The sequence below is a fragment of the Eucalyptus grandis genome, chromosome 5, assembly GCF_016545825.1.
Source record: "Eucalyptus grandis isolate ANBG69807.140 chromosome 5, ASM1654582v1, whole genome shotgun sequence".
NCBI lineage: Eukaryota > Viridiplantae > Streptophyta > Magnoliopsida > Myrtales > Myrtaceae > Eucalyptus > Eucalyptus grandis.
In genome coordinates this window covers 8,455,257-8,527,345 of record NC_052616.1, presented here as the reverse complement: position 1 = coordinate 8,527,345, position 72,089 = coordinate 8,455,257, and the positions used below count along the sequence as shown (strand labels likewise).

At 38.9% G+C, this 72,089-nt stretch overlaps 3 protein-coding genes and 2 long non-coding RNA genes across 7 annotated transcripts; 4 read left to right on the top strand and 1 right to left on the bottom strand.

Annotated features, from left to right (window-relative positions):
• Positions 1-15,481: 15,481 nt before the first annotated feature.
• On the top strand, positions 15,482-26,655 carry LOC104435059 (disease resistance protein RUN1-like). The gene is made up of 5 exons (XM_039313280.1): positions 15,482-15,625; positions 16,181-16,316; positions 16,510-16,882; positions 17,352-18,450; positions 26,380-26,655. The coding sequence occupies exons 1-5, from the start codon at positions 15,482-15,484 to the stop codon at positions 26,653-26,655; spliced, it is 2,028 nt and encodes a 675-aa protein (XP_039169214.1).
• Positions 26,656-37,927: 11,272 nt separating this feature from the next.
• On the bottom strand, positions 37,928-41,126 carry LOC108959908. 3 transcript variants are annotated; one of them, XR_005550882.1, is made up of 4 exons: positions 40,976-41,126; positions 40,001-40,898; positions 38,733-38,920; positions 37,928-38,648 (listed from the first exon to the last, which is right to left on the bottom strand). It is a non-coding gene; the product is annotated as an uncharacterized LOC108959908 (long non-coding RNA). The 3 variants fall into 3 exon arrangements; XR_005550883.1 differs by having other exon boundaries at positions 40,001-40,892; XR_001987475.2 differs by having other exon boundaries at positions 40,001-40,365.
• A 4,384-nt stretch (positions 41,127-45,510) lies between these two features.
• On the top strand, positions 45,511-48,849 carry LOC120294142. The gene is made up of 3 exons (XR_005551626.1): positions 45,511-45,650; positions 46,019-46,155; positions 48,347-48,849. It is a non-coding gene; the product is annotated as an uncharacterized LOC120294142 (long non-coding RNA).
• A 6,385-nt stretch (positions 48,850-55,234) lies between these two features.
• LOC120293591 (toll/interleukin-1 receptor-like protein) lies at positions 55,235-55,805 on the top strand. Its single transcript, XM_039313279.1, has 2 exons — positions 55,235-55,559; positions 55,660-55,805. The coding sequence occupies exons 1-2, from the start codon at positions 55,235-55,237 to the stop codon at positions 55,803-55,805; spliced, it is 471 nt and encodes a 156-aa protein (XP_039169213.1).
• LOC120293590 (disease resistance protein RUN1-like) lies at positions 55,320-60,584 on the top strand. Its single transcript, XM_039313278.1, has 4 exons — positions 55,320-55,786; positions 56,606-57,704; positions 60,384-60,412; positions 60,521-60,584. Exons 2-4 carry the CDS (start codon positions 56,760-56,762, stop codon positions 60,582-60,584), a joined length of 1,038 nt encoding a protein of 345 aa, XP_039169212.1. The 5' UTR covers positions 55,320-55,786; positions 56,606-56,759.
• The last annotated feature ends 11,505 nt before the right edge of the window (positions 60,585-72,089 follow it).

Sequence of the window (72,089 nt, the reverse complement as noted above, 5' to 3'; positions counted from 1 at the left end):
AATCAAAGTAAGAATGAGAGAAGAGAAAATTGAACACGCGATTTATAGTGGTTCGGCTTATATCAAGCCTACGTCCACTCTTCTACACTGACAGCCTATTGGCTGGATTCCACTATGAACAAAAGAGAAGTTACAGCACAGCTTTGCCTTGATTCCACAGTGTAGATGTTCTACCACACCTCCTCAAGATTTCTCACAAATATAGACTCTCTTTTGTATACAAGTATTCGCTCAAAGTAATTGTCTAAACAAAAAGGAGCTTCAGACTTTGGAATTCTTCTATCGCGCACACCTTGAACAACTAAGACCGTCTTCCTTATATACTCCTTTATGCCATCATACTCGTTGGCACTTACCAAAGGAATTCCTCCAATCTACCCGTTGGACGGAATCAATTAGGAAGATTGTTCGAGCTATTAAAGGAACGTGTCGATAGCCCATCAATCTGTTCGCCCATACAATCAGGATCTCGGTTTCCATAAGTTGAACCTTCCAATAATATTTAGGCAATCACCAGATCTTCAATTTATCGAGTCAATCTTCGATCAATCAAAGGACTCCGTTATGTCTTTTCCAGCCACGAGATCTTCTCCGGTTGATAAGGTTAAATCCTTAACGAAACATCCATTCCGGATAACCTTTCTTCAACGGATTAGAGACTATCAATGAGGATAGACTTTGAGTCTTGAGTCTGGCTGTCCGGAGGTCTTCGACTTTAAATAGCGAGTCCGCAAGCCTTCGAGACTAGACGATGAAAATGTTTTGTCGCTTCAAAACACTTCAAGAAGATTTCTCCAACAATCTCCCCATTTTTTATGGTGACAAAACTTTCCTGCGATTTGGATAACTTTGACCCGCAAAACATTTCTCAAGCACATATGCATATCTTATAGAGATAAATGGCTAAATGAATAACACTAGAATCTGCAACCACAGAAAATAGGTTAGTCTAGTATACGATAAAGCCATCCATAAGATATCAATACTAGTTAATAGAAGCAATCAAGTCCAAGTCTAGTTCGGTTCTCATCCGGACACAAAACAAAGTCAAACGAGTTCAAACAACAAAACAATCCAACAAAAATTTTAACAATTGAAAGTTTGTTCAAATCTTGCATCCTTCCCCCTTTTTGTCATCATAAAAAAGGACTAGATGAAGTCAAGATTGCTTGGGAACACGGACAAGCTGGAAATCTTCTATAGACTCGAACGATGCCTTCCAGGCCTTTTCAAGTCTTCCTTTAGTTGTGCAATCTCCTCACCCTTGGCATTGGCCTGAATCTAAACAGAGGGCTTGGATCTTATCATTCAATGAACATGAAGAAACTTGACCCGCATTCTGCAAGTTTTGAACCTCACAACCCAAGGCATAAATTTGACCTCGCATCTCCAAGAGAATATCCATGATTCTGCGAAAATCTGTTGTATTATCAGTCTGAGTACTTGCTTCGGCCCTATCTGATGGAGTAAATGCAGACGATGGTAGATCAACATAATCTCGCAGGTTTGGCGATGAGACTTCATGACCTTCCTCTGGAAACTGAGCGGCATAAACATCCTCTGGGTCTGCAGGTGAGCGACTGACTCCTTCACTTGCATCATGATATGAAGACTTCACTCCTTTCTCCTGATCTCCCCCTGTTTCCATGCCTACAGGTGGAGAAGAGTGTTCCTCAGGTTCTCCTTCTTCTCTTCTTTCTTCTTCAGATCTTTCCTCCTCTACTTCTTTTTCAGCTTCTCTTTCTTCTTCTTCCTTCTCCTCTGCTTCTTTCGTCATTTGTTCCGATTCTTTCTGTGGAACAGGACGACTTAAATTCTTCAAAGCCATTGTAGAGATGGTGATGTCTTCCTCATCATCTTCATCCTCAATGAGGAGAGCTCTTCTTCTCTTGGATGGAGCAACCATGGGCTCCTTCCCTTTTCTTTTAGCTGCAGAAGAGATTTGATGAGATTTGGCAGGAGTCTTCTCCTTGAATTTCTCCAACTCCTTGCTCAGTTCCTTCAGACGCATTTTGGTCACCATTTTTAGTCCTACCACCATATGATCGCATGGTCGAACACAAAAGATTTGCGGAGGCTGAATATTCGGATGTCCGAATAACTTCGTAACAAGGCTTGGGTAAGGGAGTTGACCTCTATCCTTCATCACCGCTCTATACATGTGAAACATAACAAGTGTGAGGGAGAGAAAACATTTTCCCAGAGAGGATGGCATACATCAACTTTGCCTCTGAACTTGAAACATCAGTCTTGGAAGTTGATTTCGGTCGGAAGCAATTGATCACAATCTTGTGAAGCAAGATGTTGAATGCACTCATCCTTAAGTAGGTGATCTTCTCCTCTGTTTTCCTGTCCTTCACCAGTTCCAGTGTGGTCCGAGCAATGGAAACTTTGATCGGTTGATATCTTCCTCTTTCAACTCTTAACACATCTGCCAGCATATTCATATCCACAACATAGTCTTGGTCTTTAACGCTGAAAGAGAATATATTCGCATCCAAAAAGCTAAGATTTGAATAGAAATATGCAGTTAATTCAAAGATAGGCTTCGTAGTGTCGGAGCGGGAACTTTTCAAGTTGAAGATAACTGAACTTTTCCCTCAAGTTCACATTTACCGCATCCAGAAAATCAAAATCCACACTCCTAGGGTTTATTACCCCACGCTTCAGCAATTTCGAGTACGATTCTTTTGTTCCTTCGATCTGAACAAATCTCCCATTTTTCCTTGATTTTCAACCGCAATACCCATTTTTGGTTGAAATTGACTCACAATTTGTCATCATCATTCCCATCTACGGGATTCGGCCCCGATCACGAGGATCACTTGGGATATTCGCAAGGGTTTCTTCACCACCCCTTTACGAGCAATTCCCAAACTTTCCATTTTTCGCGAAAGATATATTCGTTCCCATATCCTTTGTCTTTAAGAAAATCATCAACATAGTTCAAAGGAGTATGAATTCCTTTTAAGGCACGATATAGCTTGTAAATAAAAGCGGGCTTTTGAACTCTTACGAGTCTGCATCCTCGATGATTTCTTCCCGTTGTTGATGATCAACGCCTTGAGAACTAGATGGAGGAGAATGACGCCGCTGAGAATGTTGTGGGCTCGGTTGCTGTTGCGGAGACACTTCTTCTTCAGTAAGATCGAAGTGCGTAGGCCCCTCACTCATTCGCCGTGGTCCCCCTTTGCGATTCTCGAAGACTTTCTTGAAGATGACATCTTTCTCGGTTTTGGAAGATTCCTTGCTTGACTTTCCCAAGAAAAATGACAACTTTTTGAAGATTAAACAAAGAAGACAAACGGGAATGGAGGATCGATGCTTTCTAGGGTTTTTGAGAGTAAAGTGAAGAGGAATCGACAGTGCACGATCGGTTAAAAAGAGAGATAAACGAACCGTCACAAAGGAAATAAAAGATGCCTTTTCAAAATAACTGTCTTTTTCCGCAAAAATAGCCATTTCAAAAATACTTTCTTTTTGAAAATGAAACGATACAATATTTTCGTCGATTAAATATAGCAACAATTTAAACACAGTCTGACGATCGTACCTCTTCAAGATAAGGTTAGAGAGAGAAAGACTTACAGTCTGATGATCGTACCAAGACTATCTTACAGATAAAGTCTTGTATGTCTGAGTCTGAAAGTCTTTAGACTTTGATTTCCTCATATCTCAAAATGTTGAGTCTGGAACGGATTGATTCAAATTGATTTTTCTCCAAAGGCTTTGTGAATATATCCGCTAGCTGGTTCTTTGAGTCAACAAATTGAATTGAAACATCTCCATTTTGAACATGGTCTCTAATAAAGTGATGTCGAATCTCTATATGCTTTGCTCTTGAGTGGAGAATTGGATTTTGGTGAGATTGATAGCGCTGGTGTTGTCGCAATTAATCTCCGTGCTTGAGTCTTCAATTCCAAAGTCTCTTAGCTGTTGTTTTATCCATAGTATTTGCGAACAGCAACTTCCAAGAGCTACATACTCTGCTTCTGTCGTTGAAAGAGCCACAGTGCTTTGTTTCCTTGAAAACCAAGACACTGTCCTGCTTCCAAGCAACTGGCAAGTTCCCGAAGTGCTCTTTCTATCAACTCTGCAACCGGCCAGATCTGCGTCGAATATCCCGGAAGATTAAAGTCTCCTTCTTAGGATACCAAAGACCGATGCTTGATGATGAAGCAACATATTTAATGATACGTTTCGCAGCACTAAGATGGGATTCTCTAGGATCCGATTGAAACCTAGCACGATGCAAACACTCAACAAAATGTCGGGTCTAGAAGCAGTAAGATAAAGAAGTGAACCAATGATGCTCTGTACAGCTTTTGATCAACTTTCTTCCCTTCTTCATCTTTGTCTATCTTCAAAGAACTTGACATCGGTATGTCGGTCTTTTTGCACTTTTTCAGTCCAAACCTTTTGACAAGATCATTAACATATTTTTCTTGATAAATAAAAGTTCCTTCCTTCAATTGTTTTACTTTAAGACCAAGAAAGAATGTTAACTCTCCCATCATACTCATTTCAAACTCATCCTGCATAGACTTAGAAAATTTCTTGCACAGATTTTCATTAAAGGATCCAAAAATAATATCATCCACATATATTTGAACAAGTAAGAAACTTTTGTTTTCCTTTTTGATAAATAAAGTCGTATCTACTTTACCTTTGACAAAACCATTTTGTATTAAGAACTTACTTAATCTGTCGTACCAAGCTCGAGGTGCTTGCTTTAAACCATACAAAGCCTTTTCGATCAAGACCGAGTCTCGGTTTCTTTGGGTCTTCAAACCCTGGTGGTTGTTCCACATAAACTTCCTCATGGATAAATCCATTTAGGAATGCGCTTTTGACGTCCATTTGGAATAACCTGAAATTCTTATAACAAGCAAACACAAGTAATAAACGAATTGCTTCTAACCTTGCTACCGGTGCATAAGTCTCGTCATAGTCGATCCATTCTTCTTGTGTGTATCCCTTGGCCACGAGTCTTGCTTTGTTCCTTGTGACTTTACCTTTCTCGTCCATCTTGTTTTTGAAGACCCATTTAGCTCCAACAACTATTTTACCTTTCGGTTTTGGAGTTAATTCCCAGACATCATTAATGTTGAATTGTCTGAGCTCTTCTTGCATAGCTTCAATCCAGCTTTCATCGATAAAGCTTCTTCTATGCTTTTTGGTTCAATTTCAGAAACGAGAGCCACAAAGACTAAACTCTTCTCGCCTTTTGGATCTGTGCGAATTCCTTCATTAATTTCACCAATAATAAGATCTTTGGGATGACTGGACTTATGCTTCCGGTTACTTGTTGATTTGTCTGGGTTGATGATCTCTCTCTTTGTTTGGATCTTCACGAACAACCTTATGCTGGTCTTCAGTCCGAGATGCTTCTTGAGTTGTAAGCTTTGGAAGGTGGGAGCAAGTTCGAGACTCTTCTTGATGAGTCGACTTGATTCATCTTGCGTTGAGTCTTGAAATTTGACATTCATTGACTCCTCCACAAACGGCTCTTCTTGTTATAGACTCGTAGGCTTTGCTTGATGTAGAATATCCAAGGAAGATACCTTCATCCGATCTTTCTTCAAACTTACCAACTCGATCTTTTGCATTTTCAATGTAAAACATTTGCAACCGAATACATGAAAGTATGAAACAATAGGCTTCTTATCTTTGAATAACTCATAAGGGTTTTCTCTAGAATAGGTCTTAAGAAGACTCTATTGATGATATAGCATGCTGTTGAAACAGCTTCAGCCCAAAATCGTGAAGAAATCTTACTTTCAATTAAAAGAGTTCTAGCCATTTCTTGAAGAGATCTGTTCTTTCTTTCCACAACTCCATTTTGCTGAGGAGTATATGGAGAGGAGAACACATGCTTAAAGCCAGATTCATCACAAAATTTTGTAAAATCTTGATTTTCAAATTCACCTCAATGATTTGTTCTTATACTTGAGATAACACATCCTTTTTCATTTTGAACCTTTTTAGCAAATTTTTCAAAATACGAGAAGGTTTCGGACTTACTTGCAAGGAAATATACCCAAGTAAAATGGGAGTAATCATCCACAATTACTAGGCAATATTTTTTACCTCCAATACTCTGTGTTCTGGTTGGTCCGAAGAGATCCATATGCAGCAACTGCAGTACATGATTAGTAGAGACGTGATTTATTGGCTTAAAAGAATTTCTTACCTACTTTCCCAGAATACATGGAGTGCATGGATCAGTCTTTTGATAAGGCAATTTGGGTAGACCTCGAACAAGCTGCTTTGATGAGATTTTGGCTAATTGCTTCATGTTGACATGACCAAGCTTTCTGTGCCATAAGCTTGCTTCGTCTTGAATTGAGATAAGACATTGCGATTCATTTGGTTTCACATCCAGAAGATAGATGTTTCCATGTCTTCAACCCATGAAAGATCGAGTAGAGTCTTTTTGATTCCGAACATATTCCTTCTTGAAAGAAGATCTTGAAACCGTATCACACAATTGACTAATACCGAGAAGATTGTAATTGAGTCCTTCCACTAAGGAAACATTACTTATTGTGAGATTTCCAATTTTCACAGTTCCAAATCCCACAATACTTCCTTTGATGTTTCCTCCAAATGAAACTTTTCCACCATTTACTTGAGCAAGCTTTATAAAACAATTTGAGTCTCTGTCATGTGTCTTGAGCATCCGCATTTGTCAAGATATCACTTTACCTTTTTCTTGTGGACCTGCATTTAAAATAAAGTCTCAAGCTTTCTTTGGTACCCAAACTTTCTTGGGTCCTTTGGTGTTAGTAACATAAGCGAGTATTAGCCCATATTTTCTTAACAGGTTTCCAAACCATAGGACACTCTTTTTCAAAGTGATCCGGACTTTGCACTTTGAACATCGAGCATTTCTACCTCACTGATTTTACAAAAACTTTCTTGAAATGATTTTTGTAAGCCTCTCTCGAGAGTCTTTTCTTAATTCTTTCTTTTACTTTAGGAAAATCAATCAAGGGAATTGTTTCTGCTGTCATACCTAGACCGGACTTATTGAAGTAAGGTCTTTGAGCTGAAAGAATTTTTCAAGTTTTTCAGACCCTATTGAAAATTTCTTTGAAATATTTGATAAGTCTGTTTTTAAAAGAGCATTTTCTTTTAAAAGATTATCTTCATTTTCTTTAAGAGTGACAGTCAAGTCTAGACTTTTAACTCTTTCTTCTAAAACGTTTTCCTTTTGTTTTAGAGCTGAGTTTTCTTTTTTTAGTTCGGAAATTCTTTTGAGAGAAGTCTTAAGACTAAAACACAGTTCATTAATGTATTTAGAAACTTTGACAGGAATTTTAAAATTACTTGCCTCAAATTCACTGTCTGAGTCTGATTGTGCCATCAGACATAGATTGGCATATTCATTATCACTTTCTTCACACTCTGTATCACTCCAGGTTTCGGCTTTGAGAGCTTTTCGAAATTTTTCAGCTTTTCCTCTCTTCTTCTTCGAAGAGGACGGTTAGTCGATGTGTCCATTTTCTTACATTCAAAGCGAGACTACATCTTTGTTTGGTTCCTCATCATCAACGTACTTGGTCTGTCTTTGAAAGCTTTGTTTCTTTGAGTTGAACCTTCTTCCTTTTCTATTCAGTTTTCTGAATCTTCTTATCATGAGAGCAAGCTCCTCATCATCCATATCATCTTCAGAATCTGTATCATCATATCATCATTTGATTTTAATGCAATGGATTTCTTACCTTTTGGATCTTCATCTTCATTGATCCGTTCCACTTCATAAGACTAAAGAGTTCCAATCAGCTCGTCGACAGATAGTGGCATAATTCTTTGCGTCTCTCTTATCAAAGTCTTTATGTGATTCCAATCCTTAGAGAGTCACGCAAAGTAGCTTGTTTACCTTCATGGGATCAGAAATTGTTTGTCCTTGATTCTCAAGACCATTGACAATATCTGTAAACGACTAAACATGTCAGTTATAGATTCTCCTGGTTTCATTTTGAAGGCTTCATATTGACCGAGAAGAATGTTAATTCTGGTTTCCTTCACTCGATCTGTTCCTTCATAGGTGATATGCAATCTGTCCCAAACTTCTTTTGCTGTAACACAAGAAGATATTCTATTATATTCGTTGGTGACAAAGCACAATATAAAGAGTAAATTGCTTTTGCATCGAGTGCTTGTCTCTTGATTATCTCTTCCGAGTCATTCCGCTGGTCTCAACAGTTTCTTTCCCTCTTTCATAGGCGATGCGGTGATAGGAGTAATTCCTTTTCTACAACGTCCCATTCCGAGAGGATCCTTTGATCGTAGGAAAGCTTTCATCTTGTTCTTCCGGATGTTGTAATCCTTTCCATCAAAGTAGGGTGGTATGGTATTGCTTTGCCCTTCCATCAGCCCTGGTGCTAGCATACTAGCCATGGATCTTTTACTACGAAGTAAAACACTTCAAATAAAGTAAGTACACAGGCTCTAATACCAATTGATATTGCTAGTATAAGTACCTAGAGGGGGGTGAATAGGTATATAAAAGATTTTTCTTCGATAATTGCACAATACTAGACAGTTGATGGATTTGAGACAAACGATAATCAAAGTAAGACGAGAGAAGAGAAAATTGAACACGCGATTTATAGTGGTTCGGCTTATATCAAGCCTACGTCCACTCTTACGCACGGCCTATTGGCTGGATTCCACTATGAACAAAAGAGAAGTTACAGCACAGCTTTGCCTTGATTCCACAGTGTAGATGTTCTACCACACCTCCTCAAGATTTCTCACAAATATAGACTCTCTTTTGTATACAAGTATTCGCTCAAAGTAATTGTCTAAACAAAAAGGAGCTTCAGACTTTGGAATTCTTCTATCACGCACACCTTGAACAACTAAGACCGTCTTCCTTATATACTCCTTTATGCCATCATACTCGTTGGCACTTACCAAAGGAATTCCTCCAATCTACCCGTTGAACGGAATCAATTAGGAAGATTGTTCGAGCTATTAAAGGAACGTGTCGATAGCCCATCAATCCTGTTCGCCCATACAATCAAGATCTCGGTTTCCATAAGTAGAACCTTCCAATAATATTTAGGCAATCACCGGATCTTCAATTTATCGAGTAAATCTTCGATCAATCAAAGGACTCCGTTATGCCTTTTCCATCCACGAGATCTTCTCCAGTTGATAAGGTTAAAACCTTAACGAAACATCCAGTTCTAGATAACATTTCTTCAACGGATTAGAGACTGTCAATGAGGATAGACTTTGAGTCTTGAGTCTGGCTGTCCGGAGGTCTTCAGACTTTAAATAGCAGAGTCTGCAAGCCTTCAGACTAGACTGATGGAAACGTTTTGTCAGCATCAAAACACTTCAAGAAGATTTCTCCAACACCCATCTCTCATCAGCATGCCGTTTCCTTTAATTCTTTGCCTTGTTTTATGGGATAATGGGCTGAATTAGTAGTGTGATTTGAGCTCATTTTAATCTATTGGGGACGTGGGTGGCTACTATGACGTGGTGTATGTCACCAGCTCATAATTGACTTCCGTAGAAAAGGAAAGCCTCTGCTTTCGACTTTAGATGTGACAAATCCTATGGCCTCTTTGTTTGTCTGTTCATTTGTATCGTAATTTAGTGTCCGCTTCCATAGAAAAGGAAAGCCTCCGCTATCGAAAGCATATTTTTCTCTAAATTTTGGATACAATAATGTAAGGGTTTTCCTAACGTGAGATATATTAATTGATATTATAATTTACCGTTTTACGGGGTTGATTTAAGGTGAGATAAAAAGTTTCTTAATTAGTATAATATGGGGTTAATTAGTCTAAGGCTGAGTTGAGCCTAGCCCGTAATAAGAAGGCCTGATTGAAAACTCTATAAATAGTGCTCAAGTCTCTCCTCTAACCCTAATTCTCACAATTATCTTCACAAATAAGCGTTTACCTAGTGCTAATATACAATGCCTTGAGACCTTTATCAATATATATTCCATATAATAACAATTCATTCAAAGAATATTTTATTGAATGTAAAAGTTGACGTCTATATATTGAAGTGTTACTAAATTGTAACAAATACAGATGTAAACTTTATTAGAAGAAAAATAAAACGCAGCTCCCACTAAATAACAGTATCCTAAGATGCTCCTAGGCCCATGCTAATGACATGTCGCTCAAACACACAAGAGCGTAAGCCTTTAGTTAGTGGATCTGTAACCATATCATGTGTAGAAATATGATCTACTATAACATTACCATTTTGTACTGATTTCTTTATGGTAAAAAACTTGACCTCCATGTGCTTAAACCCCTTGAGACTTATGTTGTTATTAATAAATAATACTGCAGAGTTATTGTTACAATATAACTATATGGGCCTTTCCACAAAATCAAAAACTGTTAACTCCCTAATAAAGTTCCGGAGCCAAATAGTCTGAGTAGCAGCTGAAAAACATATTACAAACTCCGCTTGCATGGTAGAACAAGATATAGATTTCCATTTCCCACTTTTTCATGATACTGCACCTCTTGCCAACATAAATATGTATCTTGTTGTCGACTTCTTATCATCTTAACAGCCAACAAAATCTGCATTTGAATACCCTACTAATTGTAAGTTCGAAACATGTCTATAAATCAGCATATAATCTCTTGTCCTCTTTAAATACCTTAAAACCTTCTTGGCAGTAACCCAGTGATCGCATCCTATATTTGACTAATATATGCCTAAAAGTCCTGTCGCAAAGGCAATATCTGGTCTAGTGCAAACTTGAGCATACGTGATACTTCCAAGCGCACTAGCATAAGGTACATTCTTCATTTGAGCTTTCTCAAAATTTGAATTAGAGCATTGTGAAAGACTCAATTTATCACCTTAGTCCAGCATTTCCTAGTTTGCAATACTGCATATTGAATCTTTCTAAAACATGATCAATATATGCCCTCTGAAACAAACCCAATGAATGGCGAGAACGATCTTTATGAACCTCAATGCCAAAAACAAAAGATGCCTCACCAAGGTCTTTCATGTCAAAAATTTTCGATAATATCCGCTTTGTCTCATGCAGTAATCCAATGTCACTACTTGCAAGTAAGATATCATCCACATAAAATATGAGAAAAATATATTTCCTCCCACTAACCTTGCAGTATATACACTAATTACTTTATTCTTAATAAATCAGAACGAAATGACAACACTATGAAACTTTAAATATCACTATCTAGAAGCTTGCTTAAGGTCATAGATAGACTTTTTCAATCTACATACAAGCTTATATGAGTCATCTGCCACAAAACCTTCAGGCTGCACCATATAAACCTCCTCATTAAAGTCTCTATTTAGAAAAGCAGTCTTAACATTCATCTGATGTAACTCCATATTAAAATGAGTTACTAATGCCAAAATCACTCTAAAAGAATCTTTAAAAGAAATTAAATAAAAAGTTGTTTCATAATATATTCATTCTCTTAGAGTGAAACCCTTAGCTACTAGTCTGCCTTTAAACTTTTCAATATTTCCTTTGGAATCCTTTTTAGTCTTGTATACCTATTTGCAGCCGGTAAGCTTATTGCCTTCAGATAATTCAACAAGCTCATAAACAACATCGTGTTTCATAGAATGCATCTCATTTTTCATTGCATCTAGCCATAAATTTGATTAAGGACATGAAACAACATCCGTATAAGTCATATGATCAACAACACAACCAATTTCATAATCATGCTCTTCTAGGTAGACTACATAGTTTGGTGTTATAACTGAACGTCTTTCCCTAGTCGATCTTCTGAGTGGAGCTACTACAACCTCATTTTGAATCCGAGGGGCTTGAGAAATTTTATCAAGAACTGCCTCAATAATGGGATCTTTAGCCACAACAGGCTTAGTTTGTAGCGTAAGAGGCTCCATAATTGTTTGCACAGGATGAGACAGTGATCCAGTAATCCCCACCAAACTGTCATCTTCAATAGTTTGTGAACAGCTACCCTTTTTGGCTACATCAAATTCCAAAAATTTTGCCGTCTAAGATTCCACAATTCTTGTACCTCTATTAGGTTTATAAAACCAATACCCATTTGAATGATCTGGGTAAGATACGAAATAACACCGAGTAGTTTTATAATCCAACTTATTTTAGAATCCAACTTACTCAATGTTGGATTATAAAACTTCACTTCTACCGAACATCCCCAAACTTTAAGATGATTCAAGCTAGGTTTATATTCAGTCCATAACTCAAAATGAGTCAATGGAATCACTTTAATAGGAACACGATTTAGAATATAAAGAGTTGTTTTCAAAGCTTCACCCTATAGAATATTAGGTAAATTAGTCCTATTAATCATACTTCTCATCTTATCTATAAGAGTGCGATTGTGCCTTTCAGATACACCATTTTGTTCAGAACTTCTAGGCATAGTAAATTGAGCTATTATCCCATAATCCTTTAAGTATTTAGTAAACAGCCCTTTAAGTTGTCCAGCATCATTATGTCTACCAAAATACTCACCACTACGATTAGATCTGACAATCTTTATAACTTTTCCTAACTGTTTCTCTACTTCAGTCCGAAAAATATTGAATTTGTCAAGAGACTTGGACTTTTCTTTAATCAAGTATAAGTATCCATATCGGGAATAGTCGTCAATAAATGTGATGCAATAAAAATTTATACACAAAGTAGCCGTGTATGGTCCATTAATATCAGTGTGAATAACCTCCAACATGTCAGAACTTCATACTGCGGATTTCTTCCTTATTTTAGTTATCTTACATCTACAACAGTATACGAAAGTTTTTATATCACTTTAAGAGTAGACATGATGTCAGCCTTTATAAGCCTTTCTACTCTTTCTCTAGATATATGATCAAGACATTTATGCCACAATGCATAAAACTGTTCCTTAGGAAAAGGCCTTTTGGAAATCACATTTTAAGTTGAATAAGCAACGTACATATCATTAGGAGATAAACATAATCGATACAATCTATTAGATAAATTGCAACACCCAACCTTATTTGAATTATAAAACATAAAAACACTATTACTCTTTATTTCAAAATAGTATCCACACATATCCAAACAAGATACAGAGACTAAATTATGTCTAAAAAAGGTACGTAAAAAGTGTTTCTCAGTATCATCCTAAAACCAGAATCTAAAATTAAAATAACATCTCCCACAAACTCGACGTGAACTTTAATGTTATTTCCCATAGTGAGCTTTAATTCATCTTGATTTGGCGTCCTTCGATTTATGAACCCCTATATAGTAAACGCAACATGATTAGTCGCACCGCTATCTAACCACCAAGAATTGGTCGGGGTTTCAAATAGATTGGATTTGCAAACAAATGCCAAAGAATCATTACCTTTAGGCTCACTCTTGATTCCCTTGGACAACCAAGCTTTATACTTATTGCAGCGTTTCTTTACGTGTCATTTATCCCTACAAAAGTAGTAAATAATAACATCCTTCTTGAAGAATGCTTTATTAGGGCCCAAATTGCTAGAAGGACCAGCAACTTTAGAATTTCCTTTATTATTATAAGGACTAGTAGCTTCATAATTACTTTTATGAGTATAATTTTTCGACTTCTTATCATTGTCACTACCAAAATTAGAAGTGTAAATGGCAAGGTGCCCTTTATCTTTCTTCAATTTTTCTTCCTTTGTCACACTACCTTTGCAATCAAGTCATTAATTGACCAAGTCTCATCTTGAGAATTATAATTGGTCTTGATAATCCCAAAATCAGGGGAGAAAGTATTTAGAGTTTGATGCACAATGCAAGCAGTGGGAATAACAACATTGAGAGCCTGAAACTTTGTCTATTAATCTATCATCCTCATAACATAATCTCTAACTCCACTAAAACCATCATACTTCATATTAGATAGTGTTTGCAGGTGTGTCCCTATCTCAGCATTAGACGAGACACGGTTTCTAGCTACTAAGACTTCCATCATTTGCCTAGCAGTACAGTTCGTAGACAAACTACTTTTCACATGTTCCTGAATGGAACGCTTCATGAACAACAAACAAATTCGATTGCTATTTTCCCAAGCAACAAAATGTGCTTTCTAAGCTTCTATACCCTCGGCAGTAAGATATGCCGACTGATCGGCAATAAGAGCCATATGAACATCAACCATCTCCATAGCAAACAAAAAATCTTCTCTCCATCTCTTAAAGTTTGAACTAGCAAGAACCTCAATTGTGACAGAGTTACCATTTACAAAAAAAAAAAAATGACCAAAAAAATAAGCAATATATATAATTAGCATCATGTGAGCATTGTATAACTTGACGTACAAGTACATGTCCAGAGAGTTACATGTAAAATTATATAATTACTTTTGGGTAGATTACATGATATGTACTTGTATACTTCCCTTACCAATCATTTGTAATATTTCACAAGGAAGCATGATTGTTGCAAAACTTAGTTCTTACATTTGGAAGATTTTGTTTCATAAAAGTTTCTAACAATAATCCATAAACTTTGGGATGTGAGGAAATGAAAAAATTTTGGTGGCGGCAAGATTTATGGATGAAATTGGAAAGTTTTATTAAATAATTGGGTTTGAGCATACTTTCTGGAGAAAATTCCAAATAATGACCCGAAGTGGACTAATTTTCTCAAATAAGCACCCGAAATGAACTGTGTGTCAGATAAAGACCTAAAATGAATCCATTGTCTCAAATAAGGACCCAAAATGAACTGTGTGTCGATAAAAACTTAAAGTGAATCCATTGTCTCTAAATAAAGACCTGAAGCTTCTTGGTCAACCAAAAATTCACCGGCTATCAAGCATGTGACATTTCGACGATTAGAGTTTGGGCAATTTTATCCAAAAAAAATCTAGGGAAAATTAACAAATCTTAAAACCGAAACAAAAAAAATCCTCAATTTTCTACGGTCTCCCCATTCCTTGTACCCATCCTCTGCAAAGTCAAAGATCAAAGTTCTCCCCATTCCTTGTACCCATCCTCCGCAAAGTCAAAGACCCAAATTCTCTGCTGGTCGAGTAAAGCAAGGGGCGACGAGAATTGAGTCGCGACGATGACCGAACAACGATTTGGTTGAGGAGCAGCGGGGGAAGAAGAAAGAAGAAAACACAAACATCTAAATAAATAACCTAAACTTAATTAATTTACAATTTTCTCTTTTTTCCAATCACAAATTTTTGACAAAATTGCCTCTATTTTAATCGCCGGAAAATATTTGCCGGCAAGGTCCTTAATAGAGATTAACTTGATCATTTCGGATCCTTATTTGACATAAAAATTTACTTCAAGTCCTTATTTGAAACAATGGGTCCACTTCGGGTCCTTATTTGACACAAAATTCACTTTTGGTCATTATTTGAGAAAATAGATTCACTCCAGGTCCTTATTTGGAATTTTCCCTGCTTTTGGAAAGTTGGCTGGGTCGGGCCACCCTTCAGCCCCATTTACATCCACCCCCGGGGAAAATACAGTATTGAGAGAGCTAATGAGTGAAGGTCACGGAAATGAAGAGAAGAAGAAAAATAGAGAAAGGTCCATCAGTAATGGGGACCAGGAAAGAGACCCGGATGACGCTTTTATCCAGAATGGTTTCAGGAAGGCTACCATTGCGATGAAGGCAGAAAAGACAGTATGTGCACATGCTTTCTATTGGATGCTTATATCGAACCACTAATTAAAAGCATGGTTGCAATTATAAAAAGAATCCGTATATGATTTATGGGCTGTGCATGTGAGTCCAATATATCCGTATTCATGATATTAATTAGTCTCACGTGAAATCCATGTGATCTAAAGATTGGAATGTATTGGGCTCATGTGCACAGAATATGGACATCACCCATAGATGTCTATATTTTATAACCTACTAATCGAGGACGTTGTTTATGGAAATTTCTTCCAATTTGGAAAGTGCACGGTGTCAAGAAATTTAAATTAGCCATTTTTTTCTTATCCTTGCACGGACAAGAAGAAAATGGAAATAGAAGATAGTCGTGGCACAGCACTAATGCCACCAAGTGAATAACTTAATATTGGAATAATTAATAAACACCCGCCTAGGTAGACTCGTTCGCTAAATATTTAAAATTCGCAATCGTTCAGAAAGCATGTGCTCTCCACCTAGAAAGCTTATGCTTTCCATCCTGCCTTTTCATTTGTTCATCTTCGTCTTCTTGTGCTGCAGGAAGGCATCCTCTCTTCATTTTTGCTCATCAAAGGAGAAAGGGTGAAGTCAGACAAAGGCAAACAGAGGGATGCACCGATTCGTTTCAAGTCGTTCCGTTGCGGTGCTTGTTGCTCCGACTCTTCTCTTCATGCTTGTATTCTATCATCTCAAGAAGAAGAAAAAGAGTGAAGAAAAAGAGAGCACTGAGAGACAATCTGCTCCTTCGCTCATCTCTCCGATACCTACAAGAGGAGGCACCGATCGATATGATGTATTCTTGAGCTTTAGAGGCTCAGATACCCGCAAGAGTTTCACCGATCACCTCTACCATAGTCTGGTCAACGCAGGGACTGTACCGATTTGTGTGTTCAGGGACAATAATAGCATCCCAATTGGCAAGGAATTTGGTTCACAGCTTCTCAATGCCATCACACAATCTAAAATTTCGATCCCCATCATCTCTGAAAATTATGCTTCGAGCAAATGGTGTCTCCGTGAGCTCATTCATATGATGCACTGCAAGAAGAGCATGTCACATATGGTGTTGCCTATTTTTTATAAAGTGGACCCATCGGATGTGCGGAATTTAAAAGGAAATTTTGGAAAGGCCTTCCGTTCGCAGAAGAAGCAGTTTGATGAGAAGGATATTAGGGAAGGGCGACAAGCACTTTCACAAGTGAGTTACTTAAGTGGATGGGAATCTGAGAAAATTGCAAACGGGTACTTCACTTCCCCCTTGAACTTCTTTTCTTTTTTTTTTTACCAAGTGTTGTTATACCCGCAAAACCAATGTAACAGATGAACTGCTTCCACTATGGCACCTATAATTTCATACGGTGTTCCCAAAACGTCGGTAAAATGTCCCGACGAACAACCATAGTGCCCCAAAGACGACAAACACCAGTATTCCCCAAGAAGCATTCTGAAAACTAAACGAACAACAACCAAAATCAAGGTATCCCATAGTGCCCGAGAATTTTACAATAGTCTCCAATCCAAAGCAAAAAACAAAGAAATGACAACCCCTCCAACCAATATTATTGATCATCAAAGAGTATGCCTACGGAGGACTGTGATGCTCAGTTATCCAAAGCCTGATCAGCACTATACAAAATCGACCAAAGGATCAGACATTTCGCATTAACCTTGTCTAGGCTCATAATCTCTTCTTATTTTTGTTGTTTGACAGGCATGAGGGAGAATTGGTAAAACTTGTGGTCCAAACTGTTGTAAGCGAGTTACGGAAAGATTTTCAGCTAGATGTTCCTAAGCAACTAGTTGCACTTGATGGTCAAGTGAAGGAAATTATGTTTTGGATAGACAGTCCTTCCGTTAATGCTCGAATGATTGGAATTTATGGTATGGGTGGAATAGGCAAGACAACTCTTGCCAAGTGCATCTACAATCAACTCTCAAATAAATTTCTACATGCCAGCTTCATTCCAGATATTCGAGAAACTATCCAACGCCACCGTATTGAGGATCTACAAAGTCAACTAATAACTGATATACTACGGATCAAATATCAAGTGTCTAAAGTTGATGATGGAATTAATATAATCAAATCTAGATTCAAAGGAAAAAAGGTTCTCATTCTTCTAGATGATATAGAACGGAAGGATCAATTAAATGCTTTGGCTAGAGAACGTAACTGGTTTACTTCAGGAAGTATTATCATTGTTACAACTAGATATGAAGCTATCCTTGATCAATCTGAATTTGAGGTAGACAAGAAGTATGAATTGAATGAAATAGACGAGAAGCATTCTTTGCTTTTATTTAACAGACATGCATTTCATATGGACCATTCTTTGAGGAACTTTGAGGATATCTCTCATGATATTATATCTACCATGGGTGGGCTTCCCTTGGCTCTTGAGGTCATAGGTTCATACTTGTATGGAAAAACAAATCGAAATGTATGGGATGATCTATTGAAGCAATTAAAAGAACAGCCGCATAGAGATGTGCAAAAGATCTTGAAGATAAGTTATGATGCATTAGATGATGGGCATAAGGAGATTTTTCTTGATATTGCATGTTTCCTTATTGGAAAAGAGAGCAAATTTGCTATTTACATGTGGAATGACTATGGATTGTATGCAAGTCAAGGAATTGAAGAGTTGAAGCTGAGGTGTTTAGTAAAAATTGGAGATGATGGTAAGTTAAGGATGCACGATCAATTAAGAGATCTTGGAAGGAGCATCATTTACCATGGACAACTGCATGAGGGATGTAGCAGAATATGCGTCAATAAGGAAGCCTCCAAAGTCCTAATGGAGAAAAAGGTAACATGTGGCACTCTTTTTTCTTTCCCTCTTCCTCATATTTTTCATATTTCTAATCTGGTCTATCCCAATCTTGATTCCAGTATAAATTGATGCTCCTATTATTTAACATCCATTCATGTCCATCATAGATCAACTGTGACAGCTCAATGGATTATAAATATTCCAAGGATAAAAATATCATATTATTTAGTTCATTGAGAAAAATTACACCTTTCAAAATTCTGATTTACAAACAATTTAAGATCCTTTAGTTATGGTTCTACCAAAAAAAAAAAAAAAAAAAAAAACTTCGTTTACATGGAGCATGTAATTTTCATATATAGTTGAAATGATTGATAATTTAAAAGATAAAGTTGAATTATAAACATCATAGACCAAATAAGTGAAGATTTCTTGGTTAAACAATCAATAGATAATATGTGCCAATTAAAGTGATTAATAATTAAGGAAAACAGTAGCATTTATTAAAAAAAATCATACTTGTCAAGCGAACGTATTGTGGTGTCCCTCTACCAGTTTATTGTCTCTTTTCATTCCTCTTTCCTCTTAATAGATACAATGGCAAAACTCCACAATGGGTGACGATTTGGCTGTTCTTCCTCTTACCACATTGCATGCATGATAGAATATTTCGCGACCCGGCAACGGGATTGGAGACTTTTAAGTTATTATGTTTTATTACACTTTAGGCTCCATTTATTTTGTAAAAAAAAAAAATGCTGAAAAATATTTTTCTTATTTTTTGGCATTTGAATCACTTAGGAAAATGAGGCAATGAGAAACATTTTCCTAGTCTCTATGTTTAAATTTAGAAAAATAATTCTCTTTAAAATATCAGAAATCATTCTCCAAAAAATGACTATATATCAATGTTTCGACTAGAAACTCTACATTAGGGCAAAGGAACCCCAATGCTTGTTCCCGAGCCCTTGACAATGGGACCTTGACCAAGCCTAGCTCTAAAGAAGTCAAGGCCAAAACCTCGGTGCTCGGGTCTTGGTCCAAGGAGGTTGGGCTTGGGACACTGGGTACCTATGGCTGGGCATAAGACTTTGGTATTGTTGCCAAACTCCTCAGTGCCTCGGTTCGAGCCCACAAATGTTGGGCCCGAGACGACATGCTTGTGCCCAAATCTCTAATACTCAGGCTTGGGCCCATTGAGGCTAAGCCTCGGTTCATAGCACCTAGGCTCGAGACCCTACACTTGGGATCAAGCCCATCAAGGCTAGGACTGTGATACTGGTACCAATGCCCGAGTTCCCGTTACCCAAGCCATGTCCATCAAGGCCATGCCTATTTCCATTGAGGTTAGGATTAGGACCTTGGTGCTTGGGCCCAAGCCTTTGTCCCTGGTACCCAAACCCGTGTTCATCGAGGCCGAGCTCAAGATGGTGTCGCTGACTAGATCCATGTTGCCCATGCTCGAGTCCTTGGTGCTTGAGCTCGGGTCCCAAGTCCATTGAGGTTGGGTTTGGGACAGTGGCGTTTGTTTTGGGTCAATCAAGGCCAGGCTTGAAACCACAGCGCCCACGCCCATCAAGATCGAGCTCGAGCCCAGGTCCTTAACCCCTATACCTAAATCTATTGAGGTTGTGATCATGACCCCAAAGCCTATCCCTCAATCCCCATTGCCGAGGTACATCGAGGCCAAGCTTGGTCTCTAATGCCTAGGTTGAGGTCCATCAAGGTTGGACTAGGGACCTTGGTGCCAGTCATTAGTGCCTAAATAATATATGTCTATTTAGGAAATTCAAATTAGATTTTCCTTATCGAATGATGGAAAATATTTTCTAATTTATTTTTAGGTTTCAACAAACACAAAAAAAGTATTATCATTTTTTTAAATAACTTATTGAAAAACATTTTCTGTAAATATCTGCAATACAAATGGAGCTTTAGAGTGATACTTTTTCTCATTGCCGAGAGCAAGAAGACCTTATGTATAATCTACAATTTTTTTTTCTTTTTGTTTGGTGGTAGAAAGTGACCGCTAGGGGTTCCCAAGCTCAAGCAGTAAGGTCATTTGGGCAGAGTCCAAAGATTTAGAGCTGATCATGGCTTTGACCGTACAATGAAGTCGCTGGTGATTTTTGTGGAGTTTTTTTTAAAGGATTGTTGTTATAGGCAGATGGGGATTTTTGTTATAGCATTAACTTCCATTTTGTTTGATAAAAATGAAATAAAAACACAAAAGATTACAAAAATGAAACACAAAATAAAAAAGAATTGGCCGATTCCATGTAAACCCTAGAATCATAGATTCGGCTCTGAGGTCGGTTCCATGGTATACAAAATAGATTTTGGAATTTAAAAATGGAAATCAATGTGATAAGATAGGCTCAAGTTCTAGTTTCAAGTAACTTATCCTAGAATTGCACACCCCTACAATCAACTAATGGACTGGAGTATGGCCTATGTGGCACAATTAGATTATGCAACATTTTCTTATGACTTCCACATGCATCAATTGTGTCCAACGTTAGTTGCCACATAATCCTATCAAGAGTGATTGGTTTCAGAAGATAGCAATTGAGAACTGAACCAATTGGTTTTGTAACTGTTGATTCCAGTCCATTTTTTATATTTTCAGTAAAAATCAGATTTCATAGTAAAATAAATAAGTTGCATCATTTCACCACAAAAACATGGTCAAGATGTTGAAGATCATGGTTCTATTCTCGATTAGTCCAAAAGCATTTTAATTTCAAAGCGGCTTTGAAACCAGGCCCGAACCAATTCCCTGGTCAAATTCGGCCTTGGATCAGAAAACCAAATCATAAAACAAATGGCAAAAGAGTAATTTCTCCCTTTTAGAGGGCACTTTTTCTCTGACCATCCCCATAACACCCCTTTGGCGATTATATAATATCCTCTCCATCAACACGTCCTGTGAGCCCAACTTTTATCATCATCCTCTTATTATTTTAAAAGTTATGTTAATTTACAAAGCTCACATAAGAATAAGTATAATGTTAGCAGAGCCGCATATAGCCTGTGTATAGAGTCTTGTAGACATTAAACAAATTCCAACTACATAAATAACACCATTTCTAGGTCGAATTTTTCCTTAATGTCTCACCCATGCATTTTCTTGAAAAGGTTGAATGAGGGGTGCTACTGGCTTTAAGTTACTTTGCTCTAAAAATGAGTACTGGTTTATAATTTCTAATTCACCTATTAGGATGGCATACCCATGCTAAAAATGAACACCATCAATTTACATAAAGATACCTCCAGAAAACATATGTGACAAAAGTGGGTACTAACAACTATATAAATTCCATAACGGTGGGTACTCCAGTACCTCTCATTGCCAGGTTAGACATAAAATTAATTCTGACTAGATAGTTCAAACAAGAAATTATTTGTACTTAATAGTGCAAGGAATCAAACTTGTATCATGTGCCTAATCTACATATACAAGCACATTTCTTAACCACCAAACCAGCTGCGTGGGGTTGCTTCTCAGACATTTAAGCTATATCTTTCAGAGAACGATCAACTGTTTCATTGCTTTCAGTAACTTGCTTCTAATTCCGAATCCAAAAGAAGTTGACCATTTGATACATTGAAATATTAAAAAAAATATAATTACCAGACATGTCTCTTTGGCTTTTAACAAAGCGTGGCTGGGTGCTCCCTTTGATCTAGAATCGCACCGCTGCGCCATTCAAGCAACTGGCTGAGTCTTGCTGGAGGTCCAGCCATTGACCAGTAGCTTTGGCTACTTGTGACCTGCGTCATGGACACATCTCAGTTTGTCTTTGGACGTCCGCTCGGTGCCAAAGCTCCAAAATTTGCATACGGATTCGGATATCCATATCGAGTTGGGGCTTGATTTATTTATGGTGGAACTTGAGACACTAATCCAATAAAAAGTTTTGTCTATGTTGGAAATTAATGCTCTAGCTTTTCAAACGTTGATACTTGAACGTTATTGAACACTGTCACTGATCAACAAAATTTATGGGGAAAAATATAAGTATTGTTATCAAAGTCATTCAAAACGATATGGTATTCTTTTCACCATATTCTACTAATAAAATGATCTGCATGTTTTTACTTATAAGATGCAAAAAGAAACGGCGCCAATCTTAGTCAGATAACTGTATTTCTCTAGAAACTTTCATATGGCAAAGTTTGCTAAAGGATATTGCCCAGCATCCACAAACTGTTGTTCCATATGCCATGCTACCATGAAAGGAAGTTAATTAGTCCATCTTTAGTTGGTCTGAAAGCAACTTTTTTCCCGATCCCCGTCAAAATCTAAACTATTTTCCAATTTCTAAAAAATATATTGCCAGAATATCATCACATCACCTTTTAAACATACTTTACAAGAAAAATTTCAATCATGTGCTTCATTAGCTACTTAACAAGTGACCCATGGGCACTCTTTCATAAATCTTTTGAAAAATTATGAATACTTAATACAGTAAACTTAAAGTCAACAATGGCATGTTTTGAAAGTTTCCTGTATTTCGTCTTGCATAAAAGTCAAAATGCATGGGCTACAAAATTCTAAAAAAAAAAAAAAAACAATATGTAAAACATTGAGGTGCTTCTGTCTTAGGATTTTTTGAAGCAAGAAGCATTTTTCTTTTTATATTCATTTTTAAATATTGTTGAAATTTCAAAAGATTATCAGATAAACAACACTTAAAAAAATTTAAAGCCAATCTGAACACTGAATAGATTCATTTGATATATATAGGAAACTAAAAGGATCCAAGCAGTTCGTCCCGACGACTATTGTGGTGACCCATTTTTGGATGGTGGGCCCGCTGACCATCTCCAGACATATACAAATGAGCATTTGAAAAACATACGGCGCTCAAGGTTCCTTCAAATGAGAGGGGCAGGTTTAAGCAGAGTCTATGATGAACTGTATTTTGAATTACGATGGCTTCATTGGTTTGATATTGAACACAGCCTGTCTTTTTCGGCAATAAATTTGTATATACCGAAATTAGTTGTGCTGCAATTGTCACACAGCCAGATCACAGAGGATTCTGCAAAATGGAGTTCACGCATGGTAAGATGGAAAAAATAACATCCCTTGTGGTTTTTTTTTCTTGTCAATCCACTCATGTTTTGATAGCCTTTTCTCCTTCGTATAGATTGCAAAGGGGCTGAAAGTTCTCGAACTTGAAAGTTGCAATGATTTAAGAAGTACTCCCGATCTCTCGGCTTTCACACAATTGGAGATTCTCATCTTAAGACAATGTTACAAACTGAAGAAAGTCCACCCTTCTATTGGCAAAGTCAAGAGCCTCATTTCGCTGGACTTGAGTGGATGTAAAAGTCTCGAAGTGCTACCAAGAGAAATGGGCGAATTAGAAGAACTAAAAGAACTTATTTTGGATGAAGCTATTATTAAAGACATTCCTACGTCAATTGGTTCTTTGAGGAAGCTGGAGATACTGAGTGCCTTCCGTTGTTCCTCTTTGAGGCAAATTCCTAACTCAATTGGAAATCTTTCTTCTCTTCAACATATTAACTTAGGGGGTTGTCAGTCATTGAGAGAAATCCCAAGCTCAATTGGAAACCCTTCTTCTCTCCAACACATTAACCTAGGGGATTGTCAGTCATTGAGAGAAATCCCTAACTCAATTGGGGATTTACAGAATTTGCAACATCTAGACATTAGTAGTTCTGGGATTGAAAAGTTACCTAGTGTTATTGGAAGGTTGAAAAAACTCCAGAATCTAAGTCTCGGGTTTTGCACTAATGCAAAAGGCGAAATTCCAAGTGAAATTGGTGAGTTGTCTTCACTCAAGATTCTAAAAATCATTTGTGCACATATGTCTTACCTACCAGAAAGCATTCAAAATCTTTCTTCTCTCCAACACCTTAGCCTACAGGGTTGTTACAAGCTTTGGGAGCTACCAGAGCTTCCTTCCGGCTTAACATATCTGGCACTCTCTTGTCAAAGCCCTAGGTTGCCACAGCTTGACAAATTGAAGTACTTGGAAGATTTGACAATAGATTGTAGTTCCATTGAAACATTGGACCTTTCACAATTAAACCGTTTGAAACGGTTACATGCTAAGTATTGCCATAATCTAGTTGAAATTCAAGGCCATTATAATTTGAAGTTCTTAGAGGAGATATGTATATTTTGCTGCATGTCCATTGAAAGGCTGATTCTTCCAGAATTGCAGTGTCTACAGCAATTACAGGCTATCTACTGCGACAATCTAGTTGAAATTCGAGGTCTTGATAAGGCAGAGTTCCTAGAGGCATTGGATATCTCTCATTGTGGATCTATTAAAAGATTACCAAACCTCTCATGCTTTGAGACCTTGGAAAAGTTGAACATCAATGGCTGTCGTAATCTCTGTAGTCTTAAGTCTCTTGAGAGATTCTTGTCTTGCCGAAGCATATGCATAACAGGGTGCCAATCCCTAGAAGAACTACCAAACCTGTCTAAATTTAAAATTTTAGAGAATTTCACGATGACCTATGTGCTTGGTGTTACTAAGATTCCTGGGGTTGAGGAATCAAGATCTCTCACACACATAGATATCTCAGGATGTAGATCGATAGAGGCTTTGCCAGATTTGTCGGGATGTGAGAAGTTACAATCTTTAGTGGTACGAGGCTGCAAAAAGCTTACTCAGTTTCGGGGACTTGAAAAGTTGAATTTGATTTATTTGGATATTTCGGGGTGCAATGCATCAGAAATCATGCCGAAATTACCTGGAACACACGTCGTTACAAATAATGAAGGGGAGGAATATGTTATTCGTGACATAAGTATTATATTGCGGTGATAATTATATGACAACTCTTATACTCATATTAGAGACAAGTCAAAGTTTCTTTAACAGAGGTAAATAAGCAGTGCACTATCATTTTTCTTCCTAGATTCACCATCTTCTTTTGCAAAGAAGGTTTTCGTTGACAGGGTCATGCACTTTCCTAAATTCCTAGTCTTAAATAGTTGAAGGAGTGGAGGGGTTGTTCGTAGAAGCTGACATGATGCTCAAGCAAAAATCAACATGTAGATCCATATATGGGTCCAGGTACCTTAGAAGGCATTGGTCATCTGGTATGATTCTTCATCCTTTAATAATGAATTGTGTGAGCAAATTGAGTGATACTTTTCTATAATTAAGGAATAGTTTTCTCAACACTGGGTATCCATCTGATCCAGATTTGCCTAAATAAGCTTGTTGTTGATTGCATTATAGCAATGATTTTTTTATTTAGGATCAGTAGGTAGTTTTGGCAGACTGCAAACAGACTAGCGGCTTGTGAGGCAACAGGAGAAGATATTAACATAGGTGAACAAGAATTACCCGATAATTTACAGTTTAATTTTCGGTAAACCCAGGATTCGAACTCTTAATCTAGAAGCAATGATCTTCAGCTACTTAATATCGTGAACTGCGCTGCAAAGTCCAATTTTAGCTAATTCTGAAGTTAATAGTCTTAATTGAAAAAATCCTTGGACATTTTGAATTCCTTTTTGAGTTATCTTGTGTCAAATTTGATTGATGACAGATTTCATGTTTAGAACAAACATCTTTCGTTCTTCCGCAACGATCGAAAACCCTGTCAAGTTTCTTATTGTTCTCTCGATGTTCCTCTTGAACCTTCCAAGACGAGCATTATTCCCAGTAAGTATGAGAAACTCAGCTAAAATAAACATCATGGTTCAAGTGTTTTTGGTTGTCGATTAAAAAAATTGAAAAGTAGTTTTGGCTAGTTTGTCGTACATGATTGTAGACCAGATTTTTATAATCAGTAGTCAGAACTGTTGTTTTTCAAGATTACGAAGCAAGGTAAACTGGCGCTGCTTTTGTGACAGGTCGGGTGGTCTATGTAATGAAAGGCTTACTTTTGGACTTCAATTAAATAGAGCTGTAAGGATGAAGTTTTGCATAATTGGGACAATTGTTTGCCCATTCTGTTAAACAGGTTGGGGCGAGGAGCACAAGAGTTTACTCACTAGTTTGCATCCCAGTTGATCCTATTATTGTGATGGAATCATTTTATCACATGATTGATCTGGGTCTTGCTAACTTCGCTGAAGAATTTCAAATTCCATTCCAGAGACCAATCAAAATGACGGGGGGATTTTGCAGAGGAATCGTCAACAACGGTTCAGTCTTGCATGCAAACCTTGAAGAGGCTTGTAGGTCAATTGGAGTGTTTACTGGAGGTTTTGATGCTTGTGAAGATCCAAACACTTAATCGGGTCTCAACAGCACAGACGGGAATGACTGTGAAGGTAGTTTCTTCATCCTCATTAGGTTCTACTTGTTAATCTTATATGTATCTGCTGATTTCTTCTGTATGGAAACCTAATGCAGAGTTGTCTGATGCTGCTGCGTTTTGATGATATCACTCTCAAACTCAATGAGGCTCTACAGAGGGAGGTGAGATTGCCAGTCATACCATAACTACAAGGGACTAACTTGTCTGCTTATATTATATGAGCGGTGGGATTTCACCTTAAAATTAGTATACAAGGATGCATGATGACAATCTCATCCGTTTTCTGTAAGTCTATTAGTGTGGTAATATTCTTTGAATGTTGCTGCATAGGTTTCAGATTCGATAAGCTCAGTTCTCATGTATGCATTATTGAGTTTGTAAAGTTGAAATCTGCATCAAAGCAATATATTCTGTATTGCTGATTTTGCTAATTGCGTATTGTGAAATAACCAAGTAACAAGGACAGCTTTCTGTTCCGTAGTTTAGGCAATTCAGCATTACAGCATTATCTTATTAACATCAGCTCTGTTCCTAAACACAAACAAGGAAAGCGTTGCTGATTGCTTACTCCTCCCACGTTTGTTGTTTGCTTTTTCATCGGCTAGCTAATGAAGTCTCTGTTGATTGTGGTCCAGCTACAACAATTAGAGACATCAGGAATGTGTGGCAAGATATGTCCCCAGATTTTGGTGTTGGGGCAAATGATGTTTATGCGTTTGTACCTTATCTTTCATGGGGTAGATTGTGATGCTATATGGTCTCAAATATCTCATTTATTGATAATTAGTTGATCCTATCCTTCTTGTGTAGATTCAAGCTGCATTTCATGAAATTCAAAGGAAGTTCCTAAACACGGAAGGATGGAGAAGAGGGCAGGAATGAGCAATGTCATCAGACATTATGGAAAGGCATTCCAAAATTTGTGCTATTGGCGTTTATCGTGTGCTCCGTGTTATCAACCATCTTCATAGGATTCCTGATATTAAGCGACCTCCTCAGTAGAGTAGGAGTCCTTTGCAAGGTTGGACATCGTGCTATTCTTTAGCAAAGGCTGAAGCTCAAAATGCTTGCAGGAAGACCGCATGTGGAGGTGGTTCTGTACGTGAAGTTGAGCATAAAATAAAATTCGTTAACAAGATTAACGTTTAGATGTCCACTTCAAGCTATAAATTTGTGACTGCAAGAGAAACCTTTTTTCATGGGAAAGGCAATTGTCTTGGAATCAGCAAAAAATCTGTCAAATGAAGCCAAGAGTTTGGTTGAATAGTTTTCCAAGAAGATGGTAGTTTCTCATTTGGAAGAATTCTGAACATGAAATAGAAGTTTTCATTAGTGGACAATCATCGCCCTCGTCTGGTTACCTCAGAAAATTCATATATTGGCATTTTGCACTCCTTCTCCCCCCACTCAAGCTTCTCTCATGGCAGAGCAGTGACGGTAGCTCAGAGTCCTCTTTCAAAAGCTTAGCGACTTTGCATGACTACGACTATAGGTCCTCCATTTCTCTGATCTAACCTGCTTCCTCTTGATCACGGTTCTCAGCTGTGACTTCGCGTCTCTAACTGCCATTGTTTCATATTTCCTCTGCTTCAACTTGATTTGCAGGTTTTTCACCTTTCGCGTTTCATTAGCTCATATTTCTAGAAATCATAGTTCATTTCTAGAATTTGCAAGCCCAGTACCGTAAATTTAATTGGCTTCTCGTGTTTTGCATGGCTTCTCTGAAGCTGGAGTGTGTGGTACTGAAATTGTCTTTCTTGCATATGGTGTGATGTCTGCAATGACCAGAAGCGATGAATCATGGCCATAGCTATTAGAAATCAGAATAGGCTCACTATTCGCTTATGGACTTGCACAAGTTGCAACCCTGAATCTTCCGTGTGGGTTACTTGTCAGTGCAGTTCCTTGGTCTTATTTACTAAACCTGTCTTAAAAATGTGAAGCCCACTCTGTTCTCTGGTAGTAACATAAGTGGAAACGACAGTTCATTCTCTTTAACATTTTCAATAACAAATATAGTTATATTGCTAATTAAGATAGAGATATGACGTTGTTTTCCTTTCATGCTTGTTTTTATCATAATGACATGCGTCATTGTGTCTGTTTTGCCAAGGAGAATAATTGTGGTTAAGGCCTGTGAGAGATTATGTAGGCTACTTCTTGCATTTTACAAGTCATGTACATTGTAGTATAAAGAATGACTTAATGAAAAGTAAAACGGGAACTTTAGATCCTTGACTTTACTCCTTGTGAGTCGAATTTTGGAGCATGTTGCTCTCAGACTGATTAATCCTCCAATGATAGGTTTATAGTCACGGCCAAGAGGAAAATGATAGGTTTATAGTGATCATTCTGCCGATCACATCAAGATTTTTCCACATAATGTCAAGCACCTGCTGTTGCACTCGGACTGGCAGTAGAATGTTTTTTTTTTATCAACATCTATATATAATCAGAAAATCCTTTCTTCTACCACCATATTGTTGAGCGCAATATTCTCCTAACCTTTTGTTCTGTGATATCCTTTTAAGGTTCATCCTGGATGATCTATCTAGATCTAGATAAGGTATCTGTTGGAAGTAAACATGAGTTCTTTTTCTTGTAGATAAGGTATCTTCTTGACTAATTGAGATAGATACACATTATCCCAATTTATCAGTCAATCCTTCTAATCTGATCTCTATTCATTCTGAGTAGAACATGCAGAATTTTCTTTGTGCCAGTCATCGCTGTGGCAATGATGATCAATTCTCATGAGTAGGTGAAGTTATACTTCGCTTTGCTGTCCATCTATATTTTGGAATAACATAATGTTTGTGAGGGACTTCAGGATATATGTTTCGCTGAGGTTAAAAATTAGAAAGTTCCAGATGGAGCTTAGTCAGGGATCAACGTTGCTAGCATCATGATGTACGGTGGTGGCTCGACTATTAACCTTAAAATGCTGAAAGTCAGATGAATTCTCTCAACTAAAGCCGTTTTTTATCTGCACCTTCTTTGATATTGCCAACGATTATAATTATTTTTTGAGGACATACTTAGCAGTGGATGACACATTTAGATCATCACCGGAAGTAGAACATCTATGACACGGAAACATGACATTATGTCAGTGCCATGGCTCTTCTTCTCTGATACTTCATTAGTTGAGATGCTTTTGGCTTTTCTCTTTGTCGCATGTTAGTTGGATTTCTCCTCTTATCATTGTGGCAATTATTCCTATTTCCAAGTATAAATGAAGGAAAATGTAAGTTCTGGGTATTGATGTAAATTATTTAGGAGGCCTTTCATAGCGGAATGTGATATAACCATTAACTCTTGCTTCTTGCTTCTGTGATTACTCCTTTAGAATTACAAAGAAAAGTTCTCACTTTAGTCCCTGACTTCTTTCGATACCAACATTACGGTTATTCATTACATCCATTAAAATCTAATCTAAACCATACTTATGTAGGTTTGTAGAGTTGCTGCATTAAATTCGTTATTTAGGAGTGCTTCAGACTATTGTTCTTCCTCTCCCTAGCGGTGCCTTGAGCCCACGACCTTGAGATTTGACTCTCTTTCAAGACCAACCACAAGGCCAATCAGAAGGCTGGTGCTGCAGATAGATACTACTCGCAACAGTGCGGATCCTCATTGCAGTTCGTTGATATAAGTGTTCGGTTCATCCCCGATAAGCATGTATGGGATTGTTCAAGCCGCATTCAAGGCTTTAGGAGACTTTTAATATCTCGATTCGTTTTCTGCTGTTGTTTATTAGGGAAGATCCACTAGAGATTTATTTGGTAGGACATCCCTAAATTAAATTGTGGTATTGTTCGTTTTAGGCCATCTCATGCCGAACCTCACGGGTTTGTCTTTTAGGGTACAGGCACTTTTGCAAGAGCTCACCATCTTGATAGGACTTTAGCCTAGGCTTGCTTAATTTTGGAATTCCAAAGTAAAGTTTACCGTTACATCAAAAGGCGGGAGATAAAGACAATTCAAACTTTTAGGGACCGCTCCTTGGTCTCCAAACAACGTCTGAGGGATCGTCGCAGATATAGTGAAATGACTACTGCAATAGCTGTCCCCAATTCTTTCCACGGCTGCCCTAGGGGTGCATCCATATCTCAACGAAGGAAGGAAATTATGAAGGATCTCAGAGGACGGCTAGCCGTCGCTAACGGTGGTCTTTAGGGACGGGTCTCAAAGGCATCCTCCATGACACGGCCAACCGGCTCTGCGAACTCTCCCTACTTCTCCTTAATGGCAAGCAAGGTGATGGCTGGCGACTAATCAGGGGCTGGTTTTCAAAGCTTTTACGGATGATTTTGCCCGTTACCCATCCCCCTTCCTCTAGCAGTGCAGTGGCAACTCAAAAAATAGAGAAAAACAATTGGAAATGTAATCGTGATATAGTGAGCAGGCATCAAGTATAATCTTGAGTCAAATAAAAAGAAAATTCATTGTGTAAATTTGTGTTTTAGAAAAGAGAGGATCCAAAATAATTGACGGTCTTGCGAATTTCGCTTCTGTTAATTTTATTTATGAGAAGAAACAAACATATATATAACTCAATTTGAATATCTATTCTTTTTTTGGTTGAATAGTCATGTGGAGTTTGAATCAGACTTTCTATGCAATATATGTCCTTCATTTTCCTCTTGGAACTTCTACTTAATAAATATGGCTATTTCACACTCATTTGTTTATGGTATATTTCGTAATGGAGTTTTAAATAAAGCCCAACGAAACTACTAACTTAGTTTTCTTTCATTTTGTATCCATTGTTTGAATACTCAAATCGATAGGCTATAAAGGATTTTAAAGATTTAATTGCTACACGTAAGGGGAAAAAAAAGCTACCAGACATCTCAATTTTCATTCTTAAGCATGAGAATGCTATGTTTAAAAGTTATTAATTAAGTCAGTAGATTTTTCTTTTCGAGGTAAGCAATTGTATTTACCAATAGCAACTCAAAGCAGGGGTTAATCCTGCTTCAAATCCAGATCACTTACAAATCACCTATCAAGTTTAAGCTTCTAAAGACCCTTGTAAGGCTCGCGCTTTCGGTATCAACACTGTTTCAGATTTAAGCCGATAAATAAAAAAAGAATCAACAGTTTCAATCGCACAAGTGCCTGCACTGCGAATTCGGAGGAATCAAATTGATTTTGACTAGGTTTTATACTGTTTCTAGATTGATCTATCTTAATTGAGAGACAATAATTGAAAAAGAGACACGAATTAATAAATAAAGGGCCAAGAAATTGGATATTGCAGAATGGTCCTCCTCTTCTTCTCCGATATTTTTTCTTCCATCTCCACCCTTCCGCAGCTCTTTGGCTGATGGTAGAGATGATCAAATGTACGAGCTCGAATTCGGTGTAATGAGAAATTTGTTGGCCTGTTTTCACATTAATTTCAATCAAATTATTAACATTTAAACGTCTAAACTTTTCAAGAATTTCAAATTTGAAAAAAAAGGGGCCGAAGTATTTTAAACAAAAAGTCAAAATCAAGTCTTAATAATCGGGTTAAGCTTGAACGCTTCACATATGCTCTTGTTCGTGGCAATCCATGTGTGGTAGTTCGGAGCTCACCTCATCAGTTTCTGCACTCTGCCTGACCTCCACCGACTCCTTTAAAATTAAAGAAATAAGCCCAATACAAATCCTAAAACTTATCATAAATGTATAATTAAATCATAAAACTTATAAAAAGTACAATCAAGTCCTAAATTTATTAAATTAGTTCAATTGAGTGCTAAAATTAACATTGTCAAATTTACTATTGAAAATGCTGTAACATTTTAAATGAATTTTTATTTTCAGGTGGCTTTTAAAAAATATTCAAATTTTGTAAAATTAGATTTAAAAAAAATAAAACAAGAAAAGCTAAAATTTATTTAAAAACAAAACTATTCCCATATATATATATATATATATATATAGGGCCGACAACGGTCATCGACCTTAGGCAAGGGTGGCCTACCCTAGCTCGGCCTATGGCAGGGCCTCCCGTGCCTGCATTTAGGCACCTCGCTGAGCCTAGTAGGGGTGGTTGACCTCGCCTGTGGTCGACCCTCGCCTAGGGCCGATGAGGCCTCGCCCGGCCGAGCTAGGGCCTCGCCACCTTCCCCGAGGGCGATGACTATCACCAACCCCTCCAACGAGGGCGGCAACAATGAGGAAGCACCCATCGTGCCATTTTCATTTTTTTTTTTGGGAATAATTTTGTTTTTTTAAATAAATTTTAGCTTTTCTTTTTTTAGTTTTTAAATCCAATTTTACAAAATTTGAATAAAAATAATTTTAAAAAGCCACATGGAAAATAAAAAAATTTAAAATACCACGTCAACATTTTCCATTAGTAAGTTTGACGATGTTAATTTTAGCACTCGATTGAATTTATTTTCACAAGTTTTATGACTTAATTACACTTTTTGTAAGTTTTAGGACTCAAATGCAATTTCCCGATAAGTTTTAGAACTTCTATTGCATATCCCAAAATTAAAAGTTCGATAAGCTGGCCCAGCCCGATTCAAGGGTCACTAGCCAGAAAGAACCGAGGTTTGCATCCAGCGTGATTGAGCTTAGCCCGGTTTTGAAATTACTCTACATTCAAATGACAAATCAATATGCACTTAATAGCACCTAAAAGATCATTTAATTTCCGGAATTTCATGGATATTCACTATGACTATTAAATAAAAGTTTAATACCATCGGTGCAATGGAAGTTATTTCCATTTAAGGAAAATTGACACTATTAAGCTTCTTTATCTGGTGTCCTCCCCAGAAACCAAGATTTTCTTCGGCGTTAGTAAAAATTAAAGGATGATCTATAGCAACAAACATTATATCAAGTACGCTATTTTTAGAGGTTTGTTGAATGATATGAATTGAGTTCTTACAAGAACCAGTTGAAACTTTGACTCCATATAGATAAGAATAAATATAGACCTTGTAGCTCACTCCATCTATGATTAGGTCAAATTTCAAATAGAGCGGAATAAAGAACTTCATGAACATTTAGTTTGGATGCGCATACAATGCGTGTGAAAAAAAGAGAGTGCAGATCAGTGAATGTATTTCTTGTGTATATATTAACTTGGAAGTGAATCATGAGAATCGCGTCTTATGGAGGATTGATACAACACAGATAAGTAGAATACTTACCGATAGCATTGGGGTCGGGTATAGAGACACATTGCGACATAGAATTTCATAAATCTCAGGGGACTCATCAAGTGACAAAGGGCTGATTGTCAACCGGCAACTGAACAAGGCGATGGGTATGGTGGTGTTGCCTAGGGAAGGCAGCTCAAGGAGAGGCTAAATCCGCCGCTGCTGTTAAGAGCATCAATGTTGAGGTCGCCGGGGGTGGCAGCAGCCTGTGATGATGGAGGAAGCTTGAGTTCTCCGCTGGGTAGGATGCAGGTGGCTATATTGAATGGTCGACTGCCTTGCACGCCTGTTTAGGGCTTGTTTGTTTATTTTTGTTCCTGTTCCCAGGAACAAAAATTTCTGTTCTTTTGTTCTGGGGAACAAAAAAAGAACAGAAACTCGTTTGTTTACACTTTTGTTCTCAGGAACAAAAATCTATCCTTTTGTTTCCAGGAACAGATTCGAACAGAAAATAAAAAGTCGTTTGTTTACACTTTTGTTCTCAGGAACAAAAAATCTATCCTTTTGTTTCCAGGAACAGATTCGGAACAGAAATAAAAAGTAGAAAAAACTTGTTTCTTGTTCCCGGGAACAATTCCGAGAAACACTTCTTTTTTCTTCTAATTTTTCTTCTTCTTTTTTCTTTCCTTCTTCTTTCTTTTAGCTAGTCGCTGGCCTTAGCCATGGCCGACAACCGGCCGTCGAGGGTCGGCGACCTCACCGGAGCATCACCGGCCCCCGGCGAGGCTGACCTTGCATTGCCTGGGCGAGGCCAAGCCTCACCAGTGGCCTCGGTGGCCAGGCGAAGTCACTAGCGAGGCTCGACCTTGCCCGGCGGGCGCGAGGTCGGCCTCACCTGGCTTGACGAGGCCGAGCCTCGTGCAAATCCGGGCGAGGCTCGGCCTCCCCGGCCACCGGCGAGGCTCGCCCTCTCCAGCCACCACCGGGCAACGCTAACCTGGGAGGTGGCTCGGCGAGGCCAAGCCTTGTCCAGCCACAACAGAGGCTCGGCCTAGCCAGCGCCGAGGTCATTAGCCAAAAAGGAAGAAAGAAGAAAAAAAATGAAAAATATAACAAAAATATTGAAAAATTAAAAGAAACAAAAAAATTATATAAGTTTATCAAACGCATTTCTATTCTTGGAGTAGAAATTTTTACAGCTACCAAGCGTGTTTTTATACTAAAAAATTATTCCTGGAATAGAAACAAAAAAAAAAATATTTTTGTTAAAAAATTGTTCCCTAATATAAATGTTACTAAATGCGCTTTTAAATGCCACTAAGCTCCATTCCTTTTTCCTTATAACGTAGTTGCAACATCGATGGCTTTGTCAATTTGTAAAATGCCGATTCTTTTGTTTTTTATTTATTTATTTTCTTTTTTCTTTTTTTTAATCTATTTTATATTCCTTTTTCATGTTCATTTCATAGTGCACATAAGTGGGATATATGACCAACTCCGAGTGTCGACACCTAGAGTGCCAAAACCCGGTATCGAGGGATATTTATGTGCCAAAATCAAAACAAAATGGATCACTTAAGTGTCAATTTGGCAAAATCCGACTAAAATAAGGATGTGGCAATTTTCCATTGAAATAAGTTCAAAACGGTGTCGTTTTTCACACCGACGTGGCTAAAAATGCAAAAACGACATTGTTTTATCTTAGATTTGATAAATAATTAATATAAAATTAATTAAATTTAAATTTAAATTTAAATTTATTTAAACAATTTTTTTTTTTTTTTTTAAAAGGAGAGGGGGAAGGGACGCGGCCGAGGGCCGAGCTCGCCGCCGCCGCTCCCCGCCGCCACCAAGAAGGGTTGGTGACGGAGGGGTGAGGGTCGGCCGGGTTGGACCCCGACCAACCGACCGGCGGCAAGGGCCCGCGAGCCCTCGCCCGATCCGATGAGGGCTCTGGGAGGCCCTCGTCGCCGATCGGCCAAGGGCCGTGACCCCGCCGACCCTCTCCCCTCGGTCGTCGGCCTTTCCGGCGGCGGCGATGAGGACTCACCCTTAGTTGCCCCCTCTCCTTTTTTTTTTTTTTTTCTTTTTAAAATATTTATATTTTAATTTTAAATGTTTTTAGTTTTTAATTTAATTTTATTAATTTTTATATTAATTTTTTACTACGTCGCACTAAAACAATGTCGTTTTTGCGTTGTTTAGTCACATCACGCAAAACGACGCCATTTTACACTTATTTTGCCGAAAAATCATCACGTCACCACCTTGGCGGGATTTTTGGTTGGATTGGCACTTAAGTGTCATTTCATGCCAAGTTTTGACACTTTGGCTGTACTTCTCCCGGCCAACTCCCAAGTTAATGGAATGAAGCACTAGGATTCTCTTTGTATGCATATGAGCATGAGATTGAAGTAGTCTAGTTTTATCATAATAACCATTTTATTGTTATTTGTCAAAAAGAAAACTATGAGTTAATTTATGTTAAAAAGTAATCGAATCTTGTCGCACTTAACTTCTTATCAATCAAATGTATTACATTTGACGCTCATTCATGAACAGTTGCGATATAGTAGGATATCCAACAAAAAATACCATCGGAGGACCTCAATCCATATCGTTCGAAATCCTTTTCTTTTCTTTTCTTTTCTTTTTCACTAAAGAAGGTTATGAAATATATCTTGAAGTTTTTCTGTGGGATAATCATGCAAACTTCGCACCGCATGAGGACACGAGGGCTCAATTTGTTACGCACTTCTCGTTTTTCACTCTCTTTTTTCTTTCACAGTCTGGCCAATCTCTTGCAGAACCATTCGAGACCATCGTCTACTGATTACTCCTCCCTCGCTTTCATTGTTCTCGTTTAACATCTTTTGTCAAACTAGAATGGGTGGGCCTGCGAGAGCACATTTCGCCTGAATCCGGGGACCATCTTCTCATGAGATGGTGGCGGGTATGTACGATGGGTGGTAGTAAAACGAGGAGAGAACGAATGACGTGTCACTCGAACATTGGTCAAAGCAATAGGGAAGGGAAGAAAAAGCTTGTGAAGTGGGCTCCACATGCCGGGGTGTACCACGCTCTGCAAGAGGCCTAGAGCCACACAAATGGAAAAATCATTGCTATTTTCTCTTTTTCAATAAACACGAATCACTTATAAATACGGTTCAGCCTCATTAAATTTTGTTACCTGAAATCATAACGATCTATTCTGAAATTTTAGCTAATTTATATACGATTTAGCTCACCATATATATATATATAGGAGCTCACTAAATATGAGTTAAAAGGTAAATTTTTGATAATTTCTAACACCTCTAGCAGTAAAAGACCTTCATTTCAATAGCCGGGGAAAGCAAAAGGCTGTCTATCTTGACTTACATTTGATTGGTCACACAATCCCGTTGCAAAGACGACTAACGTCAAAGGCAAGGGTTAATCAGTTAAAAAGTAAGGGCGCGTTTGGTGATATTTCTATTCAAAAATTGTTTCAAAAAAAAATAAAAAATAAAAACTATTTCGTTTTGAACAATTTTCAACAAAAGAACGCGTTTGATAAGTGTAAAAAATTACCATGTTCAAATAAATAAATAAAAGAACAAAACACGTTTGAATCGCACTCAATTTTGTATTCCTGTAATGAAAAAAAAATGTAAAACACGTTTGATAACTGCATAAAATTTATATTTCAAATTTTTCAAAAATGCTCTTTTTTTTTAAAGTTTAAACTTGATATTGAATTCTCATTCTCATAAAATGTTTATTAATTTAATTTGGTTAAAGTTACATACACCTATTGAGATTTAGTTTGGTTAACTTAATGGTGCGAAAGCTTGGTGTCTTCAGATTTGATGTTATATGTTGTTATTGATGCGTCGGTTATTATGGAGGCCTTCATGAGGTTGCGATTGTGATTGGCACATTCAAAGTGAAGATGTATCTGACAGATCTTGATTTAAAAAGCCTCCGCAAAAGAAAGTTAACAGGTTCACCTCGCTTTTTAGCTTATGCATAGCTAGCATCAATGTAGCCCTCACCGACATACTTAGCTATAGATGCCTACCAAGCAACGTAACAGGAGCCAAGAGGACCGGTAGCAATAGATTTCCATTCTTCATGCTAGTTACCAAAAATCATATCAGCTGTACCAACTCCTTAATGAATTTCACAAGTCAACAAGATGTCAGCTTTACAGAGAAGAGTTCTTCAACAATAGATGACAGTTTTCTTATGTATCAGTATCGCAATCTTTCAAATGCAGTGTGCCAACTCAATTTGTTTTTCTTTCAATCAAGTTAAAAAAAAAACTATCATAAAGTCATTCAACTAATTTAAATGGAAGCTCTCGATGCGGTTCCTACCTAATGTGATAGGGAGCACCTAAGAAAGCCGAAGATGTCAACCAGGAAAGTTACATCCAGTCAAGAAGCCACCCACTGAAAATAACAGCATCCGCAACGTCTCGCAGCAGCCCAATTGCCACACCAAAAGAAGAAGTTCCCTTGCTTTGTACTTGGGTTTCGAACAAAGCTTACGCTGCTCTTGATGCCACAGAAACAATAAGGATTATACTGTGATTGAGGACCCCGCAAATCCTTCTGTGTGTGCAGCTGATGGGGAGGCGAGTGCTTTGATATCAGAGTATGGTCATTGTCATACAATGTTAGAGAGTTGGTGATGGAAAATCTGATTTCCATGCACAAAAGAACCATAAGCAAGCGAGCTGTGTTTTTTGCATCATCTAAACCACAGTGAGCACGCCTGAGCTAGGTCAAGCCAGCCATCTCAACCGCCTCCTTAAGATTACATCTTAGACCTCCGAAAACTTCATGGAATGGGACTTTTAGGTTAATCCATCTAGTGAAAGGAAGAGAGAGAAAATGTCAGAATTAAGCATCAATGAATCTAAGTATGCATGCTAGTTACATATCATCAACTAACCTGTTGAAGTAAGAAGGCTTTCGAATTTTCTTATATTGACACTCGGATTCCAACATCACCCGGCAACCCCAGTTGGACCAGGTAACAACAGCGAAATTTGTGTTCTTTATGCCCTTCTTTTCAAGCCATTTGTCATGACTAAGAAGAGCCTCACTCAAAGTAACACCTCAATCTACCTAGACTCACCCCTGAAAAAAAAAAAAAAAAAAAAAAAAAAGATTTAAAGGCCGTAATAATGAACAGAAAATTGATACGAGAAAGAAGATGCCATAATCCATAAGCATGACTAGAATGAGTGAACTCCCTATGCAGGCATGGCCCGTTTCAGTATCTGTGCGTGGCAAGCACCAAAAGACAATTGACTCGCCACTTTGGCGTGGTTTTGATGTATCATCAAAACTATACATAAGGTTTTGCACTGCCTATTGAATTTTAGCCTTATCTAATTATCTACAAATCATTCTAGTAACTTGTAATTCTTCATCATCATACATAGCCATCTTTACCCTTTTTCCAACTTCTTATAGCATAAGATATGACAGACAGACGTGCACTATTAGCCCTTAACACTTTCAGCTCCATTGTCAAGTATTGATTTCATCTAATGTGCTCCTTTACGGATCAATCCACTTCACAAGACCAATAAATGAACTAAATATATGCCGCATCAGACAACACTCATCAACTTGCACAAGAATCCAGAACTGGCGGCATCCCCCATAACCAGTTCATACTGAATAGATCAATCTTGCTTCCCTCGACATGCAAATGCACATGCTCCAACAGATTACGTGCCAATCATCAGATACCACCTACCATTAGATGCTCTTTTCAAATGTGTAATTTGTAGAACATCCAAACACTAAGCAGCCAAGGTTATAGCAGATAGAAAACTCTATGTCCTCTTTCCTATATGCACCAGCAGAAATTCTACATGCTTTCAATATATCAAGGGGGAGACAAACAGAAGACGAAGTGGTGAACCCGACTCTTCACTATGTAGCAAAACTAACTCCAAGCTCTTAGAACATTGGTACAAATAGATATGGAGAAAGGCAATGCAATTTCATCCATGATTACAACAATTTGTCTATCACATCATAATCCAATGCATGTTCCCCTATATAAGGCACACATCGTAACCTTCCTCTTAATTGCCAGTAGATTTGAAAGGACATAAAAAGCCATCTATAGCCAACTAAAGATAAAAACTATAAATGATTCTCCTAAAGGAAAAATTAGAGGCTCGTAAAAAAGAAGCAACTCACGGTGAGCCATTCATCTACTGGGTAGAGTGAAAACACTGTCACTCTTGACAGGTTCCAAGATCAATCAACAGAAGCCTCCCTACTAAATCAGGACGAAAAGGTCAGGCTATGTGGAAAAAGACGACGCCCCTCATGGTCCTGTCTAGCCACACTAGAAAATAGTTTCCCCAGACAAAATGTCACATAATCATAACAAAGAAAATTTCTTCCATGACAAGGAAAAAATATTCAATGCAAAAAAGAAATGAGAAGCATGCACTGCGAGTGGAGGAAAGAGCTGAGTCCGTAACTCACACTAAGACAGTATCCACAAGCTATGTCATTTAATACTAAACATCAATCCTCACAGCTCTCCAAAATTTTACCTGTTTCAATTTCACAAGTATCGCATAAGAGAACGATGACCTTTCCTTGTCCATCTTTAAGGCTACAGAAGAAATTAGAAGAACAGCCTTTTTTTTCTTTTGCTAGGTAATCAGGGGGTTAGAAATTCTTGACACTCGCGAACAGGCCAACGTGGTAGAAAATATGAGCAACGAACAGCAGAAAATCCACCTTTCCCACACAAAGAAAGAAAGATAACAAAAATTGAACACGAAATTGAAAAAGTTTGGTGTGTAGCAATGGAAGAATAATCCATGTCCTCATATATATTTTGAAAGTCGCAGAGCAGCTCGAGCGAGCGTCGCTGCTCTGCCGAGCGAGCAGAGTAGATCGAGTGAGTAGCCATCACCCAGATCTGCCGCAGATCTGTCCGAGCAACGCTCGCTCGGGGCTCGAGCACGAGGGCTCGGGGCTCGAGCACGAGGGCTCGCTCGAGCAAGCTTCTCGCAGATGTGGGCAAGCGCTGGCTTGAGCGAGCTGTTGCGCTCGAGCCCCGAGAAGCCGTCACCTAGATCTGCGAGGGTTAGCTCTCGCTGAAGCTCTCATCAAACGGTGAAGGAGGAGCAGCAGCTGGTGAGCGTAGAAACTTACCTCGAACCAGAAGCTTCAGCCGGTGAAGGAGCAACAACTATCAGCGCCGAAGAGAATGACCAGTTGGGAGGCACCGGATCGCTCGACGGTGGTGAACCTGTGAGAGACGCCTGAAAAGGAGAGACTCGCGTAGGGCACGAAAGCGAGAAATACAAAAGAAACAAGTTTTTTTCGTTTTTTATTCTTTTCGGCTCTTTAAAAGTGTTTCTGGAAAAAAATATTTTTTATTTCTTTTTTCCGTTCCAATTTTGTTTAGGAGCAAAAAAATAATTTTTGAATAAAAATGCAAACAAACGCTTCGTTCCTTTTTTTTTTCGGGAACAAAAAATAAAATTTTTATTCATAAACAAGAAAAAAGAACATTATCACGCGAGGCCTAAAATTCCTCATCACAGACGTGCAATCCACGGCAAGATTGTGCGTATCCCAGCATTAGCTGGCTCATCTTTTGAGGTAAGAGGAAAAATTATTTCCACTACGAGCAGCACAATTCAAGGCTATCGTCTACTAATCAGTCCTCAGTTGCTTTTTTTTGTTCATTTCCCTCTTGAAAATTCTCGCTGAGGCTTGTTTCAGGTCTTCTCTCTCCGACCTCGCGCTTCTCTTCGCTCCTCAACTAGCGAAGGCAACCGTTTTCTCATCTCTTCTCAGCATGTCGTTTCTGTTAATTCATCACTTTGTTATTGGAATAATTGGTTGAACTAGTGTGTTCCGGGCCCTCTTTTTTCTATTGGGGATACGGGTGGCTGCCGAATTGCTGAGCAGGTTATTTATTTTTTCTCTCTTTCGAATTGTTGTTACCTGTTAATGTAGCATGTCACTAGCCTAGATGTGACTTTCGTAAAAGAAGAAAGCTATCTGATCGTTCGTTGCGTCATAATTCAGTGTTTTAAACTAAAATGAGTTGGCTTGCCAGCTCGCTAGGTGATTCACCTGAGTCTGGGGACCTCTTTTTTATGCATTGTGAGGTTTATCTATATTTGAAGGTCCTAGATCAGTTAAATAAAAAAGAAACAGAAAAAAAAAAGTAGGCCAATTCTAGGTTTGACAAGTTCTAATCTCAATTTAAACAATTGAGAACGATTTAGACAAGGTAAGTTCCAAAGTCTTAGTATGGAATTTATCCATTTTGAAATCAATCACTCTAAAAACATATTTTTCTTAACAAGATTTCATTCGACAATTTTACCTTCCTCTATAGAACCGAATACGTAATATTCTGTTTTCCTTGAATTATTGCACCAAGTAATCCTAAAAGTTATATTCCATTTCATCTCTAACTCATTTTCTTTCTTCAAAGCGGTAAAAATTGACGGAGCCTTCACATGCGAAAAAAAGTAAACGATCAAAAAGTACAGGGAGGGTTGAACATTTTAAACCATATTACTACTTTTTGCCTGATCTCCAACTCATGAAAAATTCAATCCTCACAATATGAAACATACTAGGTCCAACCTAAGGGCCTTAAACAAAGGCCGTGGTTATCGGAGCCCCTGTTCCACGTAAATAAAACGGAAGGGTTAACCGTGGGGGGATTTATAACCAAATTTGGAAAACATCCCTCAGCCGGATCCGAGCTCTACCGCACTGGCCTCTCGACGACCGCCCACCATTTTGGAAGTGAAGGCAGCTGGTTAGTCCACCTAAGGACCTTAAACAAAGGCCGTGGTTATTGGAGCCCCCGTTCCACGTAAATAAAACGGAAGGGTTAACTGCGGGGGGATTTGTAACAAAATTTGGAAAACACCCCCCCGGCCGGATCCAAGCTCTGCTGCACTAGCCTCTCAACGACTACCAGCCTAGTATCTTGGAAATGAGAAATTCAATCCTCACAATATGAAACATACCAAAAATCTATAATATGGTTTTTCTTAGGATCTTTAGGGAAATAACGGCGTTTTATAATTTTATATTCATCTCTAGGTCAATACTAGACACATGTTGGAGGATGCATCATCAAGAACCTCAGATCTTCTGACTCGTCAGATCTTCTATTTTGATAAACCAAGGAAAGGCGCACGGTAAGTAATAGCATATACTGGATCCCACATGAACATTATAACGGTATATTACACTATAATTGTAAAAGATCAGTTATTTTCTGTTAAAAGTAATCGAATCCCGTCGCACCTAATTTCTTATCGATCAAAGCATTACATTTGATGCTCATTCATAAACAATTGCGATATAGTAAGATATCATACGAACGGATGATCTCAATCTATGTTGTTTGAAATCCTTTTATTTTACTAAGAAGGTTAGAAATTAAAAGAATTAAAATACTTTTTAATTCTTTTAAAATGTTCGTTGGGGAAAGTTTCGATAAAGATTTTTCACTAAAGATAATAGAGTTTCATTTTTATTATTTTTAATAGGTTTTGTGTCGCTCCAAAAAGGAAGCAACTAATCTAAACTACTGACAAAAGTAAATGCAGGAATAACAAGAGAAAAATATAGGTGCAATTGTACGTAAAAGTGTGATAAATAAAAGATAACAGCTTGAAATTGGATAATCATTTGTCGATTTGGCCAAAAATCCTTTACATTGGTGCATTTTCGGCTATTTATGGTAGTATTCTAAATGTAATTGCTGTTTTGCAATTACTATTTCGATATCTACAACATTTCGGAAGTTTCGACTCTTTATCAATAACCGTCCAGCCTTGTCGATGTTTCCATTAGTATCGTCTATCGTAATCGCTTTCATCTTTATCTCGTTAGTTTTGGCAAGCCCTTATTGCATTGTTCGAGATCTTCATTTATCAACCGCTAACATCCCGGCCCATTCTTTATGGATTCCTGTGCTTTGAGCCTGCTTCATTATCTTCGGGTTCCGAAGTTCAATAAGCTAATTCGGGCGCTAACAAAAATATCTTGAAAGTTTTTCTTTGCGATCAAATCATGCAAACTTTCGCACGGCATGAGGACACGAGGGCTCAAATATGTTGCGCGGAAAGAAGCAATTCAGAAGAGCATCAGAAATCTTGGAAATCGGGAAAGAACTTCCCAAAAAGTAGGTGTACCCCACCATCACGCCGCGTCCTATCGCAACACCAAGCTTTTTCTTAAATATGAACCGACAAAACTTTATACTGGTGCGGGTGGAGAGAGAGAGGGGAGGAGGGGACCACATGCGTGTGGGTGAAGAAGCTAAAGGACGTTTCCTCCCTCGCTTCTCATTTCTCACATTCTCTTCATCTTTCACAGTCGGTCTCTCCCCTGCAGAACCATTTGAGACCATCGCCTACTGCTTACTCCTCACTCGCTTTCATTGTTCTAGTTTACCATCTTTTGTCGAACTAGAATGAGTGGGCCTGCAAGCGCACGTTCCGCCTGAACCCGGGGACCATCTTCTCATGACAAATATCATGTTTGGAAAATTGAAAATGACGAGACCCATATAAGTTTCACATGAGTCCCCTTAGATCTGGCGGTCGGCATGCATGTTGGGTTCGATGAACACCCTCGGTGGGCAGTAGAACGAGGAGAGAACAAATGACGTGTCGCTCAAGCATTGGTCAAGGCAATAGGCAAGGGAAGAAAAAGCTTGTGCAATTGTCGTACCACATATGGGCTCCATGTGCCGAGGTGTACCACACTATGCAGGCGGCCCACGAAGAAGGAGCCACGCAAATGGAAAAATCATTACTATTTTCTTTTTCAATAAACATGAATCGCTTATGAATATGATTCAGACTCATTAAATTTTGTTACTTTAAATTCATAACGATTTATTCTGAAATTTTAGCTAATCTATATACGATTCAGCTCACTAAATATAACTTCTTCTTCTTCTTTTTTTGGAGCTCACTAAATATGAGTTAAAAGGTAAATTTTTGATAATTTCTAACGCCTCTAGCAGTGAAAGACTTTCATTTCAATAGCCAGGGAAAGCAAAAAGCTGCCCATCTTCACTTACATTTGATTGGCCTCATAATCCCGCTAAAAAGAACAAACCTAAAAGGCGTGGGTTAATCGGCTAAAGAAGTAAATTTCCTCATCACAGACGGGCAAATCCACGGCAAGATTGTGCGTGTCCCAGCATAGCTGGCTCATCTTTTGAGACAAGAGAAAAAGTTATTTCCACTACGAGCAGCATGCAAAGTTGCCAAGCAAACGAGATGATTGTGGGGCTCTTATGGAGGAGCATCATCATGCGAAAACTAGTTTTGATCGTGAAACCTTGACTGCAACGTGAACTATTGATTCTTTCGGCTAACGAGGAAGGTAAAGCTCAAGGTCGCCCATCGTCACTTTGATTTGAGTGGCCACGGGTCCAATTACAAAGAGAAGTAACAAAATATCTTTAAAATCTAAATTGAAATAGTCTGGCCTTTCGAGGAAGTTATTCTTTGGTGGTCTTGGTCAAAAAAGTTAGATTTAAAAATAATAAGTAAATTGCCCACAAAGAAACGCAATCAACCACAAGATTGCGTCTCCTTTGGGGCAAGAGAAGAAGTAAAGCTTCATTTAAAGTCAGGTGACAATGCTTAAAGAGGAGAAACCCATCGGATAAGAACACCACGCCAAACACAAAAAAAAATCACCCAAAATAACCAAGACGCTCATTTTTGTTTAGAGATACTTGGTTTCGATAGCTCCAAGTTGAGGATTGAAGGTGATCCTTCGATTGTACTGCCTTTTAGGACTCGGTCATAACTTGATCTGCTTCAAGGTAACTCCTCTTCAAATACAGAACCCGTCAAAGTTATTTCATCTCTACACTGCTCCTCTAAGTAAGCCCTACCTTCATTATGAGAATATTACATTCGGTATGACAAAGAAAATTTTGATTATTACTCATTGCGTAACAGCCAACACCCTTTAAAGCATATAGAATTTCGAAATTCCTAACCTTTTAAAATGATCATCACCTATATTGCTAATTTTTCTTACTATAATTCTCTTATTTAAACAATTGGTACGAACGGTCGGGCATGGTGGAATTGCTAATTTTTCTTACTACACAACTCTCTCTCTCTCTCTCTCTCATAATTCTCACTTTCTGTATCTTTTACATTCGGCCTCTCTCTTGCATTGCAGAACAATTCAAGACTATCGTCTATTGATTAGTCCTCGCTTGCTTTCTTGGTTCAGTTCCCTCTTGAAAGTTCTCGTTGAAGCTCGTTTCGGGTCTTCTCTCTGACCTCGCGCTTCTCTTTGCTTCTCAATTCGCGAAGGTAATTACTTTTTTATCTCTTCTCAGCGCGTCGTTTCTATTGATTCATCGTTTTGTTATTGGAATAATCGGTTGAACTAGCGTGTTCCGGGCCCTTTTTTTTTTTTTTTTTCTATTGGAGATATGGGTGGCTGCTGAATAGCTGAGCAGGGTTTTTTTTTTTTTTCGAATCGTTGTTTCCTGTTGATGTAGCATGTCACTAGCTCAGATTTGACTTTCGCAAAAGAGGAAAGCTATCTGATCGTTCGTTGCATCGTAATTTAGTGTTGATCTTTCGTTAAACTAGAATGAGTTGGCTTGCCAGCTCGCTAGGTAATTCACCTGAATCTGGGGACCTCTTTTTATGCATTGTGAGGTTTATCTATATTTGAAGGTCCTAGATCAATTAAATAAAAAAGAAACAGAAAAAAAAGAAGTAGGCCAATTCTAGGGTCGACAAGTTCTGATGTCGATTTAAACAATTGAGAAACGATTCGACAAGATAAGTTCCAAATTCTTAGTATGAAATCTATCCATCCCGAAACCAATCACCTTAAAAACAAGTATTCTATTAATGAGATTTAACTCGACAATTATATCTCCCTATATAGAACACTCCGAACAAGTAATCTGTTTTCCTCAAATTATTGGACCAGGTAATCCTAAAAAGTATATCCCATTTCACCTTTAACTCATTTTCTCCCTTCAAAGCTGTAAAAAATTGACGAAGTCTGCCCTTGCAAAAAATAGTGAACGAGGAATTAAAAAGTACAGGGAGGTTTGAACATTTTTAACTATATTGCTACCTTTTATCTGATTTCGAAGCTGTAAAAAATTGACGAAGTCTGCCCTTGCAAAAATAGTGAACGAGGAATTAAAAAGTGCAGGGAGGTTTGAACATTTTTAACTATATTGCTACTTTTTATCTGATTTCAAACTCATGAGAGTTTCAATCATCACAATGTAAAACATACCAAAAATCTATAGTATGAGTCTTCTTAGGATCTTTTACATGATATCATGTAGTATGAAATATATATTAGATCTTTTGACATAGGCTCATGAAAACAATTAAACAAATTGAACCATACAGGCATATTAGGAGATTCACTTCGCTTTACATCACTCATATCTTACACCTTTTTTGTTATAAAAATTCGTGCTTTAAAATGGGATCAAATTTCGACAAAAATAATGGGATTAATTAATCTAATATGACTTGTCACGAATTTAGCCAATAATAGTATTCTACTTCCATTTAATTGGAGAAAAAAAAAACTTTACGAAGATATTCTCAAGGTGGGCCCTCCAACGAAAATATGGACACGCGCTCAAGGCCATTTTTCCAAACCGAAGTCCTCCTGAATTTTCCTCAGCAGCTTCCTTTACTTTCTTCTTTCTTCTCTTCTCCTTCTTCGTCTATCAAAACATTACTTAATTTCTAATCGTTCAGACTTCCGTGGAAAAAGGGCATAGTCTGGGTAAGATAAACAAAGGGATGCACTGTTTCGCTTCTAGTCGTTCCTCTATAGTGTTTGTTGTGCCGATCCTTCTCTCTTTGTATTCAATCATCTAATGAAGAAGAAAAAAAGTGCATAAAAAGAGAGCACTGAGTCCGTTTGGTGTTATCTAACAAATTATAGCTCTATCAACAAGGTATTAATCCATTTTCTAAATCTGAAAGTTTGAAGAGAATAACTCGGTGATTCATATCAGTTTATGATAGATTCATGTTACATGAAATTGTTGAAATGAGAGGCCGTGTGAAATAAATAAAAGAAATAACAACCATTTGTTTATTTCTATTCACATTTCCAACTTCATTCCGAAATTTGACAATTTCAATTAAAATTAAAATATCAAATCACATTCCTAATCACTAGCTAGTTCCTTTCATCACGTCTTCCCCACATTTCTAATCTCGTTTGAACTCAATTATCCGCTTTCAAATGACTTACCAAATTCTGATTGCCAATAACCAAATAAAAAGGACCAACGCTTAGATGTTTTTTTTTTTGGTCGGAAAATAGACTATATTACTCATTAAGTAGGGAAAAGAGTACAACCCGCTAGCAGGGCTTCATTACAAATCGATCTAACAAAGGTGGAGGAGGTGAAGAGGCCCAAGTTGGGGAAAGGGAACCTCGACCGTGGGCTTTCGCAGCCCAGTCGGCTATGGCATTTGCTGATCTTCTACAGTGATGCACCTTCAGATTCGAAAAAGAGGGCAAAATATCTTCGCACTCGGCAAGAAAGGCATGGCATTCCCACAGTGGGAGGTGGGAGATGCTCGTGATTGATTGCTTCGACCAGAATCAGGCAGTCGGTTTCAATGATCAAGTCGAGAAAATATTCAGTGGTTGCCAATCACCACATCACCGTCCTACGTGGCGCGCGCAATTCTAGGTGGCTCCACTAACAGTCAACATGTGTCCTTGGACTTATACCAGCTGGAAAATAGAGAAGTCAAAGGTTATTTTTTTCTCTCTCCCCTGCGGCTGAAAAGAGACTCAAGCGAAGCATTAATTAATGTTGTTGCCGCTCAAAAACCTCTCTCTTCGTTTCAATTTTCAAGCGCTTTTTGCCTTCTCCTTCCTCGAGTTGAGAAGAGAAAACGTAGATACCTTCTCTCTCTCCTTCTCCGGCACGCCCGACTATGTCCACCTCCACCTCCGCCTCGCCATGCCCCTACCCTTTCCCCAAAGCCCTCTCGTCGGTCGCAGTGTGCCGGTCGATCCGTCTCGGCACGTCGCCTCCTCGAAGACCCTCGCTAGGTCACAGCCGGCCGGATCCCGAGCGCCCTTGCCTCTCGCCGTCACCTCCGGAGTCTCATCGGGCTACAATTCGTCACCACCCTCTCCCCACTCGCGCGAGCCGATCTCTTGGGACTGCCTCCACACTTCACATGTTTCAACCTTAAGTGAACAGGAGTAGTATGGCGATTCTTACCTTTGTGGGAGAAACCTTGGACGACTGGGCGTGGAGGGATTTCCATCATACACAAGGCTTCCATTCTCTCTTCCTCCCTCAAGGCCATTTCTCTATCCCTCACTCACCTCAAGCCCTCCTCCTCCTTCTTGGCCATCGTCCTCGTCGCGTTTCCATCTCTCGGCTCCAAACCGCTTATTGGATCGGGTCGCGATTTTGGCTTGGGTACGTCATCAACCATTTTGAAGCAAAAAGGCTGCGAGGCTGGATATGCAAGGGTGGCGCTGACTTTCAAGGTTCAGCGACAGCCACAAGGGATTTGTGGCGGAAGAGAGAGAGGAGTGATTTTTCTTTATATCCTTTGCATTTTCTGTTTATTTCTTGGCTTAAGTGGATGAGCTGAGATGTTATTTTATTGAAGTAGTTCGATTGATTTGATTAGAAAAGAAGATGATGATTTGCCGCCATTTACGAAGTCCTCTTTTTGTGTGGTGTATATGGTCCTCGTCACGGATCTATGTTTTATGCTGGTGTGTTGGGAATGCTCTTTCTTTTACGTTATTTCTTGCTTATAGCATCGGGAAATGTTGATCATTGGAGTATTGGGTCATCTAGCTAAACTCGATAACCCATTTATCAATCTTTCAGTTTGAAGGCACTTCTTTCGCTAAAGCACTTTCAAGTAAAAATGAAAGGGACGATTCTGCCTTGATTTAACTCTATAAACATGAGACTTGCTACGCCTTGATTCCAATAAAAAAACATGAGAAACGTTTGAGAGAAAGAGAGAAGGGAGCCGCCCTTTGCAATGGCACCTCAAATTAGCATGACGTTGAATAGCGATGTAAATCATGAAAACCATCCATGTTCTTGATATCCGTATCTCGCTTTTGATATCCAGATGTTGCAACTTATCCGTCGCAAACTCTAGGACAAGAAGGAAGCTACTTTGTATGATCATATTGAATGAATGAACAAAGACACGCATAACAGCATTTTCACAACCCCGACAACGGTGAAATTAGAAGGGGCAATTACTTTGTGTTTAAAGCTGGAGATTGTTTATTTGTAGAGCTGGCATTGCAGAGGCTCACATTTAATCATAGGCCTTGTAGGAAAGATGAAAAGGAACGCATTGAGGCACCACAACATTCTATTCATTGTTTACATGTACAAACATACTACGTTGCATGTTTACACAACATAAGCCGCTTGTGATTTTGGGCTAGTTGCGAGCAGCGGTAGGCCGAGCGGCCATTAATGGCTCCTCTGTCTCTCTCTCTCCGTTGCACAGATCTTTTCACGTTTGAACATGGAGCTCTTTGTCTTCTTTCCCGGTCCTCGCTCACCTCAAGCCCTCACGCCCTCGCCCTCTTGCTCTTGTGCTCCTTCTTCCACTTCAACTTCGTTTGTCACCGTCGTCGCCTTTCGGGCTTTGACGATAGAAACCACGAGTGGCTCGGTTTCGATTTTGGGTCGGCATGTCGTCACCAAAGCGAAAGAAATTTGCAGCTACTTTGGTCACGAGCCCTCTCGCCTTCGCACGCCGCTCGCTTCGTTTGTCACCATCGTCGCCTTTCTCGGTTCCGGTGATATAATCTGCAAGTGGGTCGGTTTCATTTTCGGCTCGGCCGCGTTGGCACCAAAGTGGAAGAAGTTTTCAAGTGTCGGGTCCCGAGCCCTCTTCGCCTTCGCACGCCACTCGCTCGTTTGTCGGGGTCGTTGCTTTTCTGGCTCGGGCAATATAAACCGCGAGTGGGTCATTCTTGACTTCGGGCTCGGGCACGACGCCAGCAATTTTGAAGCCAAAGCGTAAGAAGCTTGCGACCGCCGGGTCTCGTGCCTCTCCGCCTTCACAGTCGCTCGCGTGTCTTCACTAGATAGATTAGCGTATCCCCTGCCATCGCTACCGGATTCTCTCCCACAAAGTTAAGAATCGCCATGCTACTCTTGTTCACTTAAGGATGAAACCCGTGAAGTGTGGAGGCAAACCCAAGAGATCAGCGCGAGCGTGGGTGGGAGAGAGGAGAGTGAGCCGACGATCGTAGCCGCCGATGAGACTCCGGAGGTGACGGCGGAGGCAAAGGGCGCTTGGGATCCAGCAGCTGTGACCCAACGGGGGTCTTCGAGGAGGCAACGTGCCAGAGACAGATCCGACCAACACCTGCAACCGACGAGAGGGCTTTGGGGAAAGGGTAGGGGCATGGCGAGGTGGAGGTGGAGGCGGAGGCGAACGTAGTCAGGCGTGCCGGAGAAGGAGAGAGAAGGTATCTGCGTTTTCTCTTCTCAACTTGAGGAAGGAGAAGGCAAAAAGCGCTTGAAAATTGAAACGAAGAGAGAGGTTTTTGAGCGGCAACAGCATTAATTAATGCTTCTACTAAGTCTCTTTTCAGCCGCAGCAGAGGAGAGAGAAAAAGAACTTTGACTTCTCTATTTTCCAGCTGGTATGAGTCCAAGGACACGTGTCGACCACTGTGGAGCCACCTATAATTGCGCGCGCCACGTAGGACGGTGACGTGGTGATTGGCAACCACTGAATATTTTCTCGATCAGGTCAGAGTGATGCTTTCCTTGTTGTAGAAGATCTTTTAGAGTATATAAGAAAGCTTGAATCTCCGTTGCAAGTGCAGAGGTTGTTGGAACGCTTTTGGTAAAGCCTCCGAGCAGCATCGCTTGTATGATCCCGAGTGATGCCGGAGATCGCACCTGCATTTTCTGCAATAGGAAGGCACCATCTATATTCACTTTGATCATGCCCTGCAACGGTGGGAGCCAGTAGTGTTAGGGTTCGGCGATTTTTTCCCCGTCTTCTCGGTTCTCGCTTCGATTGCTGTTTCGAACCGTAATATGCAGGTGGGTGAGAGCCAGAGCTGATTTAACAAGCTGGTCCGGGTGCGTGAAGTGATGGCGGAAGATGACATGATTTATGGCCTTCCAGATCTGCCATAAAAGAGCTGCTATGGTCTCAAAATCCGGTACGTTACCTTTCTATTGTGATATATCTGCAAGCCAAGCATCTATGCGATGAGTTGCATAAGTCGTTACATTGATTTGCACATTGGGATGGTTCCAAATATGTTGTGTCCAAGGGCACCGCAGAAATAAATGTTCTCGTTGTTTCGGGGGAACGGGTAGAACAGAGTATACAAAATGGATCATTGGTGATTCGGCGACGGAACAGATTGTACTTTGTAGGAACCGCATTGTGACTGATAGACCAGAGAAAGATGCGTATTTTAGGAGCCGTCTTGGTTTTCCAAATTTGCTTCCATAGATGACTGGGGGTAATATAAGATGAGGACGGGTGAGAAACGATCTGTGTAGCCTCTGATTTCTGTATGAAATGATAAGCACTCTTCACTATGTATTGTCCATCTACAGTTTCTGTCCATACAAGTTTGTCTTCAGTAGATGCTAGCCACAATTTAATTGCCAGTATTTCTTTAACAATATGCTCGTCAAATGTATGGTTGAGAAGCTGGATGTTCCATGCATTTTGTGCTGTATTTATGTAGCCTGCAACTGTTCTCGGTTCCTCTCTGTTAAGAGGTCCACATAGGGTTCCCATAGGTAGCCATTTATCTTGTCTAACATTGATCCTCTGGCCATTTCCGACTGACCAACACAACTTAGGAAGAATTGAATCTCGGCCCATTAGAAGACTTCGCCAACCCCAGGAGGGTCGGGATCCCCGTTCAAATGCCAAAAATCTGTAGATGGAAAATATAAGGCTTTGAAAAGTTTGCACCACAAAGATAAAGGATTTTGAAATAGTCTCCGCCTCGCTTTCCCCGCAAGGGCTTTATTGAAAGATAATAAGTCTCGAAAACCAACCCCTGTACTTTTCTCTCTTTTAGAATATCCCAAAGACTTCCAAAGTGAATTCCAGATTAGTACTAGTGTGTTGCCAACAAAACTTGGCGATTTTCTGTTCAACGGACTTGCGAGATAGAGACAGAATCTTAAATATTGACATCGCATATTAAGGTAGAGCCCGAATCATTTTTAACGTAACCTCCTTCCCTCCTTTGGAAATCAACTGTTCTTTCCACCCCGCCAATTTAGCATTCACTCGTGTATGAATCCAAGCAAACATATCTCTCTTTGAGGATCCCCAATCTGAGGGAATGCCTAGATACTTTCTGATTTTATCAAGGATTGGCACTCTTAGTTCTCCGGCCATATTTAACTTGAGAGATATAGGACAGTTTTTGCTAACAAACAGACCTGATTTATTTCTATTTATCTCCTGTCCTGTTGCAATACAGTACTAGTTTAAAATGCTAGCCAAGTTTTGACATTCCTGAGTTTTACCATCTAGAAAAAAGATTGCATCATCAACAAAGAATAGATGGGATAAAACAGGACACCACCTGTTAAGTTTCAGTCCTCGTAGATGACCCATATTGATAGCTTGCTGGATAAGAGTGGATAACATATTAGCCACGAGTATGAATAAGTAGGGTGAAAGAGGATCTCCCTGCCTAATTCCCCTGGTTGGTTTAAGGTAAGGTAGATCTTCGCCATTGATCTTGACACTGAGAGAGGTAGTTTTAACACATTGCATCAGACATATCACCCATCGATCATGAAAACCAATCTGGCGCAAATAGTCCTCCAAGAAGTCCCACTCAACCCTATCATAGGAGAAAATATTCAGTGGTTGCAACCACTGAATATTTTCTCCTATCATAGGCTTTCTGCATATCCAGTTTTAGGAGCGCCTGAAATTTCTTCTTCTCTCTCGTCGAATTCTAAATTGATGTAAGACCTCTTGAACTATAAAAATGTTGTCCTCGTATCTTCCGCTCGACACAAATGCACTCGTTCGGGCAATCAAATCTGGTAGACAGCATTTTAATTGATTCGCTAGGACTTTGGAAATAATTTTGTATAGAAAATTACATAAACTGATGGGGCGAAATTGATCTAACCTCTCTGGATTCGGTACTTTGGGAATAAGACATATAGAAGTTCTGTTAATATCAGCAGGCAACACACTAGTAATGAAAAAATTCTGCACTGTAGTAAAAACATCATCCTGTATAATGTCCCAATGACTATGATAAAAGAGGCCATTAAAACCGTCAGGTCCTGGAGCTTTGGTTGCTCCCAGCTGGAAATTAGCTAGCTGTACTTCCTCTTTTGTTACTTCAGCAATTAAATGATTGTTCATTTCATCTGTCACTATCTGTGGGCATTGCATTAAAGTAGGGCCATAGTCTCGATGACCAGCAGTAGAATAAAGATTCTGAAAAAAAAAACAGTTGGTCATGTGCCTCACCTGATCTGGGTCTCGAATCCAATCCTCGTTTACATCTTTGAGCATGCTGATTCTATTTCTCTTCCGTCTTTGAATCGTAGTAGCATGAAAAAATTTAGTGTTTCTATCCCCCCCTCTCAAATCCGCCTGATGCGAGATCGCATTGCCCAAAGAGTGTTCTTCCCGTATCCATATTTTCTGAATCTGCCTTCAGCGATTTAACCCGATTGTTATTATAATTGCAAAGGGTTGATTAATGTGATACTCGGAGCTGCGCTTTAAGAGATCTATTTGATGATGACCCGCAGTAAACTTCATTCTGCTCCAATTAGCCAAAGCTGTAGTTGTCATCTGCAGTTTTTTGGAGATGCTGAAGGGGTGACTTAAGGCTGATGACCATGCATCTGAGACCACCCTGTGGCATTCATCATCTTGAAGCCAATAAGATTCGAAGGTGAAACTCCTCTTCCTCCTTTTTAATTTGACTTCTGTAGTTAAGAGTAGTGGACAATGATCCGAGCCTATAGCAGGTAAAGCGTAAACTTCAGCTTCCGGATAGGTTAATCGCCATTCCATTGTGCACACAGCTCTATCTATTCGCTCCTTTACAGCTTCCTCACCACTTCTATTGTTCACCCAAGTGTAGGCACACCAACGCTTTGATGTTTAAATACATGCAATGTGCTAGTCCCCAGAATTAAGTTCTCATATCCCAATTTTCAATTAACAGAGTAACATACGTTATTCATGATTGGACCAAGCCAACAAATTTGACTCGACTTAGTGGGTGAGGTCCAAAAGAAGACAATGCAAAGACTAAAGCATATGCAGAAAAGCATCTTTCGTTATTTATCAATACTTTTATGCAGCAGAAAAGTATATTTAATTTCAACTTTCCCCTCAGGTTGCCATGGACAAAGGGCAGAAGAGTGCAGAGAAGGAGAGTACTAAAGGAGTATCCGCTCCTTTCATCCCTCAGATATCCTCAGGAAGAAATAGCAGCCAATATGACGTGTTCTTGAGTTTTAGAGGCTCAGATACCCGCAAGGCATTCACCGATCACCTCTATAATAGTCTGGTCAACATAGGGATTGTACCAATTTGTGTGTTCAGAGACGATAACAACATCCCAATTGGCAAGGAATTTGGTTCATATATTCTTGATGCCATCACATGCTCTAGGATTTTGATCCCCATCATCTCCGAAAATTATGCATCAAGCAAATGGTGTCTCCGTGAGCTTATTCATATTATGGACTGCAGCAAGAGCACGTCACACGTAGTGTTGCCCATTTTTTTATAAAGTGAACCCATCACATGTTCGGTATCTAAAAGGTAGTTTTGGGGAGGCCTTCCATTCAAGTAAGGAGCATTTTGATGAGAAGGATATCCAGGAAGGGCAGCGAGCACTTAGCGAAGTGAGTTACTTAAATGGTTGGGAATCTGAGAAATTTGCCAACGGGTACTTCGCTTCAGCCTAAACTTTGTTTATTATTATTATTATTATTTTGGTAAGTAATTTTTCTTATTCACACAAAGCTGATGAAAATATGGATGAACTACTTCCACCACAAGCTCACAACCCCAAAATGTCCCCATGAACAACCATAATGCCCCAGGGACAGCAAACACTATACTCCCCAAGATGTCCCTTGAAAACTAAACCAACAACAACTAAAACCAAAGTATCCGGCGGTGCCCAAGAATTTTACAATTGTCTCAATTACAGAGCTAAAAACAAAGAAACGACAACCCCTTCGGGCCAATAGTATCAATCTCTAAACGGCATGTCTACAAAGGACTCAGTTGATAAGGATCGAATGGTTCGCATTGACCATGCCTACGTTCGATTGCCACTGCTAGTAAACTCCCATTGGTAGGCGATCCGAAAGTCAACTATAAGTCCTCAACGTGGGCAGTTGGGACTTGGGAGTCCCTGGCCTTCGAATTGGGAACCCCCCTCCTCCTAAACTTTTTTGTAACCACAAAAAGCAAAAAAAAAAAATCTACCTCCTATCCTTAACTCGCGGCAACCTTAAGCCTTCTAACAAACGTTATACTTCCAAAGACTCTTAATGGGCACGTGCACCACCTTATCCATCGGCATAAAAGAAAGGGGAAAAAAATGAAATGACTGCCATGTTCATCTTCCATTGTTATTTGTAATACCGAAACATCTTGTATGTTAATTCGCTCCATCCATCCTTAGCATTTATGTAGGTGTCTTTTATATTAGATTAAGCATATTTACAAAGTTATCATGAGTTTTGTTGTTTGATAGGCATGAAGGAGAATTAGTGAAAAAAGTTATCAAAATTGTTCTGGGCAAATTGGGACATGATTTTCAGCTTGATGTTACTAAACACTTAGTTGGAATCCGTGATCATGTGAATAAAATTAGAAATTGGGTAGACACTTCTACCAGTGATGTTCGAATGATTGGAATCTATGGCATGGGCGGGATCGGTAAAACAACTCTTGCCAAGGTCATCTACAACGGGCTATCGAATGATTTTGAGCATCGTAGCTTCCTTTCAAATATTCGAGAAACAGCTCACTGCAATGGTATTCATCATCTACAAAATCAACTAATTAAGGAAATCGAGCCAACCGAACGTCAAATTTGGAACGTTGATGATGGAATTAATGTGATCAAATCTAGATTGAAAGGGAAAAAGACTCTCATTCTTCTGGATGATATAGATCACTTGAATCAACTAAATGCTTTGGCTAGAGATCGTAAGTGGTTTATGACAGGAAGTACAATCATTGTTACAACCAGATATAAAGCTATTCTGGATCAATCTGAGTTCAAGGTAGACTACAAGTACGAATTGAATGAATTGGATGAGGTGCATTCTTTGCTTTTATTTAACAAGTATGCATTTCATATGGACCATTCTTCAAGGGACTTTGAGTATATTTCTCGTAAGATCATATCCACCATGGGTGGACTTCCCTTGGCTCTTGAGGTAATAGGTTCACGCTTGTATGAAAAAACAGATCGAGAAGTATGGCAAGATGTGCTAGAGAAATTAAGAAAAGAACCATATGGAGATGTCCAAGACAAATTGAAGATAAGTTATGATGCATTAGAAGATGGACATAAGGAGATTTTTCTCGATATTGCTTGTTTCTTTATTGGCAAAGAGAGCAAATTCGCAATTTATATGTGGAAGGACTGTGGATTTTATCCAAGTCAAGGGATTGAAGAATTGAAGCTGAGGAGTTTAATAAAAATTGGAGGTCATGGTGAGTTAAGGATGCATGATCAATTGAGAGATCTTGGAAGGACAATTGTTTGCAAAGAAGGACCGCTTGAGAGACGAAGCAGATTATGGGTCAACAATGAAGCCTCCAGCATACTAATGGGAAAAAAGGTAATACATGACACTCCTTCTTTCCCTCTCCCTCGTAATTTCATACATTTAATCTGATCTATTCCAATCTTTTATCTAGTATGATAAGATGCTCCTACTTCTTAGGAAAAATTCCTTTCATGATTCATGCCCATCATAGATTAATTGTGACGGCTAATTAAGGATGAAGAAGTTATATTCTCTCGTGATGGTTATGAAATGGAATATATCCAAATATTCAGATTCAATGGTGTAAATTATATATGTCAAAAAATTAATTTACAACAAATTTAAAGTCTTTTATTAACAATTCTACACTAAAAATCTTGTTTTGTAAAAGTCTGTAATTTTCATATTTAGTAGAAAATGTTGATAATCTGAAAGACTACAATAATAAATAGAGATGAAGCATGAACATCATAGAACAAATAAATGAAGATTAGTTGGTTCATAATAACGCTAGATAATAACTAATAATTAAACAAAACATTTTTTTTTTTAAAAAGACGTCAAATGCATGGAAATCTCTCATGGATAAGGGTACCTTCACTTCCTGGAAACTCCTCCTACTTTGTGGGCAATAGGCTCTACTTTGTCGCGTTTCTAGACTCGATGCGTACAACTTCCACAATTAAGTTACTTCAAAATCAAATAAAGATAATAACTTTAATCAATTTTAAATGAACCCGCAAGTTATTTTTGTCATTTAGCATTTAAAAGTGAAAACACCGGTAATCGCCACTACCATTGTCGAAGCATAGTTAGTCTGCTGTCAAACAAAAAAATAAATAGGTGCTTTACTTCTTTTAAAAAGGAAATTGTTCATCATTTGATACTTCTATTGGCGTCATTACACCAATCCAGCATAAATGGCGCCCGTGGTACACTTGGGTCTAGTCTATATCTAATATAATATCACAACTAAAAAGGTGAAGCCCTTAAAATTTTACCTTCATATTTCCATGAATTTATTATATATAATATAATCACCATTACTCACTGTTTAAATATAATTAATCAATTGTCAGAAAAAGAAATAAGTAAATAAACTTTTGCTTTGCTTCTTTTTTAAAGAGAGAATTGTTCATCTTTAAAAGTATGTCATAGGTCCAATCCAACATAAATGGTGCGCGTAGCGCATATTAGATCTAGTTTATATAGAATCTAGTCTAATCTCACTTTAGGTTCCTTCCAAGTTTACCCCTATATAAGGATTCCCTATGCCTATGGCAAATCAGTAAAGTCTCACTTTTGTAGAGCACTTTTTCTCAAACCAACCCATCTCACACCTTCGAAGATTATTTAACGTCTTCTTCATCAGCATCTCATATCATTCCCACTTCCTAACATCCTGCTCTTATTATTCGAAATTTTAGTTACAAAGTTCAAATGAAAATAAGCACAACGTTAACAGAGCGCAAACGTAGCGCCTGTATAGTGTCTTGTTGAAATAAAGCAAACTCAAACTACAAAAAGTAACACCGTTTCTAGGTCGAGTTTTATTTTAATGTCTCACACATGCATTTTCTTGAATAGGTCGAGTGAGGGGCACTACTCGCTTGAAATTACTTTTGCTATGGAAATGCATGTTAACAAATGATGAAAGCATGCACATACTAAAACTAACACCGACAATTTAAAAATAAAATACCTCTAGAAAATTTATTTAACAAAAGTGGATAGTCAAAACTTCAAAATCCCTCGTTCACGATTTGTATATTCACATTGAGTCGGGGTTTGATTTATTTGGGTCAAAATCGAGACACTAATCCAATAACAAGTTTAAAAGAAGTTTCATGTGTTCGGATTTATTGCTCTAGTTTTTAAAATTTTGATGCTTACCACTGATTAATTAAACTTTCCCCGCCCCCGGGGGGGTGGTGTGAATATAAGTATTGTTATTGAAGTCAATAAGAGCAATATGGAATATTTTTCACCATCTTCTATTGATTTTTTTTTTTGGTCGGAAATAAGTAATATTATTCAGAAAGAGATAATATTACAATTAGCAACCAAAGCATCCGCATAAAGGATATCTAATAAAGCAGTAGGAGGCGAGGAGGCCCAACTAGAGGAAAGAGAACCGGTTTTATGAGCCTTAGCAGCCCAATCTGCCCCAAAATTCGCCCCTCTTCTACAAAACCTAATTCGCAAATTGGAGAAGTCGCGAAGAAGAGCCACAGCTTCAGCACAAAGCGATCGAACCTCCCATGGCGAATCAGTTAAGCCTCGTCACCGAATCGATTAGGGTTTTTGAATCCGATTCGATCACAAGCGATCGAGGCTCTGTTCTTCTCCAACAGTAGCGTAGAGTGATCGTGAAGGCATGATATTCGGCTTGCAAAGTAGACGAAGCTACAAAACTTCTGGTAAGTCCATCGATAAACTTCCCATTATGATCACGGCAGATGCAGGCCATAGTCCCTTCAGTACCGCCCGGTTGAAACGCTCCATCGATGTTCACTTTTAGGAATTTGGGGTCAGGGGGTCGCCAGAGTTCTTCTGGGCTAAGACGGGTTTTTGTCGTGATACCGCCTGCTATGGAGGACAACTGCGCCGACCGAACAGTAGCTAGAGACAGATCAACGACCCTAAGTGGATCCGGATGTTGATGTCGGAAGATAAAATTGTTCGGCTTTCCGTAGTCCACAAGAGTGTAGCAACCACTTCGAAAGCTGGTGAGTTCTGTTTTTGTGACAGCATATTTCCAAGCCAATCTCCGAGATATTGTATGTGTGGTGTAGGAATCTGAATATTAATTAGAGGATGAGACCAGATAGCTGTTGTCCATTGGCAATATAGAAATGTATGTGCTGTTGTTTCTACTGCATCTGTAGAACAGAGAGGGCATATAATGTCTGGGATAATGTGGCGATAGAACAGGTTAGTCTTGGTCGGTAGAGCATCATGGTTAAGGGACCACAGAAATAGTCTTATTTTTGGGGGTATCTGCAGCTTCCATATATGTTTCCATAGCATCTCCCAAGCTTGAGTCGAATCAATGGCTATGTTGAGAGTAACGCCACAGAGGACTGGCTATCTCTGTCTAATTGATTGGTATCCCTTTTTGACACTATATTTGCCATCAGTAGATGCAGACCAAATAAGTTGATCCGAAATATAATTAGGTTTGACTGGTATGGTAAGAATTTCAACCACAGTGGAATCATCAAAAAATCTTCGCAAGAGAGGAGCATTCCATGTGTTGTGGCTGAAATCAATATAATCTGCTAACAACGGGGTTCATCTCGTTGAGCTGGACCACCTAATATTCCTCTTGGTAACCAATGATCAGTCCTTGGTCTGATTGTGCGGCCATCCCCTACTGCCCATCAGAGATTGGGTAGAATAACATCACGTCCTGCTAACAGACTTTGCCAACCCCAGGATGGTCGACTACCTTTCTCAGCTTGTGCAAAGTCACATGATGGAAAATAGAGACATTTAAATAGCCTACTCCACAGGGACGAAGGTCCCTGAATTAAACGACATGCCTGCTTTCCAAGTAAGGCTCTATTAAAATCCATAAGGTCCCTAAAGCCAAGACCACCTTTGGTTTTACTCTTTTTAAGCAGTTCCCAGTTTGTCCAGTGAATGCCAGGTTTAGTACTATTATTTTGCCACCAGAAGCGTGCAATTTTCTTTTCAACAGATTTACAAATAGAAGTAGGGATTTTAAATATAGCCATAGCTTACTGAGGGATTGCTTGAACAACAGTCTTGATCAGAACTTCCTTATCGCCCTTGGAGATAAGCTTTTCTTTCCAACCCTTTAAATTAGAATCAACTTTGCCCAATATCCAAGCAAACATCTCTCTTTTTTTTTTTTGGTCGGAAATAAGTAATATTATTCAGAAAGAGATAATATTACAATTAGCAACCAAAGCATCCGCATAAAGGATATCTAATAAAGCAAAAGAGGAGGCGAGGAGGCCCAACTAGAGGGAAGAGAACCGGTTTTATGAGCCTTAGCAGCCCAATCTCGCCCCCCAAAATTCGCCCCTCTTCTACAAAACCTAATTCGCAAATTGGAGAAGTCGCGAAGAAGAGCCACAGCTTCAGCACAGAGCGATCGAACCTCCCATGGCGAATCAGTTAAGCCTGTCACCGAATCGATTAGGGTTTTTGAATCTGATTCGATCACAAGCAGATCAGAGGCTCTGTTCTTCTCCAACAGGTAGCGTAGAGTGATCGTGAAGGCATGATATTCGGCTTGCAAAGTAGACGAAGCTACAAAACTTCTGGTAAGTCCATCGATAAACTTCCCATTATGATCACGGCAGATGCAGGCCATAGTCCCTTCAAGCATCCGCCTGGTTGAAACGCTCCATCGATGTTCACTTTCAGGAATTCAGGATCAGGGGGTCGCTAGAGTTCTTCTGGGCTGAGACAGGTTTTTGTCGTGATACCGCCTGCTATGGAGGACAACTGCGCCGACCGAACAATGTAGCTAGAGACAGATCAACGACCCTAAGTGGATCTGGATGTTGATGCCGGAAGATAAAATTGTTTCTGGCTTTCTAGGTAGTCCACAAGAGTGTAGCAACCACTTCGAAAGCTGGTGAGTTCTGTTTTTGTGACAGCTGTTGACACCTAAATTTTGGCGACCCGTTTAGTCATTTATCGCATAAAAATCAGGGATTAATTTTAACCCCTAAATATATATATATAATTGCATAACATATGGTCATTAGGAGCATATTTAATTTAATTGCATATTTGTTGGGCCGGCGGTGAATGGATGGCTTTAAACTTTGGATAAGTGAATAATTCCTCCGTGGTTATTGATATTACATTTACATGGGTGTCCTAAATTGTTAAAGTTGATTAAGAAATTTCCAGCATATTGGCACCGACATATTTGTGCATTTAAGGGAACGAATGCAAAGGAAGGACAGCGTGTAAGCGGCCACCGATTCGCACATGGAGAAGCCCATCCACGTGAAGGAAAATTATGCGCTTAGCCATAATTCGGTCAACGTGGGGAGCAAGAAATTGACCAGCATTATTTTAAGAGGAAAGAATTTATCTGGTCTGATTCGTACAATATGCACAAAGGAAATTCGAAAGATCAGCATGAGAAGGGAATGTTGGGCACGTTCTACACTGCGGGCACACGGATTTGCAAAAAAGATATATCCCTGCAGAGAAGGCATTCGGTCAATGAGGAAAAGAAAAGGAAATAGAATATATTTCAAAGCATGCACAAAAGGAAACGAAATATGCTTTCTTTCCATGATAGTTCAAACCCTTTGCCTATAAAGGACCTTCGCAGACGAAGAATAAAAGGAGGCCACACAATCGATACAAACGGCCGTCACTCGAAGGAAAAGAGAACACGTTCGCAAGGGAGAGCTCTCTCTCTCTCTCTCTCTCTCTCTCTCTCTCCAATATTTGTTCATGATCTCATCCCCTCATCAATGGATACAGAGCTCCACCTCTCTCGCGGACGCTAGGAGAACATTCGCAAAAAGGGGCTACTCTATTTCAAGGCGACAAAAAAAATACTGAAGAGACGGCCACAATTCCGAGACGAGCAGAGAATGGAGAGAGAGAGCGGACATTCTACACATGAAAGAGAAATCGTGAAGAATGAGACCCGCCTGGCCAATTGAAGATCCCGTTGCCCACTAAGTCTTCAAAATCAAATTCTTTTTGCTACCGTGGAGATTCACGCCCATTCTCGATCAATATCTCACTTTCATCTCCTTTCTCTATCAAGAAATTGGCGCACAAGTCCTTGATCGCATATATTTTGTTGTTGTTTTGCTTCGGAAACGAGTTAATGTTCAAGATCTCTACAGGCATCCCCGACGCAAGCCACATCCGTGTGGCCTATTAGGCCATATGCGGAATCCCCAGCAACGACGAATACTGGTCTTTCTTTGCAGGTTTCCTAGTCGAGCCAAGCACTGCCATCCAGCTGTCCGAGCCGAACCGTCCGTCGGTCCAGGTTTGCAAAATCAATATTCAAATAGGTTGAGCTTTCACGTGAAGATGAGCATATAGTTAAGCAGCGAAAGGAATCTGTTTAGTCAGCTTATACATGTCCTGATCGTGTATTAATTTGCTTCCGCCGATTGCATGTTTCCCTGCACTTGCATAAAAAGTCAAACCGCATTAATTGAACGATGAAGAGAATTTAGGCAACGCACGAAAAAAAGAAGAGAGGTATGTGGACAAAGTTCGGTGGGATCGGCTGTGGATGAGGCCAAATAAAAAGCACTCTCCCTGTTCCTTCGAGATCACTAGCCGCAAGCTCTATCTCCGCGAGCCCGCCCACACCGCGAGCCGTGTAGCCTCCGCCATTTGTGAGCCCCTTGCCGCTGGTCCACGGTTTCGAGTCGACATCCCAATTTGGAAAAGTTATTGGTGCGATATCGAGAGCTAGGTAAGATTTTTTATTGATTCGATTTTCTTATATTTTATTGTCCGATCCATGGGATCGCGATTTATTTGAATATTTGTTCGTTATTGCCATATCCAAAAGATCTCTTAATCCCTCATGAATTAGGAAATTTTCCTAATTTCGCAACGTGCATATGATTGACAGTCTGATTCACGCTCGAAATATGACTCGCAATCGCACGGAAAAATCACCAATCCGATCTCACGCTCGAGATACGATTTGCGATATTCTTTGAAATTGGCCAATCCGATCTCATGCACGAGATACGATTCGTCAATTTATTTCCAAAATGGACATGGACGATATCTTGCTTCTGATTTGCTGCCGTGCTGTTCTTGATATCTTATTTTGATTGCTCCCGTAAAAGAAAGGAAAGATCCAAACAAATCTGAGTTAGATTAGGTTCGTCTTAGAATATTCATCATTTTAGGGTTATCTTGCATGTTTAGAATAGGAATTTTATTTATTTTGAATTTTTGAAAAAATGAAAAATCCAAAAAAATGCATTCATTTAGGATGTTAGTTTTTTTTTAAATTTGAATTGCATGTTTAATTATTTGGCCATTTAATTTCGAATTTCATAAAAATTTAGAATTAGAGCATTCTTTGCACGTCATGGCATATTAGAATAAGTTGCATGTTTCATTTTAAGTTTAGATTAATGTCTGCATCTTAGGATGGAGCTTGCTAGGTTAAGGCAATATCTTAGTTTAAATTAGGGTTTAGTCTAACCCGATCCTTAATATAAGCTGGATAGAATTTTAATCTAGATAGTCATGTTTTGCATCATAAAAAAAAATGAAATTTGTCTTAGGATAAATTAGTTGCAATTTCTAGGATAGATTGCATTTTTAGAATAAAAAATCATTTGTACGTCATTGCATTGCATTGCACGTCATTAAGATTAAGTCATTTTGGTTAATTTAGATTGCATATTTAATTATTGCATGTTCATTAAGAAATCACAAAAATTCTTATTCGTTCATATAGTTTAGGACATATTGCCATGCCATATCATTTCATATTAGATTAGAAGCATTGCATTGCATATGGACTATACTTTCATTGAAAAAGAGAAAACAAAAATTGAGTGATTGCTTGTTAATTAGAAACCATATCTAGGGTTGTTGATGTGGATTCTAATCTAACAACGCAGATGCTTTCGTTGCTTTGAGGTAAGTCTCGCATTTTATTTATTGCTTTACTTGGGTGTTAAATTGGTGGTTTGCGCACCCGCATGACAACCTCACATGTTAGGGAATTAAAATCAATTCAAGTTGCTTGCCAAACATTTTTTTTCAAAATAAAAGAGAAAGGTACCGAAAGGGCGTTAGAGAAATCTAACGTAACCAAGTCCCCGAACTCACAAATCTCTGGTTCGTAGGAATAAAGTAAATCTCCCGTTACTTTATTTGGGTTTCTAATCGACCCACCAAAAAATAGATTAGTGGCGACTCTCGATTGAAAATCATTTGCATGTTAAGAACTTGAACCGAAAGTCGCGAATTGGTATGGGCTTGGGAGAGCCCGAGTTAAGTCTAGGGTTAACAATCCATTAGTACTATTATTTTGCCACCAGAAGCGTGCAATTTTCTTTTCAACAGATTTACAAATAGAAGTAGGGATTTTAAATATAGCCATAGCTTACTGAGGGATTGCTTGGACAACAGTCTTGATCAGAACTTCCTTACCGCCCTTGGAGATAAGCTTTTCTTTCCAACCCTTTAAATTAGAATCAACTTTGCCCAATATCCAAGCAAACATCTCTCTTTTTGATCTCCCCCAATCTGAGGGTATGCCTAAGTATTTGCCTGTTCTAAGCATCAAAGGCACTCTGAATTCATTGGCCAAATTTTCCTGTAGGACCATGGGGCAATCTCTGCTAAAAAATATTCCAGATTTGTTTCTATTTACTTCCTGTCCAGTGGCCAGACAATATTGATTGATAATATTGGATAGATTTTGACATTCCATCAGCTTGGCATCTAAGAAAAATATAGCATCATCCGCAAAAAATAAGTGAGAAAGTGTAGGACAAAACCTGTTTAACTTGATGCCTTTAAGATGCTCCATTTTCTGCCCGTTCTGTGTAATAAGCTGGGGTGAGGAGTCCAAGAATTTGATATTCCATCTGCATCCCCTTTGCTCCTGTTGTTGTCCTGGAATCGTTTTATCACATGATTGATCCGAGCCTAGCTGATTTGGTTGAGGAACCTCAAATTCCATACCAAAGACCGATCGAAATGAAGAAGAGGGATTTTGCAGAGGAAGCATCAACAATAGCTATGGGCCACCTTGCGTGCCAACCTCGAAGAAGCTCGTTTGCCAACTAGTGTCCTGAGGAAGTTCTGATGCTTGTGAAAATCCAAGCACTTGATCTGGTCTCAACAGCGTATACCTAAATGATTGTGAATGTAGTTTTTTCAATTGAATCTACTTTCTGTGTGCTCATTAGTTTGTACCTCTCTGTTAATCAAATACATACCTGCTGATTTTTTTATGCATGAATCCCTGATGCAGAGTTGTTTGATACGATTGCGTTCTCACTTCTCATGATATCACTCCCAAACTCAACGAGGCTCTGCAGGGGAAGGTATGCCCCGCCAGTCATACCATAACTATAAAAGACTAACTTGTGTGGTTGTACTGAAAATCAATGCAAGGATGCATGATGACAATCTCCTTTGATTTCTATCAGTTTATTAGTAAGGTAAACAAAATTCTTTCAATGTTGTCATTTATCAGTTCTCATGTATGTGGCATTGAACTTGTAAAGTTGAGATTCGCCTCCTAGCAAAACTATACCGAATTGCTGATTTTGCTAATCAGGTAACGCGAAATAATCAAGTGACAAGTACATCTTTCTGTTCTGTAGTTTAGACAATTCATGTTTTTGGTATAGTCTTATTAACATCAGTTCTCTTCCTGAACACAAACGACGAAAGTGCTGCTGATTGCTTACTTTTCCCGAGTCTTTTGTTTTATTTTTCATGGGCCAACCAATGAAGTTTCTCTTGATTACGGTCCGACTGCGAACTACTCAAAAACACCTGGAACGCGTGGCAAGATACGTCCCCAGATTTTGGTGTTGGGGCACGTTATTTATGCATGTGTGCTTTATCTGGGGTATATTGTGATGCTACTTTTCATTTATTAATAGCTAATTAATCCTATCCTTCTTGTGTAGATTCAAAGCTGCACTTCATGAAGCTCGGAGAAAGTCCCAAAACACCACAGATGTAGGTGCAGGCAGGAGCGAACAATGTCACGAGACATTATATAAAAGCGTTCAAAAGTCCGTCGCTATAGGCACTGATCATGTGCCTCGTGTTGTTAATTCTCTTCATAGGATTCTTTGATATAAAGCGACCTCTCCTATGGCACGTCGTCCTTTGCAAGCTTTGACATCATGCTATTCTTTAGCAAAGGCCGATTCTCAAAATACTTGAAGGAAGACCGCATGTGCAGGAGGTCCTGTATGTGAGGTTAAGCATAAACTCATGTTTACTTCAAACTACAATCGTGTGACCGGAAGAGAAGCATTCTTCATGGGAAAAGAAAACGCCATGGAATCGGCAAATAATCTGTCAATCGCAGCCAAGAATTTTACTGAAAAGGTTTGAAGAAGACAGCAGTTTCTCATGTCGGAGAATTTTGAATGAAGTATAAAAATGTTCATTAGCAAGCTATCATCTCTCTGGTCTGGTCACCTCAGAAAATTCATGAATTGACATCTAACAATCGCTTAATTGTATAATCTCAAACTTGGATTTATTCACGCACGAATCTATTAAGCACAAGAGACACGGCCATACATTCTCATACCTGCAACCAAATTTTCTCTGACGTTGGCTACAGTGAAAAACCGACAAAAAATGTTGAGAACATTTTTTAGAAGGGTGAATATAAGCCCCTCCATGGAGCTAATTTTTCAGGTGGAAACGAAGGCCCATAGGCCTACGCAGCGTGATTGATGACCGCCGTGAACTTAGCCCAGATGAAGGAATCGAGTGCGAATCATTGCCCACGCGACGCAAACCAACTAGCCGATCGGGTCCTCAAAGCCCGTTGTAGAAAAAATCCCTCCCTGTTAATCGGTTGTGTAATCCCCGTCCCTCTGGAATATCTTATGTTCTGAGACTCATCTATCGTATTTCAATGGGTTGCTTTCATGAATGAAATAGCTTTTTGGACCTCAAAAAAAAATAATAATAGCCCCTCCCAAAATTTATATGCTAAATGGTAGTCAACGATGATGCGTTCAAGTTTAGTCTAAGTAATTTCTTTGGGGTCAATCTCAGACATTTTCCGACCTTGTACTGGATTATTATTGGGGAATTTTTAGTAGTTAAGAGCTGCTCACAAACTTCTAGTCTACTGACTTAATTTTTCCGGAGCTCAAGACAAGTCCAAGTAGCCTGTTGAGCCAAGTTCAAATCTACAAGTACTATATCATATCTAATGCGGATCTAGTGAATGAGTCAAAACGCTTGTTAAGCATACTTGACATGAGCTGGCTGCTTACCAAGTGCCTAGGCAGCTGTTAATTACAACTGACAAGTAATACTTTCTTCATTTGCGTTGTTTACCTTCATTTATGCATTTCAAGTGAACGATCTTCAAAAAAATCCAACACTACGGGTGCGTTTGTTTCATGGAAAACAAAATGATAAAGGAAAATGTTTTCCGGGAAAGTATTTTCTAAGAATACGGTTTGTTTTCCTTTGTTTAGTGATGTATAATTGAAAATGTTTTCTGTCGTTTGGATCCCATTAAAAAAAATAATTTCACACTTCATCACATGAATTTTTTTTCCTGCCTGGCTTACAATGGGTGAGCTCTAGCTGTCGCCAGAGGCACCGAGCTCACCAGCTAGCCGCTAGAGGCTGCGAGCTCACCCAATCTGGCGAGGCTTGAGCCTCATCATTGGAGGCCACGAGCTCACCCGATTTAGCAAGGCTTGAGGCTCATCGACCTCGAGTAAGCTCAAGCCTTGTTGTCGAACGCCATGAGATCGCTTGATTTGGTGAGACCAAAGCTCACTGGCCGTCCTTGTGGCCAGTGACGAGAAAGGAAGAAAAGAAAAGAAAAATAAGCAATGTCAATTTTTTTTTTAAATGTTTTCCAAATTTTTATTTTTTTTTAAATAATAAATTCAAATTCTATTTTTATAAGAATAATTGTTTGTAAACCAAGCATCAAATCTAAGTTTTGGTAGATTCGGAAAACATTTTCTTTCTTTCAAATGGGAAATCATTTTCCTGAATTTAAGAAAAAAAACGTTTTCCGTTGACCCATTTTTCGCCCAGAAAATGAGGAAAGCGTTTTCCCTGAAAATGTTTTCTGCGAAACAAACGCACCCTACTTTCCTCTTTCGCGTGAAAAAATCGCCATGTTCTGAAAGTATTGCCAGTCTCAATGACATTTCTAGTCTTACCGCTAGTGTCCGAAAAAGAGTGAACAAAAAAAAAAAAAAAAAAATGAACGTTTCAACTGCTGTCATGGTGTGCATAAATAAACTTTTATCGTCTTTCAATTTAACATTTTGCTTTTGGTCTGTTCGATGTTGTTTTGCATGTCGGATAAGGCAGGCATTCCAGTGGGGAGTGTCTCTTGTGGAGTCTTCAACTGGAACAGTAGAACTGTCCCTTTTTACAGCTTATATGTTGCAGAACGACGTCCCCAAGAATTCTTTTTAATTTTCCTTTTTTTGATGATGTAGGACCGCTCCTTCAGTGAATAAACTCTAAACATGTAAGGATCGTGTTGATTAACCCAACTGGAGTTAGACAAGGTGCATAAAATCCGGTTCGGACGCCAACTGACTGCAAAACCGAACATAATTGATGTAATGGATAAAGAAAACTGTAAGTTGAACTGCAGATGACAAAATGCATTATCTGTCATTGATGATGTGATTGTGTGAAACATGCGCTTAATCTACATGCACAAGTTCTTTGTGAATCACTAAAGCAATCCAGAAAAAATAGCCATGAGTCAGGGGAAATTATTCAATCAATCCTACACCTATCATATAGATGTTAATTCAATATTAAACTTTTCAATTTTGCTAATTTAGTCTAAACTTCTTTCACAATGTTCCATTTTAATTCTGTTTGTAAATTTTTTTACAGGAAATCGTTGACATGACAATGTGCCACATGGAACAATTGATAAAGATTGGACCACCGTGCTAGCAATTTCCAGGGAAACTTTTTCTAAAATGACTACATTGGAAGTGAAACTGATAACTTCTCTTTGGAATTGAAATTGAAAGTGTCATGACTAGCCTTTTTATGCTTGTCTTATCATCTTATTGTGCAATTGCGTAAAACATGCGATTGATTAGCGGTTCCCTTTTACGAGGACATAGAAAGACAGCAATTTACAATTTAACTAAACAATAATTTGTCAAATCGCGGGAATCACGGGCAAAGAATAGATGGGCCAAGCATGAGTAGTACCTAAATCATAAAACAAACCGTAATTGATGCAAAAGCAACCCCATCATTAAGTGAAAAAAATAGAGGATGGAGCTTTGTACCAAGCTGCCTAAATTGCTCGTGGATCTCATAATAAATTAGCTGATATTTCAATTTTGGAATCACAAAGAACAAAATCAAATGAGTAAAATTGCCAAGACAAGCATTAAATCAAAGCAAATATCAATCAACTAGTTCTTGGGCTTAATGTCAAATGTCACAGCCATCTTCAAAGGAAAACAAAGAAGGAAGCAATACAAGTTTCCACGCCATGCTGGATGACTCCTTCCACGTACATGAGAAAGTATTTTGCATAACATTTATACCAAGTGATACATTGACCGATGCCTTTCATCTTATTGTGTAACCTCAACATTTAACGTATAATCAAAACCATGTCAACATGTTATGTAATATAACATTACATAAAAGATTTTTTCTGTTTGTTGATGACACCCTGAAGTAAAGTCACCTAACTATTCGGTGAATTCATACTGCTCGTACCTAGCTCTGCAATCCCCGAGCTGGACCTGAGCGCCAACACTCATCGGACATAAATTGCGGACCCGCGTAACAGCACTGGTCTTGCACAGGACGCAATCATAGATCTGAAGTGCTCCGTTGCAAGCCCCGTGACCGTAGCAGATTGGGGTCGACCCTGGCCATGGTGATTGGCAGTAATAATTGAACTTATTGTACGCCGTGTCGTCCCTTAAATGGTGGAGAACATCGTCTAGATTGATCTTGAAAAGATCGTTGCCCTGATGAGTCGACGTACTGCAACTATAGCCCACGATCCTCGTGTCCGGGTCACCCCGAGCAGGCCCGCAATTGCAGAGGAGCACGACAATCACAGTCGCCGCAGGTCTCTTGAGGATAGCCATTGCCGTGACCAGGTCGCTACCCAGAAATGAGATAAGATTCGACATACAAAGAGGGCAATTGCTCGTGCTGTGCACGTAGCTGGAGATCCCATTTGCCGTATTCGTCTGCCTTTTTACAACTTCTAATGAAATAATTTAATCACGAGGGTCGCTTATCACAACGCAAGAGAAAGCTAATGGTTTCTTGCTTTGCTCCAAAGTCCGGTTTCCAGCTTATTCTTAGCCTTTATCCGGCTGAAGATACGAAATGTGGAAACTTTGCATGCGTTGTTCTCTTGACTCGCCGTCTTGAACTTTGAAGCTAACGCAGAGCATGCTAGAGAGGGAGGCTCTCCCTCCTTTAATCGGTCTGTGAATTAGCAACTTAGATATGGCGAGTCTATAATAAAAGCTTGTTCTAGTATCTCGTCTTGATAACTAAATTAAATGAATTCTTCAGTCCATCAGACAAATGGGAATAGTTTATACAATTTCACTGTAAAAAGAACATTGCATGTCACTTAATTGATTAGTTAATAACAATCGGATTTTGCTGATAAATACCCGAGGGCAATTGTTAACCAATTAGATAAGGAAATATTATGATTTCGAATACCCATATTATCCTCGTCATATGCGTGCTCAATGCTTT

Coding starts and splice junctions, on each gene's coding strand:
- LOC104435059 (XM_039313280.1), top strand. CDS start 15,482: ATGAGTGAAGGTCACGGAAATGAAGAGAAGAAGAAAAATAGAGAAAGG. Junction 15,626..16,180: donor CGATGAAGGCAGAAAAGACA/GTATGTGCACAT, acceptor CTTGTGCTGCAG/GAAGGCATCCTCTCTTCATT. Junction 16,883..17,351: donor TCTGAGAAAATTGCAAACGG/GTACTTCACTTC, acceptor GTTGTTTGACAG/GCATGAGGGAGAATTGGTAA.
- LOC120293591 (XM_039313279.1), top strand. CDS start 55,235: ATGGACAAAGGGCAGAAGAGTGCAGAGAAGGAGAGTACTAAAGGAGTA. Junction 55,560..55,659: donor ATCAAGCAAATGGTGTCTCC/GTGAGCTTATTC, acceptor GGTATCTAAAAG/GTAGTTTTGGGGAGGCCTTC.
- LOC120293590 (XM_039313278.1), top strand. CDS start 56,760: ATGATTGGAATCTATGGCATGGGCGGGATCGGTAAAACAACTCTTGCC. Junction 57,705..60,383: donor GCATACTAATGGGAAAAAAG/GTAATACATGAC, acceptor TTTTTGTGACAG/CATATTTCCAAGCCAATCTC. Junction 60,413..60,520: donor AAGCCAATCTCCGAGATATT/GTATGTGTGGTG, acceptor CTGCATCTGTAG/AACAGAGAGGGCATATAATG.